Source organism: Uloborus diversus, chromosome 7 (assembly GCF_026930045.1).
Source record: "Uloborus diversus isolate 005 chromosome 7, Udiv.v.3.1, whole genome shotgun sequence".
Taxonomy (NCBI): Eukaryota; Metazoa; Arthropoda; class Arachnida; order Araneae; family Uloboridae; genus Uloborus; species Uloborus diversus.
Genome location: NC_072737.1, coordinates 73,830,847 through 73,891,522, shown reverse-complemented (window position 1 = coordinate 73,891,522; position 60,676 = coordinate 73,830,847). Strand labels below are relative to the sequence as shown.

Sequence of the window (60,676 nt, the reverse complement as noted above, 5' to 3'; positions counted from 1 at the left end):
TAACAGAATATTTCCGTAATGCTTCAAAATGTATTTTTTCCTTACAAAAACGTAAACATCCCGACGAAAACGGAATTTTTCCATTTCTAGGGTTGCCGCTGTGCTGTACTTTGCTCCGATTAGTCTTCAAGTCATGATAAACATCACTTATTGATAGTGCTTATTTATCGCACTGTTACATTTTACTAATTAAAAGCATATTTAGAAAAACAACTCAGATGCTGTAGACAAAATAGATAGCTTGCTATTTCATGTCTGGAGAGTAATATACTCATATGTCGAAATTGTTTATACGCCTTTGAGCTTTGTAGGTTTGGAAAAATGTTCGCGCCATTTTTAGACTGGCAGATGTGTTTTGATCGCTCTGGTGATTTGATGTGGGTTTTACTGAGTCAGAATATTTTTGTGGTTATCATATTTTGCTCAATACCTTGAACAATTCTATTCGTTAGTCATATTGTGTGCTCTAGCAGTGAGAATAGTTTAAGGATCTCGTGTTATCAATTTAAAATAAAGCCTATTGGATTAGCTGTATCCAGATGCATTTAGTACCGCTGGTCATATGTAAGTGTTGTTGAATATCTTTGTTCATGTTAATATACAAATTTATTTTCCTTGTTAATATGCATTTGATAGAATTCCGATGATAGTTTATTTAGAATTTATACAACTATTATAGAGTTATTTTTTATTGCTCTTACGCATTCTTGAAAGTCATTAATCGTGGTGTGCGAGCAAGATAGGAAAAATCACTCATTTTTTTTTCGGGGGGGGGGGGGGGGATTCGCTTCACAGTTTGGAATACTGAAAGTAACAATTTTAAATCTCTAAATAAAGGTGTATTGTTGATCTTTGATATGTGCAATGAAAGTTTTGGAAACAATAAGTACTTAATTTAATTTATTAAGATCTTATCCAACAACTTATTTGAGATTATTGCAAGTTTCTTGGAAAAACAGTTCGGGTAAAACGAACTGATTGATATTGATATATGCTTAAGTAATAATGATTATTACTAAAAATCTATGTTGCGATTCCAATGAGTGAAAAATTTGGATATCATTGAGGGGGAGGGGTTGATGTAGCATCTGAACCAAAAATGCTTCACGTGCATGTCAATGATTCTGTTTTTAAACACAATAGATATGCGGTACTCTCTATCAGGTATATTATTATATGATAACGTCAACCTGTTTTTAATAGCATTTTATTTGACATATTCTGCAAATAAAAATATCATATTTTTCATGTATGTTTTTCCATGCCACCCCAGACAATGTACGACGAAGGGAATATCGAACAGTATCAGCAGGGATAATTGGTGTCCTATTCAAATCCATCAATTTTTCTGCTAGTACTATTTGATTAATTTGACTCATCTGAAGTTGATATAAAAAGTTTTGGTCAGCAAATGGATGCTTGATATGTTAGGTAAGTTCTCTCTCCAGATGTTAATTAAAAAAATCTTTGAGTAACAAATGCAAATAAAAAAAAGTAATAATTTTAGAACAGTTAACTATATCTGTATTATATATATATCATTTTAAAGAACTAAATTTTTAATGAAACGAAAAGTCAATACTTGACATAACTTTTTAAATATTTTTTGAAAATAAAATCTTTTTACTTAAATACGGGAAAGTGAGAAATGGAAAAAATATCGCAATGAAAAAGTAAGGAACGTAAATTCTGTTAAAACACAGAAAGATCGTAAATGAACGGAAAAATTAGAAATGGAATTTTCGTTCAGTCACGAGAAATTTATAAACGGAAAACTACAACTACGGAGAAATAAGAAATGGAACTTCTGTTAAATCACGGAAAGTCATTGAACGTAAACGTAATATTTACGGCAACTTTGCTGCCGGTACTTTCTCCGTTATTTTCAGGAAATTTTTTTAACAGTGTAGTACGCGCACACACATAGTATGTAATTTTTAAACGCTTCTTCAGTGGCGGATACAGCCGGCGGGCAACCGGGCATTTGCCCGGTGGGCCGGTCATGCTTGGGGCCGATCAATTAACAGCAAAGTCTTTTGGGCCTGTCCACTAACAGCAAAATGTAAATCTTGTGCGCATGTGTTTAGAATAACGCAAATTCGCAAAACACAGCCTCAGCTCCTCTTTACGCATGGGCTAAAGCTTGTTGGTGGAGGGAGGTAGGGCCGTCACTACAAGAGGGGGGAGGGGGAATTTTTGAAATCTGACTGCCCAGGGCCTGATTACCACACAGGCTGCCTAGGCCTGGGCCCCATGTTTCTAAGGGGCCCCACATTTTTTAAAGAACTGTGCATAGCATTACAACGATATGAAAAATACATGTATTTTTTTAAAAATAAAAAATTATGACTTGTTAATTAGAGAAAAACTTCTTCTTTAAAATGGAATTTTTAATCATTCTGCCAGTAACGGATTTACTTGGTCACGATTATGAGGGGGCCCAAAGAGGATTCATAAATGCACATAAGTGATTTATACATAGTTGTTTGATTAGACAAAGAGGCTTCCAAAAGTGCATTCGGGCTTTAAAAATGTAAATCAAACACTGCATATTCTTCAGGGGGCCTCCTAATTAATGTGGGCCTAGGGCCTCACTTTTAGTTAGTCGGGCTTTGGGGCTGCCAATATATTTTTAGTGGTATACAAAAAAAAAAAAAAAAAAGAAACAGGGAAACCTTAGCGGTCGTAAAAAGTTAAAATACTTTTGGTCTCTTTGACGCTTCGATTTATAATTTACAATTCACAATTGCTATAAAATGCAACTTACAACAAGGGCCGACGTGAAGTCAAGTCAGCTAAGTTGGAGAATAGGGGCCCGGCTCGGAATTGAACTCGTGCAGAGGGTAAAATATCCTAATGGTGAAAGGTGTAGAAGGAGGCTTGTGAAAAAATTGACCTTTGTCATTTTTTCCCCGGATCCGCTTTTGTATTTTTTTCCGTAAAATTATTTAAAAATATGCAATCTTAAAATACCATTAAGGAGCATCCAGTTTCGAAAATTTGCTGTAGGAAAATACTCGAACCTCTCTCATTTTTTTAACATTCCCAAAGATGGTCTAAAACTGTGTTTTTAAATTAACAGTATCAAAAATGTTCTGGGAAAGTGCAGCGTCCCCTCCTCTCTCTCGGCATTATCACTGAAGAACGTTTTAAATCTCGTTTTTAGTGCTTCAATTTCGAAAATTTTCCGGGGTGAGCCTCTTGAAAACTCATTTTCCTAACTTAAGGTCAACAAAAATTTCGTTTTTGGAACTTAATTTTCTAGTAACTGCCGGTGTCCCAGTCTTTACCAAAAAAGACTTTTAAGACTTCAATTTGAAAATTTTCTAGTGAATGGTCTTAGAATCTATCTCGACTTAAAATCACCGAAGATCTTCTAAAACTGCGTTTTCAGAGCTAATATGTTTTTAAAAATTTCAGAGGAGAGCCCCCGGAACCTCTCTTCATACCATATACTCGAAGATAATTTAAAATTCTGTTTTTTGATTTCCACATCTGAAAAATTGCAGCAGGAGAAACCCTGAACCTACGCTCCCCTAACATCACCAAATATTGTCTAAAATTGAGTTTTTAAGACTACAATTTCGAAAATTTTCCGGGGGAGAGGCCCCAGGACACCCCTATTTCAGACTCAATATTAATCTTTCCATTAAGTTTATATTGCTAATACTTTAATGACTCCCAGAAGCCAGAAAGCTAAGCCCCCCCCTCTCTCTCTGTCTCTGTCTCTTTGTTTTGATAAATGCGTTTGAAAAAATATTTAGGGACTGTCAAACTGGCACCCGACCCCTCCCACCAGGTTTTTGACCTCGCATCGAGTCTGGGTGTTGTCAGGATATGGCAGTATAAAAAAAGGAATGTTTATGGCAGATCCCAGTAATGTATGTTTGTGTCGAGGGACCCATCAAGTTCTAAGACGGCCCTAGTCTTTCACCTATGAACATCGCTAGATCAGTTTCATATAACAGGGCAATTAAGGAACTTATGACCGCAGAAAAGGACATACTAGCTAAGCAGTGTAATCATTAAGAAAATATTCAATCAAGTTCCGGGCATTATAAAAATACTTAAATGGACAATTACAATCACAATTTCCCCCCAAAATAAGGTTTAGCTAATACTGTATCAATTTGTTCACCATTAAAGCGCAGAAGTGTTCATATCTGTTAAATTTTGTTTAAATAAAACATATTTAGTTGTTAAGAATAATTTCCTCATATTTAAGTCCCAATCGTTAGGTAAAATTTAATATCTACAAGAGCTATGGGGCTGCTACAACTCCTAATGCCAGGGCCGATTTTTTCAACCAATACTTCTGATTTCCTCGCTAAATCTGGGTTCTCGTTAAATCAGGGCTCGTTATAAGCGAGTTCAACTGTATTTGCTTTTATTAATGTTTCGTTTTAGTTTACTGCTTAGCTGTTAATACAGTTGGCTCTCTATTTAACGACTTTCAAGGGACAAAAAAAAAAAAAAAAAAAAATCGTTCTTAAGTAGAAATTGTCCTTAAATAGAATGCTTTTAAAACTATAGTGGACCATCTGGGACCGTGAAAAGCCGCCTTTAAATAGAGCGTCGCTAAACAGAGAGCCAACTGTATGTCCTTAAAAAAAAAAGAGTTTTCTGATATCTAAAAGTTGTTGATTCTTGGGAACATCATATAAAGTCAACTACACCCCGGGAAACGTGGAGGAGAAACATAAGAAATTTCTAGAAAAGTCAATTAATTTGTTTATTTTTTCTCTTATTTTTGTCTTGTTTGCTGCTGCCGAAGGTCACGTGATTGCCGATACTTGAGAAAAAATCATTTCTGCAGACTGTGGAAGAGGATGACGTTCCAACGCCTAATTACACATGGGCAACGAATAAAAAAATATGTTTAACGCCCTAGAAGAAAAAAAAAACACTTTGTAATGAATGCTCTTTGTTTACGACACACGATGTAATTTTATGATTTTGCTTCACAGTTTTCTAAGGTGAATTTTCTTACATATTTTTGTGATTGATTTATACATCACGTTCTCGAAATCTTTACCAATAATAAAGCTGAAAGTCTCTCGTTCCGGATTTCTCTCTCTGTCTGTCAGGATCTCTGTGACGCGCATAGCGAGTAGACCGTTCTGCCGATTTTCATGAAATTTAGCACAAAGTTAATTTGTAGCATGGGGGTGTGCACCTCGAAGCGATTTTTGGAAAATTCGATGTAGTTCTTTTTCTATTCTAATAATTATCAAAAGATAGACGAGTAAATTACGAAATTATCACAACGTGGAACCGTAACATGGGGCACAAGCCAATTGGCGAAAAAAATTACCATACATTATTTTTAAATATACAGGCAAGCCAAAAGACCTTTTAATTCTTTATTACGGGCAAAACCGTGCCGGTACCACAAGTTACTAATAAGAAAGCTGAAAGTCTCTTTGTCTGGATACCTGGATCTTTGTCTGGACCTATGTGACGCGCATAGCGCCAAGACCGTTCAGCCAATTTTTATGAAATTTTGCAAAAAGTTAGAGAGTAGCGTGGAGGTGTGCCCCTCGAAGAGATTTTTCGAAAATGCAATTTTGTTCTTTTTATACTGTAATTTTAAGAACATTTTAAAGAGCAAATTATCACAACGTGGAAGAGAAAATTACGAAATTATCATAACGTTGAACATGAGTTAGCAAATGAACATAGAAAATTGGTGAGAAATCATATCATCCATTATTTGTAAATACACAGGCGAACCAAATGACATTTTAATTTTCTACTACGGGCAAAGCCGTGCGGGTACCACTAGTTGGAAATAAAAGAGTAGTCTGAAATTTAGAAGATCAACATTTTTTATCCTGTAAATATGACTATCTTGCTATTGTTAGAGGCATGTTAAATGTTTAACACGAAAAAAAAAAAAAAAAAAGTTTCAGAAAACAAAATTCCCTTTAGTAGAACACGCACTTATACCTTCAACTGCTACATGTTTATTTATTTCTTAAAAGCTTTGAAACATAAATGGAAAATAGTTTTTTTGCTAGGAAACTTTTTTTAATGGAGCTAGATTTGCAAATATTGACTTGATATGTAAAAAAATTAAGTTTAACTGGAGACAGGAGGGTCTGCCTTAAAGCTTCAGACCTTGATAAGTGTTAGTAAAAGCATGGAATGAGCATGGGCATGAAAATTTTCCTTAGTGCTGGAAATTTTGTAGAATAAGTATAAGCATGTTGAAGTTCGATAAGCAAGGGGACCCACTAGTCTCCAAAAGGAGCAAATCCTTGTTTATTAAAGTGTGAAGTTGGACTTTTCGATCAATGGGGGTTAAATTCACACCCTACAATTTTCATTTAGAACTAGAGGGAATATATTCTGTATATTCTGATTGAATTTGTTGTCCTTTTTTTTTCTTTTTTTTTTATTAAGAGAGTGCATGTTGAAAATCTCCAAATTTTCTAATCCACTAGTTTTAGGTTCACGTTCTTCAATATAAGTTGGTGGTATATTAGAGTTTTGGTGAAAATAAATCATTTCTTGTTTTCGTTCAAAAGGGCACAAATCCAAGATTAAAATTGAGATGTCTCCTTGATTCTTTTATACTACAATGCCCTAAATGACTTAGTGCTCAATTCTGTACCCAGAAAATGTGAAAAACACTATTTCGCTGTTAGTATAATTTGTTTTTTTTTTTTAGCATCTCTGAAAATTTTTGGATGTTGGATATTGTTCCCTTTTGATAAATTGAATTGTCAGGCTTAAGAAGGGAGTAAGTCCAAAAATCAATTATTTGAGAAATCGAACTAACTTGTATATGTAATAGAATTTTCATTCAACGACCACCAAATTTCTGATATATCTGCCTTTAGGGTTTGGTTATTGCTTATTTTTTAACCACTTACATGTAGAGCAACGCTTGGAGATAATTGAAAGTTTAAAAAGTAATTTTGACATTTTTGATCTTCATTTTCCTTCTTAAACCTGACGGTTTAATTATTCCTTACTTCAGTCTCCTATAAATTATTTAGTTGTTTTGTTTTGTATAAAATCAAAATGATGAAGGTGTCAAGTTTGAAATTACATTGCTAAGGGCCTATTTCCAAACGAAACTAGTTTCCGGACGAACTTTGCGTAAAGGAAAAATATTCTAAAAAAAAAGCTAGTTTAGGCGCGGGCAAAGATACTTGCCTTTAACGACAGAAAAAAGATACAGCGAGAAAGAAGCATACTTTAAAAATAGATAATGTGTGTTGTCTTGATATATTGAGGTGATGACGATCTAGTGCTCTTGACACACTTTATTTTTCTTAAGGAGTAGTCAAGTTTGTCTTCACAAGCATCAGCAATGTTTACAATAGCTCTAAAAATTATAAAAAATACAGTTTTTGGAAACAGGAAAAATATTCATGACCTATGTATCAAACTTTTTGCAGCTCACTTATACCTCTCTGTATTATTTTTTAAAGTAATGTATTAAAAAGTATGTGTCAGTTAAAAAAATCAATTTCCAAAAAATTTCAACTATTTCTATCGAAGCGCAACCTTTAAAATAAACTTATAAATAATTTCTTCTAAATCTCAAACAAGGGAAACGAAGAATAAATACTTCATAGGTAGAAATGTACAAGGCTGGAAAACAATCCTTTTTTCTTTTCCAAATACTATTGAATAAAGGCCCAAAAATTTATCTTCAAAAGAAACTTATTGCACTGCTTACAAATACCATAAATGGAAATTGAAAAAGAAAAATATCTTTTTTTGCTTTTAAATTTACTAAAACATGAAGCATCTTTAGGCTACATTATGTTGTATATGATCTGTATTTGAAGAATAATTTTTCGAGGAATTTCTGTATTCGGCAAATATTTCAAGAAAAACCCAATTTATGTAATCAACGCATCTTGTAGTGGAACATTCTTGATTTAATATTAAGTTTTGAATGCTTTTATTGATTCCATTTTAAATCTTTTAAAACAAATTTGTGTCGTTGAAATTTACATCAAAATACGTAAAGTTAAGTACATAAATATAGATTTGAGATGCTGCAAATACGTAAATTCCTTTGCTATGACAATTAGTTCAAGTACGATTATTCAGCATAGAATTCCAAAAAATATTTAGAAACTATTACACTGTCAACATTGAATTTTTATCGAAATTAATTAATGTAATGTTTGAATTTTAATATGCTTAAACACAATACATATATCCCATGTCATTTAAAAGAGCTTGTTTTCTGCATCAAACTGAGCTTGTTACAATTTTTTCAATTAGAATGACAGATATAAGGGTTTCTAATTTATCGATAGTTCTAAGTTCAACTCAATTCAAGCCCGGAGTTAAAGAGTAAAATATTACTAGAGACCATGAATTTGAAAGCTACTTTTCAGACGTACAAAACAGCCCGTTTGCTATGTTCAGTTGTTCAGGTTGCTCTCAAGCTGTGAAATTTGGTATAAGTTAGTTTGGACCCTAGGGGTTGGGTGCTCTTAAAAAATTTTTCTTAAAAATAATTTTGTTATACGTATTTTTATAATTTTTTTCTTTTGTTTTTGGGATGAAGTGAGATGTTATTTTTTTGAAATTTAATGAGCTTTTTACTTAAACTATTTTTTACGAAAAGGGGAGCGTGGTTTTTATTTTGTTCTAATCTTTACGTGTATTTTTATCCGATTCTTCCTTATAGGGGGCATTGAATGTTTGCGAAGCAATCTTCGTAGTTTCGTGAGCAGTAAAGAGCAATGGGAGAAGCCCCCTAGTATTAAAACAAAGTAATTACACCGTTCACAGTTGGACTTTCTTTTTGCTAGATCAATATGAAACATCCTCTATATTGCGTACACTATGCTAAACAACATAATATCGTATTCAAGTCTCTTTTTTACATTTATAAGGTCTTGAGTTTTTCCCAGTTTTTAATTTTTTTCTACAGCTTGTGTATTGTAAATATTATTCATTATTTACAAAAAGACTATGTTTTTGGGGCTCAGTTTTATGTTGCTGTTATTTCTAATATTAATTCCAATCAAAAGCTTTCTTTAACAATTTTTCTCCGAAAAGTTTTTTTTTTTTTGCAGCAGTCAAGAAAAGATTTTGCTCGTTAGGTAATAACAGGGAGCCAAAAAAAAAAAAAAAAACCCATCAAATGCAAATTTTACTACGCCATTTCTTCCTATGTACTCTTTCTCATTATACGAATTTTACCTTAACCCACTATCAAAAATGTAATTCATATAAATTGCTTGCCTTTTCACGACCGTAGAAATAATTGTGTGTCAATCTTACTTTATGAAATAAAAGTACTTTGGTGATTGAAAACAAATGAAAGTAATTGGATACCTTCATTAAATTGGAAAATGTCTGTATTTTTTTTTTTTGCAAACTAAATTTTTGCTTTTGTGAGAGTATCTACTATTGAAAAGCGAAGCAGCATTTCGTTTCAACTTCCTTCTTGTCAATCTAGTGTCAAATATCATTCTATTCGTTTCGAACTTGGTTGCCCATCCCAGATCTTTTGTCTACAGTTTTTCAAAATACAATCATGTGGTTTCTCCGAATTTACTATGATGTTCATAATTATAGAACACTGGACAAATACTCTAATGGCGAAAAATAATCTGTCATGGGCTTTCGTACGTTTTTGTTGTTTTCTCTTTGCGTGAGTGAGAGCTTTACAACTTTTTACACATACAAGAAAAATATATCAAATAATCATTACAATTTAATTTTAAAACAGTTTCATCACATTATAAGAGTGATCCGTTGTCAAGGACGGATACAATGAGGGCAATCATCCCTCTCTTGAGATACCTAGCAGTAACAATGTTTTGGAATTCAAGTAATAAAAACGCGGAATTAAGGGACTTTCCTCCGGAAACTTTTTTGAAACTGAAGTTTCAAAACACGAAATTTTTGACGAACTTCGATGACGTTAGAGGATGTTCAAAACATTCCCTCCACAGAATAATTACAATTTTGGAAGTTCTAAACACGCAATTTTAATAACATTGATAACATAAAATGAAAAGGAGAACGTTAGGGGATCCCTGCGGACTACTTCGTAGTCTAAATCTCTGTATTTTAGTTATTTTTAATAAAAGTATGTGGAAGCTCTTCTTCCCCCATGCAAACGTGAATAAGAGATAAGTAAAAAAGTCAATTTTAATAACGTTGACAATATAAAATGTAAAGGAGAACGTTAGGGATCCCTGTGGACCACCTCGTAATCTAAATCTCTATAGTTTAGTTATTTTTAATAAAAGTATGTGGCAGCTCTTCTTCCCCCATCCAAACGTGAATCACGTACGTAGTAAGAGATAAGTAAAAACGTCAATCGCCCCCCTCTTTGAAAATTTTTTAGATCCGCCCTTGTCTGTTGTACATGTAGCTTCATTACTTCTTTTTAATGGATAATTTGCGTATTACTTGAGAGAAAAGTTGTGCAGAGATTTTTATGCGAAGTACATGAAAAATGTACCGAAAAGTTACAGTCGAGTTAAAACTAAGTATTAAGTCAGGTTTTTTTTTCTGGAGCTGCAATTTGTGCAATCTACTTCTAGTTGAATACTTTACTACGTGCATTATTACTGTATTTTGAATTATCTTTTAAACTAATATTTCTGATTTATTTTTATCTTATGTTTTAATACAAGAATATTTCATAAAATTACGAAAAAAATGATAATGTTACAAGTGGCTTAATATTTCGATGATACAATAGGTACCAATTCATTGATATTTACAACGTTACACTTAATGATTGGTCATTTGAGACAGTGAGAAGCAAAGGGATGCAAGTGGATATTTTCAGGTTTTGAGTAAAACGCGTTGAAAGATAACATCCTAGGCAGGCTTACATTGATTTTTACTTCCTTTTACAAAAACGGAAGTATTGTATTCGTAAAAAAAAACTTTCACTCAAAAATCGACTTTAATTTCCATTTTGCTCACCCCCAAATTAATGTTCAGTTTTTTTTTTCAACCCGACCACACGCAGATTAAATGCCTAAGAACGTATTAACACCCGAAATATCCCTTTTGATATTCCCCGAGTTAATTACAACGATTTTTCTCGTGACGTCCGTATGTACGTATTTATGTGCGTATGTGCGGATATATGTCGCATAACTCAACAACGGTATGTCCTAGAAAGTTGAAATTTGGAATTTAGACTCCTAGTGGGATCTAGTTGTGCACCTCCCCTTTTAATTCCATTCGGGTGTTTCTAAAGGGGTCTTTTGCCCCTTTTTGGGGGTAAATCATTGTTAATTTCGATGTAAACTTAAGTGGTGTTAAAATTTGGCGGACTTTTGGCGATATATGGCCAGTCTTTTGGTCGCCAAGTTTTGTCGCCAAATTGGCGACAAATCTGGCGATAAAAAAAATCTGTTTTCAATTTGGCCATTGGTGGGGATATTTAGAGAGTAAACTATTGAATCTGATTAAAATTGCCAATAATAGGAAAATGACATTAAAATTGGAGTAAAAGGAAGTCATGTGATGCACATACCAGCTCATTTTTTTTCTAAATCATGCTGTACAGCAGCACCTACCAGGGCTACTAGTACTATCTTTTGCCCCAAGACAGAGGAGAGGTTCCTCTACTATTTGTACAAGTTATCTTCAAATTTTTAATTTTTCCACTTAACATCCTTTTGCTTCTCACTGCCTGATTTGTTTTCCCCGTCCTCAAAAGCAAAGTTATGCAACAAACAACTGAAGACTTGAAATGGAGTAAATATTGAACCAGATGTTTCAACTACGCGATTATTAAATTTTTGTGAAAGTTTATGTCCTTTCCATTTTCGACACTTAAGCACTTCAGTTTTTTACGCGTTTATTTTCAGTGCGAAGTGTATATATCATTTAGCTAGAAAACTTAGAAGATCTGAAAGCAGCACAAGTACTTATGAAACAAATATCTTATGGATGAAATGTTACTTCGTGATGAGGAATGCATACATTTCAGCAGAAAGTTGGTAGTTCGAAATATCTAAAAGAAATGATAAAAGGCTGCTAAGTTTGTTGGTTTAAGTGAAGTATAACTCTTATTACAATATCATCGTGACTGAAAGTTCAGCGTGAAATAAATTACATTAAGTGCAAATGGGGTAGTTGTTTTCAAGTATTTCATTACTTTAGTTGACTTTTGTTAACGTCTGATCGCTGCTGTGTCTTATTGAAAATTCCTTGACCTTTGTATCGAACTACAGACGCCGGTAAGGGTTTTTAAAAGCGACATATTGTCGACGCCAAAAGGCCAACCAAGTAAAACGCGGAACGAAAGTGAAAGTCAGTAAAGACAAAGAAAATCAGGTAGAAGTAAATGACACTTAAGAAAGAAGAAAAGTCATTGTATTGGTTACTATTTTAATTAGTGAACAGTATAGCAGCGACCTTTCCAACAGTTCACTACAAGATTCGCGTGAGAAAGGAATTTATGCTTGATTTTCTTAAAACCTAAAAAGTACTTTTCATAAAGCAACGCTATGTTTATTAAATATTTTTTTTTGCGTTGAGAATATCAACTTTTTAAAAAATTTGAAATGAGAACAATCTTTTTCATAGTAGAGTGTAAAGTTGACCACTTGCGGTGCACTACTTTTGTGGTTCACTTAAACAGGTGGTCAACTTACAAAGGTCGATTTATATGATAAGGGCTAACTCCGTGCCTGAAAAAAGCAATCAACTTAGACAGGTGATCAACTTACAAGGGTGGTCAACTTCACAGGTTTTACTGTATTAAAACAGTGAATGGGAAAGGTCATGCTTTTACATACTTATCATATAAGATCTTGAAGCAAAGAAATTCGTAAGCTCACCTGAGGTATGGCACGCTCCAGTTTTGTAGACTAAATATAGAATTGCTACAAAGTATTGTGCTAGTAGGGAGAATGATAAAACAACGCTGCAGATAGCGCATTAGAGGCGGATACAGAATATCATTTTAGGGGTAGTCATGCTGAAAAAATATTAAGTTTTAGGTCCAAACAAATTCTGGCATGGTTTGAGTGTCAACAAGGAGCATGTAATCGGCGCAGAATAAGGCGTCTTGTTGAGCTCAAGCATTTTAAATTAATATCAGAAACAGTGAAATGAAGCATTATTTAAAATATTTAGAGAAACAAATATTTGATAAATCAAAAAGATTACGAAAAACACTTAACTTTTATTCATAAAGTATTGTAACTCAATGTGTAAAAATATATTTGCATGGTATTCTTTATCTGTCCATCTAGTATGGAAATATTAAATTATGATAATATACAATAATGATGGAGAGATAAAACTGTCGACGGTTTAAGGATAGGGAGTCATGATCCACATGACCTTCCCTCTGTATCCGCTTCTGTAGTGCTACAACTCAAAATTTTAAATCGAAATTCATTTTGCTTTTTTATTTGATTCGTTTTTTTTTCAAAAAGAAGCACATGCTTATTTATTGCAAATTAAAAATTTCACAAGCAATTGAATGAGAAGCCTTCATTTGTGACGTCTTTTGCAATCGCAGACGGGACACTGTCCTGGGATTTCTTTCACCCTGCAACGCCTGTTGCACTTCGGGATCTCGCATTCAGGTTCGCAGAAGCACACTTCGCAGCCATTTTCGTCCTTTTCGATCTTACACTTCGGTCCGTCACATTTCTCTAACTCAGGACACTTCTTGAAATCTGAGAAAGTAAATTAAAAAATGAATAGGACAAACAAACCAAGTCTATCTGTATTTCTTTTTACTTCCTTTTACAAAAAAGGAAGTATTGTATTCGCGAAAAAATTTTCACACAAAAATCGACCTTAATTTCCGTTTTACTCACCCCCGAATGAATATTGAGTTTTTTCTTTCGACTCGACCAGACGTGGATAAATGCCTAAGAACGTATAGATACGCAAAGTATCCGTAATGACGATTCCTGAGTTAATTACAACGAATTTTCTCGTGACGTCTGTATGTATGTATGTATGTATGTATGTGCGTACGTGCGTATTTATATCGCATAACTCAAGAACGGCATGTCCTAGAAAGTTGAAATTTGGTACGTAGACTCCTAGTGGGGTCTAGCTGTGTACCTCCCCTTTTGGTTGCATTTGAGTGTTTCGAAAGGGGTCTTTTGCCCCTTTTTTGTGGAAAATCATTGTTAATTTCGATGTAAACTCAAGTGGTGTTATAATTCGTCGGACACTTGGTCTTTGATCGCCAAGTTTTGTCGCCAACTAGGCGACAAATGTGGCGATTTTTTTCAAAAAATCTGTTTCAATTTGGCCACTGTTGGTGATATTTAGAGTGTAAACTATTGAATCACATTAAAATTGCCAGTAATGGGGAACTGACATTAAATTGGAGTAAAAGGAAGTCATGTGATACACACATAAGTTCGTTTGTACCAGATGTTTAAAAGTCTATTATAATTAAAATATATATAATGCATGTAAAACACTACGTGTGGAACCAAAAATATTGCACAAGGACCATGTGCTGGTGTGGTTTAGATGGTAAGTGTCTGCGTGTACAAATAATGCGTATTCTTCCCTTTTTCGTACTGCGCATTGATTTGTCTACCAGTGGGGCCGTTCTGACCTTAACAGCAACAGGGCTCTTGGTTTGAAACAACCCAATATTATTATGAGATCAGATTATAAATAATTGCAACCTTGATTATTATGATCTCAGTAGGGCATCAACTGCATCAGCCTACAAGAATGTATTTTCAAATACATCATTCTCCTATTTCTGATTTTAGTCAGTGATCTTTCGAAACAATGCACCGTAGCTAGAGATTTCATAGATGGCTGATATTCTCAGTATTTTTATATTTACACTCTGCAAGGTGAAGTGTCGTTAAAGATATGCTTCTAAAATATACTGAATGTTCTGAACGAATAGAACTTGGTTTGGAATTGGAACGAAAAGAACTCGGGTTCTAAGCTCAGTCTTTCAATCACTATTTTGGTAAACAAAGTAGTTACGTCATGTTATCTAAACCTCAAGTTGTTTTCTAAGGAAATTTTTACTTCTTTTATGACATTCAATGGCCTACAGAACGATTGATATTTTGAAGAATCTTATTGAAGAATCTTATTTGAACTTCTATTTTCTAAAAGAAAAAGTCGTATCATGGGTGGGCAATGTCAATTAAATCGTCAACGCCAACGCTTAATCAATGACTTGAAATGACGCATGAAATTGCTTTTCGATGCTTGTATTTTTTTTTTTAACTGCTGATCTCTTTTAAAGACTTTTGTTTGGGTACAGTAGATTTTGTTTAGTACAGTAGGTGGAAGTGCTTGATGCTGTTGAATTCAATTTCTTTCATTCATCATACTCAGTACAAAAATACAAGGCTACTAGTCTTCGAAATACTATATGAAAACATAACCCTTGAGATTCTCTGTATCGGAGAATATTACTTACAGCGATCTTACTGTGTTAAATGTGTGAAATTACGTGGTTGTTATAGAAACCCCTAACTAACACTGGTAAAACCGTGCCTTGAGAAAGAAGATTCATGTCTCAATTAAATGTTGTTAATATATATTTAGGAGCTCTTTTAATGAAAGAACAGTAACTTAGATGTGTTTCCCTTAAACACCTTAAAACTAAATCTGAAAGCAGTAACAGGAATGTAGTAAGGAAGCTGATTCATATTTATTTGAAAAAAAAAAATGTAATATAAAACGATTCAGTGAATGTTAAAGAAAAAAACGTAATAGATAATCTTAATAATATTATGTAGAAATTTTACAAAAAAGTAGCTTTTGAGAAAACATTTCTTGAAAAATACATTGCTTCAGGCTTTTCTAAAAATCACCCTCACAATTTCAAGTTTCATTTGTTAAAACTTTATTCTTACCTTCTTTTTCACATTCGCAACCAGGGCAAGGACCTTCAAATACAGTTTGCAGTTTACATCCGGGATCACACTTCGGTGGATCGCAAATAATTTTTTTCGGGGGAATATCTTCTGCAAGGAAATAATGAAATTATTTCGTTTTCACTTCCAGTAATGTCAAAAATTTGTGCAACTAACGGTACGCATGTAGTTCACGTAAAGCTTACTAGGGAACTAATACAACAGTACAATAATAGAAAAGTAAATAAGTTAAATTTAAAAGAGCATGGTAAAACATGTTTTTGGACGTATAAATTACTTGCCCTTTTGTCCATGCTTTCGAAAAAGTCGTAGGGCACACCGAAAGTTTGAGAAATGTCGTCAAATTTTGCAAGTTTCGGTGAGTAATGGCAGACATTATTTCACAAGCTCTAGAGATGAATGTAGTACCACATGCAGACGGTGAAATTACGTGGTACCTTCAATTTCCAGCTAAGCCTTCAAATTTTGCACTTTTATTGAAATTTCGATCGACAATGGGGGGGGGGGGACAAATAATTTTTGCGTAGAAAATGTCTCAATGTGAGCTTTTGATTGCTACCCTTTAAGATTGTTTTTCATTATTGCCCTCTATTTATGTGGCTACCCGGTTAGCTCATAAAATTTGTTTTTACGAAATGATGCATAGAAATTCTTTTAAGAGTGGTAAAGTTACGCAGAAACGTTTTGTTTAGGATAATCTAAAATTAATTTCACTTTTCTGTATCAAATTTTAAGCGCAAGAGTTTTGTTCTTTTATAAAATTTTTTATTTAGAGAAAAGCATTATGTTTTTATTGAACTATTCAGAAGAATAATTATTAGCTGAAAAATGTTGTAATTATATTTGAAACAAATATATTACTAAGGCGTAAGTGGGTAAGGCAAATACAAGTACGATTTTTGAAGTAGTAAATGAATGGCAATGGGGGTCGTTTCCAAAATTTTAAAAGTATTTTTTTCGGAAAGAGCATGCTTAAAAACATAGAACCTGACCATTTTAAAATAATTTCTTTAAGTTTAATACTTTTAAAAAATTACTTAAATCGATGCTCTTTCATCGTTTAACGCATCCGTCGATGACATCACAAATGATGAAATGCCATTCAGTGTTGCCATTCACCGTCCAAAATATTTAATTCGCATCTTTACTTACGAGTATTGGCAACGATATGGTTGATAGCAAACATAGAGCGCAATTTTAATTCGCTGAATGATTATCATAACGTGGAAACGTAGTGGGAAAATTCGGCAAAGTGCATCATTTGTGACGTCATAAAGACCACGCCTTGTTTGAAAAATCGGACATTTAAAAAAAAATAAATAAATAAAAAAAAAAAAAAACTGTTGGGGGAAAAAGAAAGTATTTTCTGGGTCCATGTTTTTTTTCTTTTTTTTGCTCATTCTATCCATTTCAATGACTGAAAGTAGTACTTTTGACTGAAGAAAACCACCCCATTATGTTTTTTCTTTTCCAATAACTGGAAGCACAAAATTTTATACGAAATTTTTTTTTTTACACAAATGTAACGGTTCATGTTTAAAATAATTATTTTTTCGGGAAACAAGTCGAAATTTTTGAGTCTGTGATAAAATGCTTACCTTCATCACATTCGCAACTTGGACAAGGACCTTCAAACACAGTTTGTATTTTACATCCTGGCTTACACTTTGGTGGGTCACAGGCAATTTTTAGCGGAAATTCTTCTTCTGGAAAGTAAACACATTTATTATTTTGCAAGATTACAATAAAATTAGAGATACTACTTTTTATTTTTCATTGTATGTATCAGAAAGCTTGAAATAACTGAAACAGTGGGTATGATCATATGCATTGTATAATACATTGCTCTGCAAATAATGAGAAGCAGAGCTGTTTCCCTTCGTAAAGAGATTTTTTTGGGTAATGAAATAAGATATGATAAGGGGGGGGGGGGGTCCTGAAATGGAAACCTTTGGGAACCAGTACCAGAGGACGACCTAGAAAGAGATGGTTGGATGATGTTCTTATAAACCTGGAAACAATGAAGATCCGCAGATGGAGGGAGAAGGTCGGTCAGAGGGCGATCTGGAGCAAAATTGTGGTTCAGGCCAAGACCCATAACGGGCTGTAGTGCCACTTAAAGAAGAAGAACGGGGGGAGGGGACATAACTGTATTACGCCGAAACGGTTATGGGCATTTTGAAAAAATAGCGCAAACTAAAGAAAAAAAAACCCTCATTATTATTATTATTATTATTTGTTTTTAAAGGAACTTAAAAAAATATGTGTTTGATATAAATTGGTATGAATTCAGCCGTGAAATATGTGAAATCACTGATTTAGATTTCATACCTCTTATGCATTATATCGCTAAGAATTCTGAGAATTCGAGAGGAGATATTGTCACTAATGTCTGTCAAGATATCTTTGAGCTGATTTTTGTAGTATTATTCAAACAGGCTTTCTTTTTTCAAGCAAACTTTGAAAAAAGAGCCCTTTAATGGAAAGTGTGTTTAATCCTGACAATGTGATTTCAGCGATTTAATATGAGTAGCATTGACATTTATTGCGCAGAAGTCTGAAATTATTGCGAAAGTAAAAGGCGGATGTGATCCAAAAGAGTTGGGTGAAGCACGGCGACATACAAGGTTATGCTCGTTCATGGCATAGCATCCCGAAGTAGGCAAAAGCCTTCTAAATTAGATGTCGTTAGGCAACTCCGGGAAAAGTTTCCTTTTTTCTCTTATGATTGAAATAAGAATTTATTCATCAATAGTATCTACTCGGAAAATTCTATGCCTTCTCTTTCTTTGGAGTAACTGAGTTAGGCAAAAAGGTATTTCATATTATATGGATGTCCTTACTGCAATTAAAAAGAGAACGAGCAATAGGATCTCAAAGTAGGGGAATGTAGAGCAAAGTGAAATAGCGGGGAAAAGTGAAATGATCAAATATTTGCTCTGCTTTTAACTCTACTTATCTAGTAATATTTCAACTGCGTAGTAACACATGTAGTGTATTCCAATCAAGAAAAAAATACATCTGCAAATCGAAGAATGTAATAATACAAGCAATTTTCAAAAATTGATCTCATATTCTAATACTTTGTTCCAAGTTCAAAAATATTTTGTTTTTATTAAATGATAAACTTGATAAACTTATTGTAATGAGACTTAATAATATTTCTTTAATATTCAGCTTATTTGTGCTTTAAAGTCTTTGTACATTTTATCAAGTGAATGCGGGGAAAAGTGAAATAATTAATTTCATTTATTTATTCAATCTTTAAACAAATCATTCACGTGTTCATTTATTAACTATTTAATTTCCCTTTCTTTATTTAATAGTTCTCTTATTTAATCACTCATTAACTTATTTTTTTATTCATTCACTATTAACTGATTTACTACCTTCATTATTTGTTGATTTATTCGTTTATTGTTTCATTTCCTTTTCATTTATCCATTCATACTTCTATTTATTAATTTTTTTGATCAAAAATATCTTTAATAATCAAATAAAAAAATTTTCATTTTTTCCCCCTTTGCCCTGTAAAGAAAAGTAAAATTTTGATCTTTTTCTTGAGGTATGGATTTACTGCCAAAAGTAAAAAAAGTGTTTCAAGTCAAGTTTTATAACAAAATATATTGTTCTTTCTTTATGTACCGCAATTGTCAGAACAAATTTCCAACTTGTTAATTTTGAAAAAGGTATGTTATTTTAAATATTTCACTTTTCCTTACATTCTCCTAATTTCTTTAAAAGTGTGAACCAAAATTCATTTGTGCATGTTTTCCGCTCACGCTGTGATTAATCGCATATAGTGATCAGCTTTTTATAAATTTTGTGGATAGTAGTCGTTACAATTATTTTAAGGTTTATACCCTAAGGCAAGGCTTGGACTTGATTGCAGAAAATATTTATCAAGTCTTGAGCTTTCTAAATATAATAGTGTTATTCTCACAAAATTCATGTGTGTCACACAATTAAAATCTGTTTACTATAATAAGTAAATCAGGAAGTACAACTGATGAACTTTGTTTTTTAATATCGAACTGGGATTACATTTTAAAAAAATGCAGGGAGAAAATCGTCTAAAAGAATCTAAAACCGGTTAAAACTGCATTCTGGAACTTTAATTTCGAAAAATCACCATGAGTGAAATTCCAAACCCCATTATGCCGTGCTAAGCACAAACGTTGTTATCTGCAGCCGAGTTCAAAGTGAGAAATTGTCTTTTAAAGTTTTGTGCTTCCATGTATTTGATTCAGATGGCAACTTTTTCAGAATTAAAAAAAAAAAAAAAATCCCACTGGCTAATGACCGTTAAATATTATATTTAGGAGAAATGTGTGACAAAGAACCACCTGTTGACCATAACTAAATTTTGATAAAAATTGCAGATACGACTTTTGTGCTTAGCACGGCGGCTTTCCTCTATATAAAGTCATTAAAAATGGCCAATAATTCACAAATTATTAAACTTAGTTACAACTTTTTCTGAATTTGCTGGTAATGCTTGCATGCAAGCTTGCAGGGAAAGAAAAAATATATTGTTAAAACATAATTACAGATGAAAATGCACCGTTAATCGCCATCCACTATTCCTGATCGCAACAACTATGCTTAGTATACCAGTAATTTAGTGCTTTCAGGTATGCTCGAAAAGGAATGGTGCTGAGTAAGCTCTGTGCTTTTAGACTACAGTTATTTATTCCACGTAAAGTTATTCTAAAAAAAAGAAAAAAATTAATTTGAATTTTGAAATTTTGAATTCAAATTATGTTTTTCGCAATCACGAACTGCGACAGGACCCTACTAATTGGAGTTATTGTTTCTAGAAACGGCTACTGTCCCCCAAAGCCAGCCCCTCCTCTTGGGCGGTTACGTGTGCATAGTTGTGTGTGTGTACGTAGAGCTGTGCGTATGCACGTAGGCGTGTGTGAGTGTATGTGTGTGAAGTCGTGTGTGTGTGTAGAACATGGACGCCTCCGATCAGGAGCTGGGGGACAGCCGCGCCTGGAGGACGGCGGGCGGTGGTGCTGCGGGTCCAAGCTGAAAAAGGAACCAGACGCCAAGAACGGTCAAGTGAGGACAATAAGCAATCTTGATTGCTCAAAAACTTGTGCGCCAGCCATGGTTTTACTAAGGGTTTTTAGTGTATGAAAATAGTTCTTTATAGTTTCAAAAGAGCAAACTTCATTTTGGCGAGCCTTAGTACGCGTAAGAAGTGAAGATCATAAACATAATCACTATTGAATAAAAACAACTTTTTAAGAATGAAATAGAAGATAGCTGGGGAATAAATGAAGTGAACAATTTTGATTTTTAACCCTTAAAACGCTTGATATTTTTAGTTTGCAAAATAAAAACCTTGAAATGTAACATTAAAAAAAATATACATGTTTTAAGCGATGCTAAGTTTGCTTTTAAAATAATAATAAAACAAAAAAAGGAAAATTCACGTCTCTAAATTTTTGAGGCATGTATTCGATTTTCAATGCTTGAATACTCTCTGAAACATTCGTCATAATAAATAATTATTCTTTCTGAATGAAACATTCGATTCAGGTTGACCATAAGTTTTGGAAATTCAGGATTCTGTTGCGTTTTTAGTACATCCTTCAAAATATTTTTAAACATTGCATACTTGTATGATTCTCTCAAAAAATAAAGGTCTTTTCGTAATTTCCCCTAGGAATAAAAGAATACTATAACTTGTGAAATGAATTGCTTTAAGGAAAAACGTTTCAGGTAAATAGAGTGAACTGAAAATCATTTCTGTAGACAAGGGTCCGGGTGTACAAAAATTTCGAATCACATAAATTTTTGGTCGAAATTGAAAACATCCTCATATGTATAACAGCGAATTCACTGATCAAGTTACGTTCTGACATCATCAACAATGAAACTCGAGCCATAGCGTGATAATTTGATAACATTTTTTGGTAATGCTTGACATGCAGGGAAATGCTTTATTTTGACACGGCTGAACTGGATCCGGCAAATTAACTGTTTTACTGGTAAGACTGTCATTTTAGGAGAATGAAGAAACGAAAAAGTGATCAAAAATGTACGCTAACTATTTTCAAATTATATTAAATATCAAACTATAAGTAAATATTACCACCAATTTAAAAATAAAGAATGGTAATGTATGATTAAGTTAGCTTTATAAGATAAACTTATTAAAGTCGCACGATTGTTTCATTTCATCTTAATATATATAATAGCAAATTCACTGATCGAGTAACGCTACTGACGTCCCCAACAATGAACGTCGTGCCACGTCATGACAATTTAATAATATTTTCTGGAAATAATTGACATGCAGGAGAATGCTTTATTTTGACGAGGCTGAACTAGATCTAGTAACGTAACTGTTTTACTGCCAAGACTATCATTTTAGAAAAAAGAAGAAACGAAAAAGTGGTCAACAATGAACGCTATCTATTGGAATTTAGGGTTAAGCCACTGAAGTTAAGGTTAAAATTTTAACTATTAAAATATTACCAAACAGGCAATAGCCTCGTTCAAATGTAGAAGAAATTTTCAGACGTCATACCTTGACGGGCGATTTTCTAGTAGTGAATATTACTGACTAAACTCCAAATTGCTGCCTATAAACTAGTTGCAAATTTGACTACACATTCGTTTTCTTAATTTGAACTTACAAATGTCAGCTTGATATCGTTGAAGAATGTTTGAACTTACCCTTGCATTTACATTCAGGACATTCCCCTTCGTATTCAGTTGGAATAAAACAACCAGGTTTGCATTTGGGTTTTGAGCATAGGGGACACATACATTCCGGACAGTCCTCTGGTCCTCTTGTCACCACGACACACCAAGGGTCACATTTCACTGGATCACAGATTTTTTGAGGTTTTATATCTAAAAGAGTACAAGATTAAATTTAATAGACAAATTAGAAAATTTTACTCCTGTTCGATTACAAGGAGAAGAACTCCATTTTTACAACCGAAGTGCAATTGGCAAGTTTTATTTTGATTTGAAACATTTTAGGAGGTACTTAAGGGAAAAAAGGCCTTTTTAAGCTATTTAAAATTACACACAATTTAAGTTATCGCCATTAGATAACCAGTTCAATTGGGGATCCAGGACCAGAAACAAATAGAGCTTGAAAAGTGAAAAATACGATAATGAATAATGTAGTTTGACAAATAAAGGACCACGCACATTACGTAAAATTTATGATTATTTAATCACTATAGTAACTCTGAACCCGCTCTAGCTGCGCCACTGACGTTCCGCAACGCTGGATTGGCCTTGCAGGTGTACCCTTTATGCGTTAACCAGCTAGATCCCCAAACCTAACCCCATGCGATTCTTTTTTATGAGGTTTCGTCAAGGACTGTTTATACACCACCATTGCCTAAAACATTGTAAGAACGGAAAGATCGCATATGTGTAGCACTACGAAAAATTGACGTTGAAACACTACAGATGTATGTTTTAGATGTGTGTCGCGTTACGAAAGGCACACACATCGACCATTTGCGAGTGAAAAAAAGCTTTCCCTGTTTATCTTTATATTTGTGATCATTTATAGTGCTAAGTGTGATAGTTTATGAAATATAAAATTTTAAAACCGGGCTATTATTTTATGCTAGCCCTGTACTTTAAGGTAAGAGTAATTAATTATCGACACTGCTAAAAATGTATTAGAATATTCATTTTTTATGAATGGGTGATCTACACTCTCTCCACTCTACATTTCATATGGGATAGAATATAATGATTATTCACCCTCCATAAACTTTGGGCACGACAGAACTAACTGGCTATAAAATTCACATGCAGTAAATCATGGAAATCAATATCTTCCCAGGTAGCACACTTCATTTCATAAGCATTGTAAAAAGGTTGGTAATGTTAAAGAGCCATTTTAATACGTTTGATGGAAAGCTTAAAAGTTACGTATGCTACCTGAGTTAACCTCCGACACTAAAAAAAATGCGCAAGGTTACCGGTATTAATGGGTGTAATGTTACACGAAATCTGAAGTGCGTAGAATCATTGCTTTAAATACTGAAATTTTGGAGGAACCGTTCAGTATAGTTCCCACCTGCAGTCAGTAGAATTCAAAGCTCATGCGTAAAGGTCAGCAACGGAATAGAGCTGGTAAACTTTTATTAGCAAAACGAAAACCAGTCTTTGTGGCCGAGCGGTAAAAACTCTTGTTTGCGACCTGTCTGTGAGACTCGCGTTGTGAGTTCGGACACCACTCAGGTGCCCTAGATATTATTTCCTTACCCTACTAATTTGTTTTTGTACTTTCAATTTAAAACGTATAGAAAGAAGTTATTACTTGATCATTTAATATATCTGGATAATTGAAACCATTGAATTGTTAAATTGAAGTTTTAGTCTACTTACAATTAAAAATGAGCACCCGTTCAAGAAAGTCAGATGAAAGCTTAATTTTTGCTAATGTGTAACCTTTCGGGCAATGTCTCTGTAAGTATACAGAAAATTCTGGCGTAACCTTAAGCAGAAGTGAGTAAGACGTTAAACTATAGTTGAACTACTATGGTGTAACCTTCCACAAGCGATGTGTAACTTTGCACCAGTTATATCAGCTAAGTTACTCCTGATCAGTGGAGGCAGCAAAGCTGCCACCGATTTTATGGGGTAACACAATGTTTTTTTAATGTGATAGTGCATATGATTTTGAAGTTAATTTTTTACCTAATGCTGGTTCTTCTTCCTCTTTGCACACACAGGAAGGACAAGGCTCTTCTGGAAGCTTCTCTACAATACATCCTTCTTCGCATTTGGGCTCAGAACAGGCAGGTTCACATTCGCACTTGTAACATCTTCCTTCAGCAGGTACCTTTTTACAACCTTTTTCACATCTTGGGTAGCATTGCCTGCGGTCTCGCCAACCTAAAAGCAAGCATTGAATTTAATATTGCTCTGGATGTATACTTTTAAATACGCGTGAATAGTAACAACTCCTTTCGAAGAATAATTCTTTTCGTGCGATTGAGAGAATAATTTCAACACTCAATGACAGCATTAATTACAGTGACTTCATGGTTAAAAAAAATCGGTGCCACAGCCTACCATTCCCAAATTTTCTTTAAGAAGTAAAAATTCCGTCAAAGAAATAAATTAGCCCATAAAAACGCCATGAAGAATTCCATTAAACCTCAAAATGTTCCCCCAAATAAATTAAAAAGCCCTTTTATTGCATCCTAAGTTGCATTATAATGTAAAAGAATACGCTAACTCCGTTATTTATCGCTTATATCGCGAAGTGTCATTTTACCGTATCGAAGCCGGTGAGTGCGTAAAGAGTAAGAAACCGTATCGAAGCTGATGAGTTCCAATCTCAGAACGATCTGATACAATTAAGGGGGAATGCGAGCGATAACGACCAGGTTGTTCTGCTTCCTAGTATATATATATATATATATCTATATATATAATCTGTCAATTCCTAGATTACGATTAATTAAAAAATATTTACAAATGGCACTGGTGCAACTTTCTATAACTTGAGCAAACCTAACAGCTTCATAATGATGTGATTAAGATTTGCGTAGCTTTCACAATTCTGCCAGGTTAGGTTTGCCCCAACAATAGAGGTAGCGATTTTTTTCCACTCCCTGATAACCAGTGTAATCTTTATATTAAGAAAATAATAAAATAAAGCGATAAGTTAATAAATATAGTAACTAGGATCTGTGATACTTTTAAATTAAATGTTTGGTTATGCTTGGAACTTGACCTGCGCAAATAATCTCCCTGTTAAACCACATCCTTGATTGTTGTCACACCCTTGATTTAGAACACAAAGTTCTATTAGAAGCTTGAAACAAGTGAAAAAACCGTTAAAAAAAAGAGAGAGATTAAATAGACATGCTAAATTGAAAGGAACTCATTTTCAAATTACATTAAAATGTCAAATTAGAAGTAAATATTACCACCAATTTAAAAATAAAGGATGGTAATGTATGATTAAGTTAGCTTTATAAGTTAAACTTATTGAAATAACAAGATTGTTTCATTTCTCCTTAATATATATTATAGCGAATACACTGATCCAGTAACGCTCCTGACGTCCCCAACAATGAACGTCGCGCCACGTCGTGATGATTTGATAACGTTGTTTGTCAATAACGGACATGCAGGGAAATGCTTTTTTTGACGAGGCTGAACTGTATCCAGTCACTTAACTGTTTTACTGGTAAGACTAATTTTAGGAGAGTGAAGAAGTGATCAAAGGACGATATCTACTGGAGTTTAGTGTCAATCCACTGGAGTTAGGGTTTAAATTTCAACTATCAAAATATCACCAAACAGGCAGGTGCTTCGTTCAAATGTAGAAGCAATTTTCATCCGTCATACCTTGACGGGACATTTTCTAGTTCATTTATATGAAACAATTGAAACAACGGAAACGCTAACACAACGAAAATATTATTTTGTTATAGTTGTGTAAGTAAGCATGTTTGTAAAGAGGTATTTCTTAATTTCTCTGAAAAAATTATTTCTCTTTTGACAACTTTTAAGTAAAATATTCTAGTAAATGAATGCAAAAGTGGCTAGATAAATGACTAACTACAAGAAAACAAGTGCAGTACAGTTAAAAATTTAAGAAAAAATCTTACTTCTACTTGCTTCAATTTCGATTGCGAGAATCGTAACCGATAGCAGAATTAAGACTCCTTTTGACAACATGTTGTTCTATGAATATGTTTTGCCTAAATTTCTACTTAAGTACCTTCATAAAAATAATTTTATATCCTGGATGCTGCGATCTGATAAGATTCCAGCAGCCTATAAAAACATTTTCCTGCCCGTTTATCAGTGCAGGAAATCACTGCTATATTCGCCATTTTGATTATTCCATGCATGAATTCAATGTGAATGATACAAGGCAGTTAACTATCATTGTTATGTAGGTTTGCAAGACGTCTCTTTTTAACCGGGATAGTCCCGGTTTTTAGACAAAATCTCAGTGTCGTGGCCGGTTTACTTCACGTCCCGGTAAAAGTTAAATTTGATTATAGATGACCAAAAAAGTCTAAAATAATTAATTGTGATGTATTATTTAGGATAGTTACTTTGTCATATGTAGCATTGACTTGGAAAATTAATATTACATATTAGCTCGAGGGGATTTTTATAACAAGATTAAAACCAAAAATGATTTTCTAAAAAAAGACCTAGCCAATGAAAGGCACGTTAAATATTGTTGACATTTTTATTTCTCATTCAAAGGGCTTCTTCTTACTAAAGTAACTTATAGATATTAACGTGTAGGAAATGAAATGTTTAAATTTATCTGCTTGTGGTAATTTTTTTATATTACCCTTGGTTTTCTTCGCAGTATTGAGAATGAACTACCCTCTAAAACAGTCTAAAGACCTGCCAGGGGTACGTTATTGAATACACGTAACGCTGGGGGGGGGGGGATATTTTTATGTTCCGGTAGAACATTTCAGGAATTTAACACGCTTATTGTTATATTTTTGCGGTAAAGTTGTCTTTATATTAATTTTCTCCTCATGAAATTAAATTTTTTTTTTTGAATAGTTTATAGTTCTTTGTGTTATAATAGTTCTTTGTGTTTAAGTTCTAAACAGAGACGAACAGAACGTAGGAAAAAAGAATGGAATTGATGTAAAATTTACGCATAGATCAGCCGGTTACGCAGTTTGCTTGATTGGAAGACGTCAGTGGTTGTATCGATGACGTCGCTGTGAGTGTCCGTAGTCTGCTTTCATTAACCAATGGCTTTATTAGAACTCGCCTGGTTAGTCACCGATTAGCCACAGTAGACCGGTTACTCTATATGAACATGCCCATTGAGTTAGAAAACGTAAAGAATTCACAAACTTTATTAGGACTAATACTTGGAAAATAAAAATTTTCGTTACAAAGTTCTTGAAACACACTTGGTAATTCATATGATGACAAGCAGCTATATCTGGGAATATGATAAAACGAAAATTTTTTACTAAACTATTTCATTGATAGCTTAACTTTTGATCAATCGTAAATTGTTGTAAATATTTTCATTAAAACTAGCCAATTGCAACGTATAGCGATCTTTGTCTGCTGCAGGGCTTTGTTCTATTGATACTATACTTTCACTTTTCAACTGCACAATTGTTAAGTGCGCTTACATTTTCTTACAAAAGATCCTTTGATAAAATACGTAATTAGTATTTTAGTATTTTTCATGCTTAACAAATGTTTCTTTGTTCAACTAACTCTTGTTGAAGGAATTGTTTTGCAACGTAAATGGTGAGTGTATGAACCTCAACATAAATACAGGATTAGCATAAAATAAATATCCCGGTTTTAAAAATTTACATTTCACAAGCTATTAAACTTACCACTATAAATGATATATAAAAATAAAGATGAACTGTCCAATTTTGTTAAACGTATGTAACTACTTAAACGTTCACGTCCCGTACTGGCGCAGCAGAAAATGCCTTCTGGGTTTTTTTTTTGGTCAGAACAGTTTTTGCTCGTGTATTAGCCACTGTATTAGGAATGGCAGCATTGTTAAAACCAAGACCTCTGGGGGGGGGGGAGGCGGTGTTTTTACCCGCAACCCCTCCCCCACCACCACTTTGCTGCGCTACTGACGTTCCGCAACGCTGGATTGGCCGTACAGGTGATGATGATTTATCCTTTATGCGTTGGCCAGCCAGATTCTGAAACCTAACCAAATGTGATATTGTTTTATGGGGGTTTCTTCAAAGACAGTATTTATACCCTCCATTGCCTACAACATTGCAAGAACTGAAAGATCGTATGTGTGCAGCGTTACGAAAAATTGACAGTGAAACACTACAAAATTTTTGTTATGTAGATGTGTGTCGCGTTACGAAAGGCGCACACATCGAACATTTGTGAGTGAAAAGAAACTTGGACAGTTCATCTTCCCTTTTTATGTATCATTTATAGTGGTAAGTGTAATAGTTTATGAAATTTCAATTTTTAAACCCGAGATATTCTTTTATGCTAACCATGTATTTCTAACGCACTCTACAAAATTCATACAATTAAGGTGGGAAAATTTTCAGTGATTTTCGCATTTATTTGTATATATAGAACTGAAGCAGTACCGTAAGTGACTTACATACAGAGTGATTTAAAATTGCTTTTACAAATGAAGAGGAATGGTAGTATGCATTCAGACATCCAATGTAATTAGTTAGGATCATTGGGTCTTATTCTACTCTGAGATGCAGAAAAGATGAACATTAAAATTCCAATCTGAACTTAAACAGTGTTGGGATAGCTAATGGACGTTACCAAAAGTTATACAATCGCGTTCATTCCCTTTTGTTTCACCGTAAGGTAAAAATAAAACACCGATACAAAAAATAAGGATTTCAGGTTTCAAAATGGATTCAAACATGCAGGGGGATGCACTTTTTGATAAACTTTTGAATCCATTGGGAGAACTGGAATCCTATTTTTTCAACCATAAACCTTGAAGCGGCCATTACTGAAGCATTGGCCTCTACCGGTGTGCATACCTTATGTGAGGTTCATATCTGTCCATTAATTATTTTTTTCAGTACTACCTCACCATAGCATTCACGAAAGCGTTGGACGATGTTATCAAAATCGCAACTGACACGATGATGTTGTGCTTTATTTAAAGGACAAAGTTTGCTCTGATTGGTACCAACTAAGAGCAAAATGCTGATTATTTTTATTGAAAACTTGCATGGTAAATTCTTGATAATCTTAAGTAATATCTTACGTAGGAAGGTACAAATGTTGGCAGAGGAAATAACTTGTATTGCTTTATCTCGCAGGATCTATTGTTACTGGTGTCGTCCTTTTGCTTTCCCAACACTGTTGCAAGTTCAGGTTGGAATTTTAATATTCACCTGTGTTGTCTCTAAGAAAGGAATGTGATGCTATGTTCCAGCGTAATTATTGGTTTGTCTGGATTACTATTATTTTTCATTGCTGGCAACAATTAAAAAGTATATTTTGAGCATTGTTAAGTTTTCGCATTGTTTATAGTATATTTTTTTGTAAGTATGTCTCAGTCATGAGCAAAAAGAATAAGAGCGTTGCGTGGAAGAAAACGTAAGGGTGAAGTGACAGTTCAAAAAAAAAAAAAAAAAAGATAAAAGTTTCATTTCTATGTGTATTTATGACACAATGTATTTTCACTCTACAGAAGTAGAATTCATGCTCTTCATTAAGTTCATGCAATGAAGCAAGAATCCAACTTATTCGGTGTCTTTGTAGGGAACTTTGTGTAGTTAACGCAAATTATGTTTGTAAACGCAAAATTATCCGATAACTTCCTGCAAATCATAAGATTAGCGAAATATATTCATATGCAAGGTGTTCTGAGTTTTTTAGCATAAAACTAGAATTGTTTTCAGCTTTAGAAGTAGTTGAGAGAATGGTAAAAAAAATCCGTAGTTACAATACAGTAAAAATGCGCATATTTTTGACATATTTTATTTCAAACGCATTCACATATTTATACATTGACATACTTATAACTACGCTAGCAAGTAAATAATAGTCCTTTATTTATGACGCCTAACTCAATAACCGATAGGGCATTGTCCTTCGATGTCTTTGATCGTCTGCTATAACTCTGTATTGCATTAAGGTTCTCTGATATTCTCCGCAACCGTTTTCGTCTTTTACAATCTTGCACTAGTTATTACCACATAGATGTAGGACAGGTCACTTTGAAGGTACTGAAAATAATCAAAACAAAATGCTAAGAATAATAATAAGAAATTTAGGTAGAAGAATAGACTTATAAACATAATGCATATACAGTGGAAGGCACGTTTGCCACAAGGTATCAGAAATCCGTTACTATAAGTTTAGAATTTCAAGAATGCATGTAACAAATTATGTGCATAAGCAAAAATGGCATACAGACTTCAAAAAACGTAAACTGTTATTCCGATTTTATCCAGCTGAAACTAACCGACTATTAAGGTTGTGAAGTTATTAACGTGCAATTATCGAAACATTAAAACTAAATCATCTGACGATAACTTCTTTTCTCGAAAACCAGCTTGTTTATGCTTGGTTCACAACATTGTTTCACAATTGAAGAACTATTAGATATTCGTAATATAACTGCCTTAGTAGGCAGTTATATTTTCTTAGAAAGAAGGATTCTAATACTGTCATGTTTTTTTTTTGTTTAAGGACGAAACGTCATCTGTTGATAATCTGTAAAATTTGACTATTTTCCTTTTTGACATTAAAAAAAAAATCAAATTTCATTTTAATCATGTGTGATAATATCCATCTCGCAACATATATTGAGGAGTCTTCAGTTTTTAAATTTAGGAAGAAAAATATCTTGAGCTGGATTCACCGCAATTAATGCCGGTTTTTGTACTGCCGTGGGCATGTAAAGGGCAGTTACTGCGAATTTAGCCCCCTCCTATTTTTTGCATTTTTGTCATTTCTTATATGTTATCCTTTTTTACTTGATTGTTTGCTTGGTTTCCGCTGAAAAAATGGCAACCCCCCCCCCCCGTCCATTTCCAACATTTTTCTATTGTTAGAATGGGTTTGTTTCCTTCAGTTAAATGTAGTACTTTTTGTCACTGAAATTGATAGAATAGGCAAAAAAAAAAAAAAAAAAAAAAAAAAAAATAAATAAATAAAATAACATGGACCCAGAAAATACTTTCATTTTCTCAACAGTTATTTTTTAATTAATTTTTTAGAATGTCCGATTTTTGAAACAAGGCGTGGTCTTGATGACGTCACAAATGATGCACTTTGCTGCATCTTTCTACTACGTTTCCACGCGATTTCACGTTATGATAATCAAGAAGCGAATTAAAATTGCGCTCTACGCTTGCTATCAACCATATCGTTGCCAATACACGTGAGTAAAATTAAATATTTTGCTCTGTGAATGGCAACACAGAATGGCATTTCATCATTTGTGATGTCATCACACAGAAGCAGAAACATTGAAAGCGAGCCGATTTAAGTATTTTTTTAAAAATATTAAACTTAAACAAATTATTAAAAAATGGTCAGATCCTATGTTTTTAAGCATGCTCTTTCAGAAAAAAAAAAAATACTTTTAAAATTTTAAAACCGACCCCATTAATCCAAAACGCTTTTCTCTAAATGTCTCGAAAATTTATTTCGTCAGATACTGCTGTTTAACTGCCCACGTAATGCTCATTAATTTCAACGTTAACATGTGAGGCATTGAGAAGCAAAGGGATGCAAGTGAACATTTCCAAGTTTTGAGTAAAATGCGTTTAAAGATAACATCCTAGGTTTTCTTTAATTGAATTTTATTCCTAAATTATGCTGTACAGCAGCACCTACCAGGGCTACTAGTACTATCTTTTGCCCCAAGAGAGATTAGAGGTTCCCCTACTGTTTGTACTGGTTATCTCCAAATGTTTAATATTTCCACTTACGTCCCTTTGCTTCTCACTGCATCATGCGCTTATTGAACAGTATGCCCAAAAAGTTGGCTTACAGTTTAAAGTCTGATATTTTTCCACAATCATGTAACATGTGCCAATAATACCGAATGTTAATTAGTGCAACTCGTTATTCTGCGATAAAGTGTTTGACATTGAAACAGAGAGGTTCCGGCAGCGCAGTGGTTTCTTTTAGAGACGAAGAAGTGAAGTAGTTTCTGACAATCTGTCTAACATTCACTGAGAGTTACAGTAAACTCTCGATTATCCGCGGATTCAGTGGCACGGTAATCGCAGATAAGCGAAAACTGCGGACATAAAATCCAAATAATAGGTAAAAAACAATATTACTTTGTACAATAGCTTAAAAATATGAAAAACATTCACACATACATTTAAATTATAGATAAAAACCTTGCTACATTGCATCTACTAACATAGAATGTAAAAAAATTATTTAAAAGGTAAAAACAAACGATAACACTATCATAAATTTAATAAAACATTTAATCCCTTACTAATCGAATAATTTTCAAGAAAACGGTCATAAAAGTGTCTATTTTTTTATTTAAGAAAATGATATAAAAATAAGTGTATGTACAACATGTGTATTCAAATTTTCATTTTCAATATTTTTTTAGATTGAAATTTTGAAAAAAAAATTAAAATTTTTTGAAAAGTCAACAAGCAAGCCCAAGCAAGCAGCGAAAATTTAAGAAATACGTCTCTTAAACATTAGAAATTTTTTTTATTAATCTTTTGTGTAATATAAGTAAGGATAAGTAAATTTTTCATGTGTGGTAAATTTCAAAGCTTGAGATACAGACGCCAACGTCACAATCTGGTAAGAAGTACCAAAATTCCTTCCTGCATCTCTGCAACTACATTTAAAATCCGCAATTACCTTTGAAATTGACTGGTGCTGCTCTCTAGTGTATAAAAAGAGAAATAAAATGTATCTCCGGGCCAAAAAAATGAATTGATTTTAATCGTTTCGTCGCGTTAATATTGCACACCCCAGTACGGTAATATCACGGGCGCGAGAAATGAAGATCGAAACCCCAGTCCGGCATATTCACGGCAGTGAGAGGGAAGGGGTTAATGACAGTTAAAAAAAATGTGGAAAGGCCCGCGGATAATCCTTAGGTGGACCATAACGACCTCATGTAGTTTATTTCTGTTAAGTTTTCTTAGTTGTATGTGTTGCTACAAAAAATGCGGTTGTTGGAGGTAGTTTTGACAGCAACCTTGAACCCACACTGAAAAATTATTGCCCAAAAGAAGACTATTTATACCTCAATGCATAGCTCACGGGCAGTTTCCCGAAATAATTTTCATTAAAAAAATTCCACTTTAGTTTCTTAAAATTCCCCCTGAATTTACAGAGCAGGGAAGTGGCAAATAAGTTTATGAAAGGGGAATTTTCTCTACGTTAACTTATGTCATGGGTAACTCATGGTATGGAATGGTCATCTCATACTTAACTTTTCTGATTTTAATATGAAGACCATGTCCTTTAGTATACAATTCAATGGTCTGCAACCAAAAATAATAACAAATAAAAATTTCACAACAAGTTTAAATCTAAATTTCATGGAAAAGTGTAATAACCATACGGTAAGTTAAGAGCTAGAAATGACCATGAAGATATTTTGTACTTTTTTTATCAACTAATATATAGTGGAAGAAGTCCTTTTTTTGAAAGGGCGATAAGTTCCAATCTCATACTCTATGTGGTCCCGAAAACTTCGAACTCGATTATCTCCTTGATTTTTAGTCCCACAAATGTCAAATTGTCTGTGTTAATAATATCTTTCTATGGAGATTATTTCTCTAAATATAAGTTTGGGACCTAAGGCTCGTATAAAAAGTTAAATTTCGTAGTTTTTGACTCATTTTTATTTTTGCTTCAAACTTTCAGTATCTTAACTCTGCATTTGATTTTGAACATTTTTGGATTTGGAAGTATGCATCTAGGACTAACGGTTGCGAAAATAGAGGTCTTTGCAGGTTAAAACGGAGCACCCTGTATACATTCTATTATCTCCTTTTGACTTTACTGTAGAGAGTTAATATTTTGTTGGCATAATAAGTACATTCATATATGAACAGTAAATGAAGAGATCTACTGAAATGTAAATAAATTAATGCAAAATATTTTATTACATACATATTATTTTGAATGGAAAACTTTTAAAACGTTATTTTCAAAGTTTTCCATTTAAAAAACGTGCTGAAATTTTGAATTTTTATTTCATCATCTATAAATTACCTAATGCTGATATTTCTTCCTCAAAACATACACACGAAGGACAGGGTTCTCCCGGCCGCTGTTGTAGGAAGCACTTGTCTTCGCAGTTGATCGCGGGACAGACAGGTTTACAATCACATTCGATGCATCCGTCCTCAGTAAGAACTTCTTGGCAATTCTTTTCACATTTTGGATAACAATTTCCCCTTCTTTGGTCAAGATCTAAAAATGCGAAAATCTTAATTAACTTTTTATTGCCACTATGAATTGATTCGAAGATAAAGCTTGATTTGAAGATCGAACTTTCAATTTTTGTTGAAGCATTTTATACGAAGTACACACCGGGAAATAAACCAATGAATTGAAAAATGCTTTCAGTTTGGGTAAAGGGAAACGAAATTCCAATATTTAAACTTTAGATCCTTTCCTTTTGGATGATTTAAGATAAAAAATTTGTGCGCTATGTCCAAAACTACTAAATCCCCTGAGGGTTACTGTGTAAGAAAATTTTTATTTTGTGACTCTTTGTTGGCGATTGGAATTTTTTACCCCAGAGTTTCCTTTTAATCCAGAGACTAGCTGCTAAATTTACCACATTTATTTCCAGTCAGGTAGTTGTAGGGAGATAATCGCACACTAGCCAATCAGTTTGCTAGCTTGAGGATTTCTACACCAACAATACTCAGTTTGTGGCTTGTAGGTCGCATACGAATCGCTGAATCCTCAAATGTAATCCAAAATAATTTAAAAAGAAAAATCATACAAATATTTTGCGCTGAATTTATGTAAAATGCTCTCAAAAAAGTGATTTACGTCAAAATTTAATTTACCAAAAAGAATAAGAAGACTAAAATGATTTAATTACAGTCAGCCCCGCTTGAACGAACATCAACGGTTCCGACATACCTTATTCGATTAAGCGGGGTGTTCGGTTCTGCGGAAATTACAAGAAACGTATTTTTGAAGTATTTTGCTGGTACTCTATTCATTATTACTACGATAAATGGTAAATGATTCTTTGTTATTTAAATATACAAATCAATTTCACAAAATTTGAAATACTCAATGTTTTTATGTAAATGATAAAAAAATTACCTGTAATATATATGTGAATACATAAGAAAAATATATTTATATTTACTTATTTCATTTCTTCTTAAAAAAACTTTTCCTCAATTTCATCAGCGTTTAGGTTTATTCTCGCAATCTGAGTTCAGTAATCCCAAATTCTTTCTCAATTTTCTGTCTGTGTTTTCCTGTTTTTAATTGCTTCCAAAACTTTTAACTTAACACATAAGTTATCGTCATTCCTTTTTGTGTTCATTTTATTTTCATTTGCTTGAGATTATAGTCTTATGGTGACACGATAAAATTTCTCATAAAAAATAGCTGGGAATGTAAAATCCATAACTGAGTTATTTTTGTAGCCTTTCGCATGGTAAGTAAAACTAGTTCAAGCCAGTTCTCCATCTCATTTGCATTCTTGCTGGAAGGAAAAGTGTAAGATCATTAAACTTTATAAAAAAAAAAGAAACCTTTTTTATAGGGTCATCTTCAAACAATGGTGACGTGTTCACAAATTGTTTGGTAACACGCGGATCTTTCAAAATCTATATGTTACATAGTCTTCACTCACGAACAGTTTAGTTTCAAAAATTACCACAAGTGTGGTAATAGTTTGTTTCTATTTAACCTATGTTTCCTATTTCCCAAACTGACATCAATTAACGAAGAAATTTCCAATAAAATTAGAAATTTCAACAAAAAAGCGAACAAATGCAAATTCAAAATGCAACATCTGTAAATTACCTAGTACTGGTAATTCTTCCTCTTTGCACACACAAGAAGGACATGATTCTCCTGGAAGTTGCTCTGGGGAACATCCTTCTTGGCATTTGAGCTCTGGGCAAACTGGTTCACATTTGCATTCGTAACATCCTTTCTCCTTAAAAACTTTTTGGCAACCTTTCTCACACTTTGGATAACATCTCTCCCTTTCTTCTCCGACATCTATAAAGGTAAATGTCAATTGATTTTACAGTTGCTATTGAATTAAAAGTTGCAGTTTAAATTGAGAATAACTTATGGATGTAATTTTGCTGCTTGTATGAATGGATCTTTGTTTGTTTTAATGGTGCTGTGTATTGGCTCCTCACCATTTGCAGACCAAGTCCATTTCTCAGAGACTGCCGACCACTCTTTCGTGAGGCATCACTACAACTGGAAAGCCATTAGCACTAGATAGTTTTGAATTCTAGTTTCCCATTTGATGGCGGCACCTAGGCATTAACGATGCCAAATATTACGAGGGTCATTTCATATAAATTTAACCAATTTTCAGAAATTTTCGTGCAGCACCATTTTTGATTTCGATAAAATTCGGTAGATAATATGTACCAAAGTTCTGTATAATATGTAACCCCTTGGGCATACAGAATATTGGTACATACTACAAACCAAGTTTCATCAAAATGAAAAATGTTGCGGCACGGTCCATTTGTTAATTTTATAAGGAATGACCCGCCAGGTAATTTATGTATTATGAAGCATCCAGAAAAAAAAAAAAACGGGTACCATGGTGATCTTTTTTTGATCTAGTGATCTGCGCAAAAAGTAAACTTGTAACTAACCTGCCAGAGAATTAGTGTTAATCTTTTTTTAAACAAAAGATGTCACAAATTGGAATTAGAAGGTAGATAAAGCTACGTTACCGAACGCTGGTACTTCTTCCTCTTTGCACACACACGTAGAACATGGCTGTTCTGGAAGCTTCTCTGGAGAACACCCTTCTTCACATTTGAGCTCTGGGCAGGCAGGTTCACACTCGCATTTGTAACATTTGTTCTTACTAAAAACTTTTTGACAACCTTTTTCACATTTTGGATAGCAACTTATAAACGCTTCACCGAAGTCTGAAAAGGCAAAAATTTTCGTTAACTTGTCAGTTAAGACAGTGAGAAGCAAAGGGTTGAAGCGAGATTAAAGTTCAGAGATTTATTTGTTTTTATTGATTTTTTTTCCTCCAAATCATGCTTGTGTATAGCAGTACCCACCAGAGCTACTAGCATCACTCATGGGTGGGGAAAGAAAGCAGCCTCCGTTAGTTGCAAGAACTTGAGCACCAAAAAAGAGGTGGAAGACTGACTTTAAAACTTTAAAATTTTCGGAGGGGTCGAAGATCTTTCAGACGTGTACCATGTGTTCTATTGAGCAGGCTTCGCCTGACCATATACTGTCGTGCCTGGGGCTTTCCAGGAGCGATTTGACTGAAGACACAGTGACGGTGCTGGATTTTTTGAGGGTAAACAAACTTATGGACCTGGTTTAGCACTGTTGACCAACGGGGCATGCAACAACAGAGCTACTAGTAAAAAAAAGTGTAACCGCGAAGAGTTAACCCTCGGCTCCGTCTTTTTTCAGAATTTTCCATTTTCGTGAAGGGGTGATATGAAGAGGAAAGTTGAAACGGAATGAACAAGTGCGTCATTGGGTCTAGGGTTTGAATACATCACCTTGGAATTTAAGAAATCAGCCAAAGAGGTAAAACATTTTAACTGTGTGCCGTCAAGGCAGATGTCTTATTGGACAGGTCATATCCTACTTTAGGGGATGTGTTTTGGTTTCACTTCCTTCAACAGCCATTGGTCCAAGATAACAACGCCTTCTACAATTAATTTCAATTGAAAGTTAGCGAGAGTGGGGTTGCAATAAAGAATGCAAAGCTTGTCATTTTTACTTTCCCGCCAACTGAATGCCATTACTGCTGCAACTTAAACTTTTCAGGTATAAATAATCACATAACGAAAATATACTAGGAATACTTTTTTTTTTCATATCGCCAAAATGTTGCTCAACCTCTAAAATACGGCACACGTCCTATCTTCCTTCTCTACATATTTTAAGGAATGGACTCATTTTCTTAAATGATTGACAAGGGTCATTTGTTTGTGATCGGACTATACCATCTCTTGCCCTAAAACAGAGGACAGGTTCTTACCATTTTTAATGATTATCTCAAAATTTTAAGGTTCGGCCCTTAAATCCCTTTGCTGCTCACAACCTTAGTGAGAAGCAAAGGGGGTGATAAATTATGGTGAGTACCATAGTTATAAACCATAGTTTAAATACCATACTAATTTTATCTAACCATCCTACTTTAAACATTGAGTACCGTAGTTTAAATAACTATGGTAAGTAACTATGGGAGTGTAAAAAAGGTTTTATTTTTATGATGACTTTTTACATCAAGGAGTAAATTGTAACTTAGGTAAAATCTTTTAATGGAAGAGGTACGTATTTTATTTTTATCTACAGAAATATGAGATATAATAAAAATGCATATTCTGATTTTTCTAAGTTACCTAATGCTGGTACTTCCTCCTCTTTGCACACACATGAAGGACACTGTTGTTCTGGCAGCTTCTCTTCTGTGCATCCTTCTTTGCATTTGAGATTAGGGCAGACAGGTTCACATTCGCATTTGTAACATCCTTTTCCCGTAGAAACCTTTTTGCAACCTTTTTCACACTTTGGATAACACTTTGCTCTGCCTTCATCAAAATCTTAGTAGAAAAGGAAAATTATGAATTGACGAAGCAAATTTTAACTTAAGAACAAAGAAGTTGTTTCACTGTTATCTGCAGAAATAAAAGAGACACATTGAGAAGTCATATTGCGATACTGTCAAGTTGCGGGTCCATCTCGTGAAAACGGTACGAATTATATCCCAGATTTTCGATCTTAGTTTATCATCTAACCAAGGCTTCTCCAAAATCTTAATAAGAAAAAAAATATAACTTTCTAATAGCGCAAACTTTTACTAATGTATTCAGAACGACAGATCAAGTTTTTATTTTTATGATGGTTTTGTTTAAAATAACGAGTAAATAAAGCATAAAATTAAAAGTAACTAATTTCGAAACTAACACGAAAATTATTATTTTAGATGTTACCCACAGAAAAAGGTAAAAATAGAATAAATTTCTAAATTTCTTAAGTTTCCGTTGATGGCATACCTTTACTTTTTCACACACTCGAAGAGCATTATTCAGATGATGATGCTCTATTGTACTATTGTATATTGTTGTATTGTTTGTTGCATTTTTTTTGGAAACTTATGTAAAGCTTTGTAAAGCATTTAACTATTGCTTCACTGAAATCTAAAAAGCCAAACTGCTAATTTTCTACAGTGCTCTATATTTGCTTATCAATTAGTCCTACTTACATACTTTAAGATCCGATTCTCAGCTTCCTGATGGACATTTTATGCTCACAAATAAGGAGAAACTGAATTCATCAAAGAGATAGTAACTAATAGAGGAAATTAAAATTAAATTGTGTTTTCAATTTATTTACCCAAAAAGTGAGGAAATGCAAATTATAAAACAATAATTATAGTTTACCTAATACTGGTACTTCTTCCACTTTGCACACACATGAAGGACATGGTTCCTCTGGCTGCTTTTCTAGCGAGCACCCTTCTTTGCACTTGAGATAAAGACAAACAGGTTTACAATCACATTTGTAACATCCTTTCGCGGAAAAAACTTTTCGGCAAAATTTGCCACACTTTGGATAACATTTTTCCAAGGCCTCTCCGATATCTACAAAAGCAAGGCTCTTGATAAAATTTAGAATGGTAATCGACTTTTACTCATATATCATTCCTAACTAAGAGTAGGTTTTCAAATTCATATTGATTATCTTTATTTTTAACAGTTTAAATATTATTAAAAAATTGAAATTAAACAATTTGGTTATTTAACGTTGACATACACGCACCAAAAAAGGACTTGAACAGATTCGCCCTTCGAACTCTCCAACTTTCTAAATGATGGTATTTACTTATCTTTTCTTAGTACGCATACAAAGGACATTTCCTTCCCGAAATATCTCTTGTATGTATGCTTTTTTACATTTGGATTCAAAGCTGAGAAGTTTATAATTACATTAGTACCTTTCTTCTACCCTAAAATGTTTGTAGCAACCTTTTCAAACTTTCGGGGAAGAGAGATCACAATCACCTTCTAAGAAATCACAAACAGGACAAAATTATTAGTTTAAAAATAGTGACTTTTACTTATATATTTGCTGCACGTCGCGGTAAACAATGCAATTTTCAGTTTCATTTAGGGTTTTACTGCTAATAACTAACTAGGAATTATATGAGGCAGTGAGAAGCAAAGAGATGTAAGTGCCAAAATTAAAAATTTGGATGTAATGAATACAAATAGTAGGGGTGATCCTCTCCTCTGTCATAAAGTAAGAGATAGCACTAGTAACCCTGGTAGGTACTGCTGTACAACACGATTTAGATTTTTTTTCAATGAAAGCCTACCTAGGACCGCAACTTGAAACACATTTTACTAAAAACTTGAAAATGTTCAGTTACATTACTATGCCTCTCAGTGCCTCATAGGCACAAGGCGGCTAAAAGGGGCGAACACAGATAGTTCTAAATAAAATTGGTACAATGGTAGTCGTATTTTCATATGAAAGAGCTAGGAAATACGAATACGAATTTTGACAAAATTTATGTACCTAAAGCGGGTATTTCCTCTTTGCACACACAAGAAGGACATGGTTCTTCGGGCGATTTTTCTAAGGAGCATCCTTCCTTGCATTTGAGATAAGGACAAAGTGGTTTACAATCGCATTTGTAACATCCTTTAAACGTGAAGTGCTTTCGGCAATCTTTTCCACACTTAGGATAACATTTTGCGTAGGCTTCCCAGTAATCTAAAAGAAGTCAAAAATGTTAGTAGTTTAACCTCCAGTAGTGTCATACATTTACGTATTCTGTCCAATACATACGCGAACTGAGGCCATAAAAAATTTATTTTTCAAAATGTAGTCCAAAATTGTCCATTCGTTGCTGTGCACTTATCCCATCTTTTTTTTTTTTCACTCTTTAAAGCACCTTTGGAAGTCCTCAGCAGTTAGGCTCTTTGATTGTCTCGTAGTTTCTCGTTTTTTTGAGTCCAAATCTTCCCACTGATATCCCCTCATCACATTTTTTTGCATTTTGGGAATAGGAGAAATTTGCAAGGTGCGAGATCTGGCGAATAAGGAGAAAGATCGCGGATGGTGATTGAATTTTTTTGCCAGAAATTGGCGATCAATTAATGCTGAATGTGCATGTTCATTGTCATGGTGAAGGATACATCCATCTCATTGAGTCGCACACGACGCATATGATCCCTCAAACGCTTGAGAACTGTTGCTCTGCGATTTCATCAATTTCTATTCTCGACAAACAGTAAAAACAAGGGCAATATAACTTGCAACATACGTGCAGTTAGGCGATCTGCCAAGCATTGACATCTCATTCGGTGATAGGTAACTATCACCAACAGTTAGCGGGACTATACCCCGCGTCATGGCCGCTAGGTTGCATGAGTTCGTGTATTTATTAGATAGATTACGTATTTATTCATATATTGGTCCGTAGTTTGTCTTTGAAGACAAAATTCTGTGTTAAAAAGTCATGAGGAATTGTAATTCAGAGAATAAAATCTCAAAACGTTAAACAAATGTTTAGATAAGTGAAATGTTAATGGTTATCCCAGATTAAAACAACCAAATGTAAAGTCCTACTGCGACATATCTTTCTTGCCTAAAGCAGGTATTTCCTCTTCTTTGCACACACAAGAAGGACATGGCTCTCCTGGTGGCTTTTCTAGGGAGCATCCTTCTTTGCATTTGAGATAAGGACAAACAGGTTTGCAATCGCATTTGTAACATCCTTTTTCTGTAAAAACTTTTCAACAAAATTTTCCACACTTCGGATAACATCTTGCTAGGACTTCGGATAACATCTTGCTAGGGCTCCGGATAACATCTTGCTTGGGCTTCGGATAACATCTTGCTAGGGCTTCGGATAACATCTTGCTAGGGCTTCGGATAACATCTTTCTAGGGCTTCGGATAACATCTTGCTAGGGCTTCGGATAACATCTTGCTAGGGCTTCGGATAACATCTTGCTAGGGCTTCGGATAACATCTTGCTAGGGCTTCGGATAACATCTTGCTAGGGCTTCGGATGACATCTTGCAAGGGCTTCGGATAACATCTTGCAAGGGCTTCGGATAACATCTTGCTAGGGCTTCGGATAACATCTTGCTAGGGCTTCGGATAACATCTTGCTAGGGCTTCTCCATAAGACCTCAGGGCAATAATGTGATATGTCACATGATGTGAATTTTTCAGTAGGTCAATTTCCAACGTATAAAAAATATTTGTAGAATTTTTCAAAGGTATTATACATTCTATATTCTGCAATACTAATACGAAATATGTTTTTCTCCCAAAGACATAGTACATTGTCATGTTTATTTCAATTTTAATTATGAGAAACAAAAACTTTGATCGAAAAGCCACTACATGTGGCTTGTAACGTTTCTGCTTCGAGCCCATCAATTATTCATATATTTGTCGTAACTGTTCTGTTAAATCCAGTTTTTTTTTTCCATGCTGACTTTTTAAAATGTTACCATGAAATGTGGAAGGAAACTTAACAACTAAAATGAACAAATACTGGAAATGCTGTTAAAATGGCACACATTATGGTTGTGCCGCAAGAGAAAATGAAGAAACACGACATTGTGTTCCGACGATTCTTAATTAGAAATACTGGCAATTTTTTTCCCTTTGTACACACGGAGGACATGGCTCTCTTGGTTGCTTCTTCAGAGAACAGTCGTCTTTAAATTGTGCTCATGAAAAACAGTTCCACTGTTGCATTTATAGCATCCTTTCAACGTAAAACACTTTTCAGCAGCTTTTTTGACTCATCAGATTACATCTTTCGTAGACTTCTCAGAAGTCTCAAAACGTAAAACGTTAATTAACATTCCAGTAAGGCAATGTCTCTATTTATACAACTTTAGACAAAACTATGAGCCAGTACGTTTCCGTTTCTTTTTTTAAATTTTAAATCTGTTAATAATTTCAGCAGTGTGGATATGAATGCTACTAATGGATAAATTTCTGGGCAATTCCACGTGTAACTGATTGACCTTTTCAGAGCAAAACTAAGTATTTCGCAACGTTCGACGCAAAATGTAAGTTGTGCAAACGATTTTTCTTCTGGATTATTGTAGTTTTTAAGCTGAGTTTAATGGTTTAATTGAATTCTCGAATTGAATTAAATCTTAATTTTTCAAAATTTGTTGAGAACCCGGTAACTGACTCACGTGCTACTTTTTAAAATGTCACCCTTTTTTTAACAAATCAACAAAACTGTATTTCAGGAATTCAATTAATCCATTAAATTCAGCTTAAAAATCACAATGATCTAGGAGAAACGATCGCTTGCACAACGTATATTTTCTATTGAATGTTGCAAAATATACTGTTTTGCCCTAAAAATGTCAGTCCGAATTGCCCATCTGATAAAATGGTATTTTTACAGTTGAGTACATAAGTAGTATATAGGAAATAATCATTGGTTCAAAAACTTCTTTCTAAATTACCTATTGCTGGTACTTCTTCCTCTTTGCACACACATGTATTACATGGTTTTTCTGGAACTTTCTTTATGGTACATCCTTTTTCACATCTGAGGTAAGGACAAACTGGTTCACATTTGCATTCGTAACATCCTTTCGAATTAAAAAATTTCCAGCAACCCTTTCCACACTTTGGATAGCATCTGGCATAGGCTTCTCCATAATCTAAAAAGTGTAAAGTATTAATTAACCCTTAACAGGGGAGGTGCGGTCTCACAGACCTCTCAAAAGTTCATCCCACCACCCCTATTTTATTTTCAGTCCGATTGAATGGTTTTTCCCAATAGCTTTTTGTTTTGTGACCTTGAAAATTTCCCTTGCTTATCAGGATGTTTTGGCAAGTGCATCTGGTTTAAATTTCACTGTATTCTTTAGAAGCGGTCTGCGAGACTGCTCCTCCACTTCAGTGTTACAATTTTCGGCAGTAGTAGACATAGCTCTTAAGATAGAACCGCGGATATAGGTTCAGTTATCTTATCCGCGTTATGCGGAAGAAATGCAAAATATTCTAGATAAGGTTGAGAATTGTTTGCAATGTTTGCTAAAAATACGCAATGATTTTCCAAGAACAATAAAGGCTGAATCATTCCTGGAAATACGTCATAAAATACTAATAGTTAAAAGACTGTCAGAATTTTCCCCTAATGTGATATAATCGATTTTCTGGTATTAAAATGTCCTGTATATATTAAGCAACTAAAATCAAATCATTAATTGGTAATAGATTTATTTTTATTACTAATAGTAAATTATTTACTGCAGCAAATGATTTCTCTCGAAAAATCTTTAGGCATTTCTTAAATTTCTTTGGAAAAGGTATATTTCAGTTCAAAATTCAAAAATATTTTTTCTCCGTGCTAACAAAAGTGCAAGAATATTTAAGGGAATTTACAGGAATGTATCTTAATTACACGATTTTTAAAAAATGTGAAAGTAGAGTGGTCTTTGAGACCTCACGTCCCCTGTTACCTCCTACTTTTTCACCTCCCTTGCTACGGGTTAACTTACTAATGGTGACGAACCACATATTACGTGTCTGTACTACCAGCTTTTCACTTAAAAAACTAATGCATATTCGAAATCATTACGTTTGAAATGCATTTTTTACAATACAATAACAGGAAGGTACTTCCTAGTTTATGCAGGATTCTAAAAACTATAAATAAATGCCAACAATTTTAAACGTTCGTTCAAGCCAATCGTAAAAAGGAAAAGAAAACGAGAGAGGGGAGGGGGCATATTTATTATTTATTATAAAGCCAAAGCCTTTTTTCACAGACAGTTGACGCTCAATTGATCTGGAGTTAAAACTGAAGTAGCTCAGAAATTTCGAATGTTTCAGTGCGTAAGTAAATCAATAGCTGTTGTAAAAAATGAAATAACCTTAAAGAATTATTAACATTTCCTGAATAGATCTAAATAATTGATAAAATTGTTATATGCTTACTGCAGATATTCAAATCACCTCATTGGGAGGTGAATAGTTTCAACGTGGTGGTTTAAAAAACTAAAAAGGATTTTTCTGGGTCTTTACAAACGTTCTTTTGAAAGTGATGAACTGAATATATTATATGAAGAAATGTAAATTTTTAATAAAATACTTATGTTATATTTATGAATACACGCATTTTTATTTGAACCACTACGTTGAAATTTGTGGTGTGATGAAAGTAATATCTGTGTATAGTCAAAATATTCAGTTCAGTTCTTCAATCAATGGTGGCTCAAAGGTAATTTTTTGTGTTCAGATACTTTAACATATTTATGAACAGTGTATTACAAAAAATAAAAATATTGTACTTGATATTTTATATCATCTTTCAATACCAAACAAAATTACTGGGTAAACGTATTTGCATATTGTCCTTCATTGGGTTGGAAAAATATAAATATGATTCCTCACATTTTATTTAAATGTCGGGTCATTCCATAGTGACTAACGTAACATTCGCAACTGATTTTCAAACTCTTTTAACTTACATCGGGAGTAAAAATAAATGTGTTTTCGTTTAATATACAGATTTAAAATGTACAAGGTGACTATTTTTCATTTCTACAAAGAATTTGAAGCAAAATAAGCGCTGGCAGGTGTTTTTTCACCAAAAAAGGCATCGTGACTAACGTAACATTTTTGCAACCCTGAGAAACAATGCTTATGTTACGAGGCAAATTTTTCTGAAACTTACGCAGACATTTAAAATTGGCCGATATATTTGTAAGAGGTAAACAATCTATTTTTTAAATCGTACTACAGATTTGTTACAGACGAATCTTTTTTGGCCCTAAATGGAACTTTTCCGAAAAACTGTGTGTGACTAACGTAACGTGACTAACGTAACCATCGAATAGCGAGCAATGAATGCATATAAAAAACTTTTTATAATTAACTTCTTGCTCTTATATTACTTTTATACTTTTTAGGAACTTTCTTTGTGTTGTATTATGGTTCTTTCTTTACTTTTTTTCTATATTAGTGTAAAAAATTGAATGGAAGGATTCAGTTTAATTAACTCAATTTGAATGTGCGAAAAAAAATAAACAAATAAAAAAAATAATTTTACAAACTAAATAACATCATTCTTGGACTAATTAAATCCTAAATATCTATCTTTTAAAAAATTAACTTTTTGCAAGTTGGTAGTTTCACTGAATTCTAGTTTTCTGCTGATGTACTAGTTATCGTTATAAGAAACTCCGTAGTACTTTTCAATGGCATATTATTTTTTAAGGTTTACTGATTCATCGAACGAATAGTGTTGTGCATCCTTTTGAATTAAAATGTAATATTGAGAAAAAAATATTCGAACGTTTTTGCAGAATGCATTTTAATTCCAGATATCACCGCAAATGTTTGAATTTTTAAATGATCATTCTTGCATTTTCTGAAATATATGGCAGCAGCGCTTATCTGTCTCGTCACTGTATCATGTAACATCTTTAAATGTTTTCCAACGAGCAGCCGTTACTTCATTTTAATAATAGGTGGAGATGTATTTTCTAAAAATAGAGACGTTCTCCTTTGTTAAGACTGTATTTCTATTATCTTACTTCTTAAACTTGGATTCTTGTGTTGAGTGCACATTCAGCAGAGTACTCATTTTGCTTTACTCACTTTTTTTCTTTTTTAATAATTCTTTAAATTGGAAGCATCTTTATAAAGACCTTTAAAAAAGTATTTTTCTAAGTAAACAGAAGGTCTACAATGTAATATTACAGGTATTTTTCACCCTTTATATTTTTAATCAATATAAAATGCCTACATATTCAAAATTGCTCATGAAAATTTACATTAAATTAAATAAGTTTTAAATATTAGCAGTCTTTTAAAATGTTACATTAGTCACAGGCAAACTGTTACGTTAGTCACAGCTCAAATGTTACGTTAGTCACACTAATTATTTTATATCTACTGATACTAAAATAAATATTTTGCACTTTTTAAGTAGATATGACACAGATGTAAGAAAATAAAAAGTTCTGTTTGGTTCAATCATCTGGTTTAGTTTTTAAGCAGAAATTAGTACATTTTCGTGACTAACGTAACGTTAATATTTTCATTGAAAAAAACAAACTAATTAAAAGACTTATCTTATAATGTATGCAAAAAGAACTGTCAATTTTATTGGGCCAACATCTATTCATTTAGAATAAACATAGTTCTTTTAAAAATTTGCAAAATATTTTACATTACACAAGAAAACGTAGACGCATGTTTTTTGCACATGCTAAGCCTTTTCTACAATCTCGCACGTTTAGAGCCAGAAGAAAAACACCGAATGAAATTTTTGCAAACTGTTATTGGATTTATGTACTAGAAAGTATGCTGAATGAAATGATAGGTCACAATTAAGGCTTTGTGGGAAAAAAATTTCGGAGGTTGAGGTTGACATTTCTATGGAATGACCCTGTCCTACTTCTAAAAAGTTGAAGGAAGTAAACTATTTTTTATTCATAAAATTAAATTGTTCGAAAGTCAGTGGCTACAAGTCATTCTAATTGCACGAAAGAAATGTGTTTTTGTCTATTTGGAAATTATTTAGGATATATCTTGTGCGTGCATATTCGAAATTATTATTTTAAGTTGCAAAATAAATAGAAGGCAATAGGTGGAAATGTACATGAATGTAAAAATTTCATTTCTTAATTTAAAAAAAAAATCGATAGAAAGTTTGATCTATCTTCTATACATATAATAAAATAAGATGTTTGTGTGTGTGTGTGTATAATAAAATAAGATGTTTGTGTGTGTGTGTGGCGCGCATCCCGGGTAAGGCCTAGAAAGATGAAATTTGGTATACAGGTGTAGTTTTTGCTGAAGTTGTGAACCTCGGGCTTCGATTTTTGATATTTTAATTAGAAAAAAAGTTATTTTATGTTTTATGTGATTTTTACCACTTTTTAGTACTTTTAACCTCACAGACCCCGCACCAATCGCGCCAGACAAATATTTTTTTGTACTATAGTGTCGGAAATTTAATTTTAAATATGATGAACGAAAAAATTTTGAAAATAGAGCAATTTTTGTATTTATTATGAATTTTTGAAAAAACCTTTATTTTGCATTTTTTTCTGGGTTTAATTTTTTTCTAAACGCATCCCGTTAAAAATATAATAGTCTCTTTTCTACAATTTTACTATGTAGTAGCCAGAACATTTCGTGATCTACAAAAAAAAAAAAAGTTTTCAAAAATATTCAAAAATTTTTTTTTTACAATTTTTTAGAAGCAGAACGAAGATATGAGCTTCACCGAAGATCTGCTGTCCGCTGACCGCTTCGAATAAGACGTAACGCACCCACGTGATCTAATCAGTATTTTTTTTTCTTTTTTCGAAGGATTCATTCGCTTTTTTTTCTTTCCGGGTATTTCATTTGTTTCTCCCCCCCCCCCCCGATGTTTTGCTAAACATTCGATTTCGGTTAATCAGACGGACCACATCGGATCGTTTTGGTCCCAGTCACTTCTTTTTTTTCTTTTGAAGTTCAATAAAAACAATGATTTTTATACTTTGGCAAACTCCGGGTACCACAGAGACACCAATTTTTTGTGCTATTTTAATAAATGATTAAGCGTGCTTTTTTTGTATGATTTTCTTTTTGTTAGGGAATAAGATTGGAGGTTAGATCAAAATAAATAGAGATAGATGAGAAAATTTAAAGATAGATCGAATAGGTAGATAGATATACATTGAGTGTACAAAATATGTTGTTGTTTTTTTCGAATTAATATTTTTTTCTTTGAAAAAAAGATTGTTAATTACTATCAGAGGTAAATTTGCATGGAGATAGAGAAAGATAAATCTACAGATCGATGTACAGTGAGAGATAGACAGACCCGTTATTTAAAGAACAACCGAGGTGGGTAGGGGGGGGGGGAGGCGCCGCTACGATTTGAAAACAAAATGCTTTCACATAAAAATGGACGCGATTTTTGTTATTTTACGACTTCTTGGAGTAAAATGGTGAATGACAAGTAAGCCAAACGGCCGCCGTAGGCGGCTGCTTGTATATAAATAAAAAAAAGATTGTTAATTACTGTCAGAGGTAGATACGCATAGATCGTATAGATAGATAGATAGATAGGTAGACAAATGCAGAGGTCGATATAGTAGATGGACAGCAAGAAAGAGACATTCCCGTCGTTTAAGGAACTTCAACCGGGTGTCAATGCCCCCTCCCCACACCAGTACTTTGAAAAAACAATGATTTCAAGTAAAAGTGGAAGTGTTTTTTGTTATTTTTCGACAAAATTTGCATGAAGAGCAAGCCGTTTGTGTCTCCCCTCCCCCTCCTTTAAAAATATTCCAAACGACGGAACTGGAGATAGATCTAGAAAATATTTTATTTAAATTAATAATGATATAGATATAGATTGAGTGATACCGCCACGAAACTTATTTAAGCAGCCGCCGAAGGCGACAATATTGGCGTAAAAAGGCAGATGATAATACTGATATATAGAAAAAAACATTGATTAATACCGTCGCTAAATTGTCTAAGCAGACGCCGAAGGCGGCAACCCTGGCGTAAAAAGGCGGACCAGCTGGTCACCGAAGGCGGCAAGTTTTAAATATAAACACCTTATGTCTTAAGAAATCTGAATAAAAATTGCACCTTTACTTGGAAATTCTTAATTTGTGTGGTATTGGTTTATTACTGCTGATTCTGATAAACAATGATAATATTTTTTCACCAAATAATAAAACCATTTTTAATTTGCATTAATTCTAGGAAGAAATGTCCACATTGTCTTCCATTGAAAGTTTTTACAGTTTTTACGGCTTGGTGCTTGATTTGTTATTAATTGAATGCATTAATATCAAACATTATATTTCTTTATAACCGAGCTCTTCTAATGAATTTAAAAGGAATAATTTTTTTTTAAATTTAGAAATCTAAAAGTTATATTAATTTTGGCCCGATGAAGGTAAAATTTCTACTTTCATTGGTATCAAATTTGCGGAAGTAAGGGGACGGAAGTGACATCGTGAATAGTGAGCATTTGACGACAACTGAGAGACATCTCGAAATATTTAAAACGGAAAATGATGCCTTAAATTCAGTCACTAGCGTGCATGAGTATATGCAATCATGATTTTTTCTTTGCATTTTTCTCGCAAAAAAAAAAAAAAAAATACAATTGACGAAATAGTGGCTAATCAACTGATGGCCGTAGGTGGCAAAGTTTCAAATCTACCAAATATATGTAGCGATCTTGAACAGCAATATTACTGAACACATGAAGAAGTTACTAGTAAATATACAAGTGCGAGTCAAATAACTTTTTTATTTTCTAAAACGGGTTAGGCCGTGTGTGTACTGCTAGTTCCTATAAGCAGCATTGAAATGCGCAACAAAATCTGACGCACCAAACGAAAATTTAAGAGCATCTAAGTTGTTATATATTATGCTATCGGTACCCGCACGGCTTTGCCCGTAGTAGAAAAAATTAAAAGGTCATTTGGTTCGCTTGTATATTTATAAGTAATGAATGATGAATTTCTCGCCAATTTGCTATGGTAATTTACTCGCCCATGTTATGGTGATTTGCTCGTCCACATCATGGTAATTTGCTCGTTCATGTTATGGTAATTGACTCGTCCATGCTATGATAATTTGCTCGGTAAAATGTTCTTAAAATTGGAATTGAAAAAGAACAAAATAAAATGTTCAAAAAATCGCTTCAAACCCCCATAATACAACTAAGTTTGTGCCAAATTTCATGAAAATCGCCTGAACGGTTTAGGCGCTATGCGCGTCACAGACATCCAGACAGAGATCCAGACTTTCAGCTTTATTATTAGTAAAGAAAAAATACATAAATATTGTTCTAAATTTTCAAAAATTGCACTTCAGTCAGAAAAAAGAAGTAAATGCAAGTTAAAATAAAGCATTATTCAGGCATTCCTAAGTTACCTAATGCTGGTACTTCTTCCTCTTTGCACACACAAATAGGACAAGGTTCTTCTGGAAGTTGCTCTATTTCGCAACCTTTCTCGCAGATGAGGTATGGGCAAACTGGATTACAATCGCACTCATAACAAAATTTTCCAGTTAGAACTTTCCGGCAGTCTTTGTCACACTTTGGACGACATTTTGTTCTATGCCTCCAACCTAATGGTAAAAATCGTGATTAAACTTGCAGGTGTTCTATTTGATGATGTTTAAAACAGCGTCATTCACTGAAAACGAATTAAGCTAATTTAAAAGGAAACTAGGCACGCAGCACCATTCTTCTTTTTCTCAGGTTTTGAAGATGTATTAGTAATTTTTTGGCTAAGCTCAACTGGAAAAAAGTAGTATTGCTGTGAATTGAAAATTATTAGAGGTGGGAGGTGACTAAAGGAACAATTGACGCATAAAAAACAAATTAATGTTACTAGATTCAGTGTTATATGCATAATCCGTATTTTTTAAACTGAATTTTGAGGAACCAAAACGGAAGCTGAAATTAGTTGTTCAATGCTTCCAAACGTTCAATAGAAACGGGAAGTAAATTTGTCTCAACCATAAAGGCAGGCCAGAAGTAATTTTGTTTAGAAGATTTAGCAACCAGTACAACAGAACATTTTAAGCTCATAGAAGAATGTGTAAATGACGTTTATTTAAATCCTCATCATAGACTAATACTAAGAGTAGACCGAGCTATGGCAACCCTTTTGCTGCTCATAAACCAAACCATGTGACTGGTGGATATCCTAGCAACAGCGGGCGTTAATCGTAGCAGACGATCAACGCCACCGCGAAATCAAATAAATAGAATTGATGGAACACGGAAGAATGATCTTTTATGGAGTCCGATTTGTAAATTTGTTTTCTAAGTTGTAAATATTTTGTTAATATAGTGAGTTTTTCGTTTAGATAGTATTGTGCATTTTCTTTAGTTAATTTCAATAACTCTCTAAGCAATAAAAGATGCAAGCGACCAAGAGGAATCAGCAAACGGTAAGATTTTTACCTACAGTTTCAATTTAAGATACCGTTTAGTACATTTTTGCGTTAACGCAAAACGTTTACGCCATTTCGTTCACGCCAACGCTGACAGCTCCAAATGAAATAAAAGTTACCGAAAACTGATCAAAAACTATTACTAATGTCAAAATAATGCATAACTAAAAGAAAAACAGTTCAATCTCTGCACCTGGAAGATTTTTTTAATGAAAACACATTGTCTTAAAATACATGTCGAGTGCCAAACTATAGATAATGCTGCCATCTAGCAACCATGCTGCCAAAGTCTTCACCAAGCCCTTCCACTAATCACATGATACATCTATGAACCAATTTTCTTTATCAGTAAGAATGAGAAAGCTCGGTCTACTCTTATTATTAGTCTATGATCCTCATGTATGTAATAGCGAATGATAGAGTAATGCCATTAACATCAACAGTGAACGACGTCATCAACTATGAATCTCGCGTGACGACATGATAATTTGATAATATTTTTTGGGAATGTTTGACAAGCAAATAAATGCTTTATTTCGACAAGGCTGAACAGGATGCGGTCACTTAATTGCTTTACTGGTAAGACTCTTTTTAGGAGAGTGAAGAAACGGAAAAGTGGTCAACCATTAACGCTATCAACTGGAGTTTCGGGTTAATCCTCTGGAGTTAGGGTTAAAATTTCAACTATCAAAATATCATCAAATAGGCAATTGCTTAGTTAAAAATGTAGAAGAGTAGAAGCAATTTTCACCCTTCATAACTTGACGGGCGATTTTCTAGTCATTCTTTAAGATTAAGAAAATGTCGTCATTAAATTATCGAACGCTGAAGATAAGCCCTTCTTTTAAAGAAGAGTTTGAGCCAAATATTCAAGATGTTACTTAGAAGATCTCTTGATTTTGCACTCTCAGAGTATTTTGTTAGCAATGGTAGTTGAAGAACGACTACGGGATAGAGAGCTAGACCTCAGAAAACTACTGAAATTTAGAGCAATTAACATTCTACCTTCGAAAAAGCGCATTTTGAATCATTCCAAATTAAATTTTAAAACGGAGGACTATTTTGAAAAGATTTACTTGGACTATCTTATCTAACCACGGGATCAGCTGTGTGATGTGGTGGTAAGGCGTTCGCCTTTTGCATCGTGGCCCCGAGTTCTGGCTCATGATGGCCAGTCGATGGTTTTCAAGATGTAGAAAATCCCCAACGCTCATGCCGTATGATTATGTGGCATGGAAAAGATCTCTTGGGTATTCGTTTAGATTTGAATGACCTCTTTAAAATTAAATCCCTTTTGCAGTTTCGCATCGTAGAGAGCCCAAGTGCCTTCTTGTGGTGTAAACTGGGAGACAAAATTATCTGCACCATTGACATCTGCGCTCTAATAGTGGAAACGGAAAGACTGGATGCCATATCGAGGGATCGCACTAGATCTACAAAAGGATAATAGTCCAACGCAGCCCCATTAGAAAAGAAAGGGAATTTATTCGATCAAAAAATACCTATATAACGCCTCAATTTTCTTTGCAGCAGTAGATGGGGCGATAAGTCGGCACTTCAAGTAATGTTTGAGGCTTTTAGTTAGTAGTAGTACTAACTCGTAATATTATGAATCAGTCCGGATTGAACGATTGGACTCTAATTTGCGAAAGGAAAATTTAAACTTTGCCTGTACAGAATACATAATTAATAGATCAAACTCGCCTTGTGCTTTGAATAAATGAAATAAAAATTGATGCAAAGTCATTTTATCATGGCCTTAAAATATAGGGGGAGGGTTGATAATATTGAACCCATTTTGGTTTTTTAACTTACCAATGATAAAAATTTCAAAACATGGGAGCGCCTTTTGTTATAATTACTAGCTTTATACACTATTTATAAATTATCAATTTCAAACGTACTCTTACTCAACCCCCAAATGGGCAATTTTGGTTTTGAAAAAAAAAAAAAAAATAAAAATGGTGCCATTGGCTTGAGATGCAAATAATATCGACCACAAGTGTTTTTTTTTAATTTAATTTTTTACCTTATAATTTATTAGATACTTCTACAAATGAAAATCAATATGCTATAATGTTTATAAATAAAAACAGAAACTATTCAGGAAAACGGAGTGGAAAAAAAAAGGCTGAAGTTTAATGGTCCATCGCACTTAGTGCGAGCTCAATATAAAACAAAACGAGGCACTGAAACTTCCGCTCACCACTTCTTACTTCAGAAAGTTTGGCATTGCAGAATAAACAGGTTGCAACAATGAAGTTCCTTATTTCAAACACCGCCACCTTAGATCTAATCTCTCTCAATAAATGGGAGACATTAGTACAGATTAAAGAGTGAAAATAACAGCAATAAACCCTGTTGAATCAATAAGCACTGTAGGCACTTAGCAATTGTTTGACAAAAGAGCAAGAATACTAGTTTGGACTTGCTCATCAAAATTTTGGACGCACACTAAAAACAAACTTTTCAAAAGAGCTCTTCAACATGAATACTTCCTAGTAATTGAACCAACAACTCGTCTTGTACACTAGTGCTCCCTGTCTGAGGATTGATGCAACTAATGGTAACAAATAATCACTTATCACCAAGATATAAAGGGGTTTCATATTACCACAACTTCGTATGTTCTTAAAAAGATAAATTTACAAATCTGCTGAAATAGTCAAACATCGTGATATAACTTAAAATATACTTTTAAAATATTAATGCATTGCTTTTAGTATTATGAAACCACTCACACTAAAATGTATAAACGCTAATGCAGTATAATAGCTTTGATATGCTTCTTAAGAGTAAAATAATTTAATTGATTCATAGCTAGAATTGAAATAGAGCGCTCTGGGGTTATATTTTGGTGGTACACATGAACGTGGTTTTGACTTCGTTCTTGGCGCTCTAAAGTAGGCAAACTTTGTTAAACGCCTGTAACTTCACAATGATGTGCCAAGAAATATGCCAAGTAAGAATACCTCCCCCTCCTCTTTATTATTTTACTAGTGGTATCCGCACGGCTTTGCCCGTAGTTGAAAATTAAAAGATCATTTGGTTCGCCTGTATATTTTCAAATAATGGATGACGAATTTCTCGCCAATGGGCTATGTTCATACGCTCCCATTCCACGTCATAATAATTTCGTAATTTACTCGTCCATCTTATGATAATTTTGCTCCGGAAAATGTTCTTAAAATTGAAATAGAAAAAGAACAAAATCGAATTTTCAAAAAATCGCTTCGAGGTGCACCCCCCCATGCTACAAACTAACTTTGTGCCAAATTTCATGAAAATCGGCTGAACGGTCTAGGCGCCGGTACAGATCACTACTTTCTTCTAATTTTAACGGCCAATTTCAGCCTTCCGGAATGTAGAACCCTCTCGTTTCTCATTTGACCACTACTTTCTTCTCATATTAATGTCCAGTTTCTGCCTTCTGGAATATAGACCCTTCTCCGTTCTTTTTTGGCCACTACTTTCTCAAAATGTAAATGGCCAAAATTTTCCTGGCGGAATACAAAACCCCTCTCTTTTCTTATTTGACGACTACTTTCTCATAAACTTCTCTATTTATTCTCATTTGACCACTACTTCATGCTCCTATTTACGGCCAGTTTCTGCCTTCCGTATATAAAGAAACGCAGTCTAGTCGAATACTAGCTCTGTGACTAAGCCAAAGTCCTTTAAGTTTGGGGAAATCATACAGAAAAAGTTGTAAGAAATTCTTAATCTACGTATAAAAACTTAAATACAAATATTATACAATCGTACATTTCGAAAAAAAAAAAAAACAAATCTTACCTCTGTGTGCCTCAATTTCAACCACAAGAAACGCAACCGTTAGGAGAAAGAAGACTCCTTTTGACAACATGATCTTCTATGAACACGTTGTGGTAAAATATTTACTTAAGTACTTCGAAAAAAATTCCTGAATGGCTCTATCGGATATGACTCCGACAACGTATTAAAACATTTTCCTGCGTGTTTATCAGTCAGGAAATCAATTAATTCACTGGTTCAAGTTTCATCAGTTGCTGCAATATTTTCGTTATTGATACAAAGTAATTAACTGCAATCTTGAGGAATCTTTGAGCGTGCAGTTCTTTAAGCAACTGACTATATAATAATAATAAAAAAAACCCCTCAGGGGTTCTTCTAGAACAAAACAAGCACAATTCTACAGTATGTCAATATTAATTTCCTAACATAGCCACATAGCTCCCTTCAAAGGTTTGGTATTTGAGACGTAACTTCCAAACAGAAATACATCCATTTAAAAAGAAATTTTCAAACTAAAATAGCAGTTAATTCTAAATCTAAACAAACCTGCCTTCCTATTTACCAACAAAGCATTTGAAACAACACGTTCATCTTTCTCATTCTCGCTTAGATTAAATTACAAATTATCTAAAATGCATCTTTTCAACTGTTAGAACACTCAATACCGAAAGTAAAGTAAATATATTTTATTATTGATATGTAAAGGACGTCAAATCCATTCTTCCAGGCTACCAGAAATTACATTTCAGTAATTACTTGTCATCGGGTTTTTTATGAGGAAAATTGTGCAAGATGAATGAAGTGCTTCAAATTCACTTATTTTGATTCAATCTATCAGTCTGTAGCTTACTTCATTTACTACAATGATATACTTTTCGTTTATTATTAATAATTATTTTGAGCTTATGGCTCAATCGAAAACATAGCATTTAAAAAAATTAAAGTTATTTTTTATTTCGTTGCTATTTTAAATGAAAAGATAATAACATTTTTCAATCACTTGGAAGTTATCAAAAAACTTTTTTTTGTTGTTGTTTCACGTCAAAATTTTCTCCAAATAAGCTTTGATCAAAGTAAATTGGCCTTAGTTATATGTTCTTTAAACTAATAGGAGCTAATGCTCAGTGTTTTCAGCTGTTCGAACTGGAAAAAACAATGTAAACATAAGTAGGAGAAAAACTTACGTGAAAATAGGCTAAACACTGCTTTCTTAATTTTTTGACAATATTTTGCAACGATACCTAAGTTTAACTTGCTGTTGCCAAATTCCAAGCTTTACAAAAACATATAATTAAAATAACATTTTGATCCCTTCATTCATCCCTTTCTGAAAATGTCTGGCTGTATTTATTACAACACACTAAAATCCATAGATTTTTTTCCTAACTTTAAAAAAATCCTCATGTCAAAAACGTTTGTAAAGTAAAAAAAATCTTGGAAAGTATTCACTTTACGTATCAAATTAAACACAATTCTTATTAAAATGAGCAATTATATAACTTTATAGCTCTCAGAAAACTCGAGTTATAACATTTTAAAATGAGTTTGCCAAAAATGTGTTTTTTTCCTACAATATTCGCTGTAACTGCTGATTCTTTCCTTTCTCCCACTCTGAAAGTTTTTGAAAGCATTCATTAAAATACTTTTTTTTAAAAATTTTAATAGGTTTTTCAAAATTTTCATTGAACACCATCTGAAAAATGTTTGAATTTTTTATTTTAAATTTTTGTGAGAAAAAAAAAACTTTTATCGAAAAATTTTCAAGTAGCGTATTAAATTAAATACAACTCTTTTTGAAAGGAGCTATTATAAAACTCTGTAGCAGCAATAAAATTTGAGTCATAATATTTAAAAGCATCGCTGGAAACTCAAAAAGAAAAAAAAATGCTTTTCAACGAATTTTAAAAATTAATTACAGATCAATTATGTTCAATTACGAATGAAATATAATTTCAAATATCATGTATAAATTTAAGGTCTCGACGAGCGATATTTCTAAAATTTACTTGAAAATCTGAGATGGTAAAGTAGAGAATAATTTAGTTTTTGATTAATTTCGCAAAATGACCTTTGTATCATTGATTTGAAAAAAAAAAGGAAATGAGCCAATTTCAAAAGAAAAATCGCAAAATTTGAGATAAAAAGTTGACATACATAAAATGCATGTATGAGCTCGTTTTTAATTATTGTGAATAAAAAGAATGCTGTGAAAGATATGCAAAGCATTTGTGAAAGTATAAAACATAAATAAGTAACTTTATCAGATTTCTAAGGAAATGTTATCGGTATGAAAACACATTTCACGTATTTTGTGATATCATGCTAACATCCGGGATGAGTCCCACCTTGGCGCTTCCTATAAAAATGCACTTGAACTATTGCTATCTACAAACTTCCTCTGGTGAGAAATTTAAACCAGTTTTTGATTCTTTGGAAAGGAATGAATTCACAAAATAACGGTTATTTAAATTCGTGGAATGGAAACCACTTATGACGTAACGAGGTAATAATTAAAATTTCCCCGTTCAAGTTGCTCCTTGGATTTAATCTACGAGCGTATGAAATGTTGAAACTTGATAAATATGCTGTATAGAACCATGGTAAAAGAAACATGCAATAAGAAAATACTAGGGTAACGGCACCAGTAACAGACATGCTTAAGACATCGCACTCTGGTTAACTCAATTTTCTGAGCCTTTTTATGTATTTTAGACCTTTAAAACTATTTTTCTTTCATACCACTCTATCTCATTTAACGTTTGGCTGCTTCTGGATCCTCTGAATTAGTTAATTCTGTTCTTATTTGCTCGATTTCGAAAAAAAAGGCCCCTCCGACCCCAATAACAGACACCGACAATTCAGATGATACCCAGTAACAGATAGGACGAGGAAAGGATGAGTAACGGACAGAATTTTCTTTTTTCTCTTCAAAATGTGCAAAAATTCTTTATTTTTGGATCTAAAACCTTATTAAGTTTGTGGCAACGGCCTAAACTCAGAGAAACAGCGCATGCAAATCTGGCAAAGTTTATTTAAAAGTCTCCAGTTGAGTTGGCTAGCTCGCGGTATCTGGATTGATGTGTTGTGTAAATGTTAGATTATTCCGAGATGGAACTGATTAATTTATATTTATTTCTTTTAATGGTAATGTGTTTCGTTGCAATTTACAATAAATGTTCGCTTTTAACAACTGGATTACCCGTCTCTACATTGGTGACCTGAACACGCAGTTATCAGTTGGTAGCGAAATGATTTCAAGAAAGAATGTGTCGCAGCAATTCGCCGGAAGGTAATTTATTTCGACGAAAAACTTCAATTTTTTTCAACTGTCTTGCTTTTCTGTGCATGTGTCCTTTGAGGTTCTTGAGTGTAGCATTGTACCTAAGCTATTAGTTGTTCGTGTTACAAATTCAGTAAATATTTGTTTCATGTTAGTATGGAAACAAAAGAGAATTTAAATTTGACTCAAAAGGAAGTAAGTGCTGAAAACTTAAGTTGCAATAGGGTTTCTGTAAAAGTACCTAATTTTTGGCCTAATAATGCGAAGTTATTTTTTGTACAACTTGAAGCTAGTTTTAGGTTAGCTGGCGTTACGGTTGAACAAACGCAATTCGATCATTTGGTTGCGTCGCTAGAGGCAGAAACTTTGTCTCATGCTACCGATATTTTATGTCAGCCGCCAGAAAAATCATACACCGCACTTAAACAAAGATTGTTAGCGGAGTTCGAATTTTCTCAGAGTCGTAAAGTAAAGACATTAATTGAAGACTTAGAATTAGGTGACAAATCTCCATCTATGTTATTACGAAAAATGAAAGAATTAAGTGAGAGTCATGTAGATGATGATTTTTTAAAAAATATTTGGCTTCGTACGTTACCGGTACCAGTGCAAACAATTTTAGCGGTCAGTTCTGAAAATTTAGAAAAGTTAGCGGAAATGGCAGACAAGATTTGCGAATATACTGGGTTGGTTGTAAACTCAATTGATAAGCAAACTTTTAAATACCAAACTGCTAGTACTGAAATTCAGTTGGAACAATTGCAACTGAAAGTAGACGAACTTACTAAAATTGTAAAAACGCGCAGTCGCTCAAGGTCTCCAAATCGATCTCAGGGCCGTAAACAATTTAATTTGAGAGCTGAAAAGCAGAATAATTGGTTATGTTGGTATCATTTTAAATTTAAAGACAAAGCTACCAAATGTGTAAAACCATGCGCTTTTGAAGCGAAATTTTCAAATTTTTCAAAATCGTCGGAAGTTTCTATGACTTTTACTAAAACAGGAGTTAGTCGCAGACTGTATATCACTGATATTTTAACTCAAACGAGCTATCTAATTGACACAGGTAGTGATGTTTCTTGTTACCCAAAATCCTTTTTGAATTTAGACAGCGGAAAAAAAGAATTCACTTTGTACGCTGCAAA

General features: G+C 33.5%; 1 protein-coding gene across 5 annotated transcripts; it reads right to left on the bottom strand.

Moving 5' to 3' along the window:
- Positions 1–13,358: 13,358 nt before the first annotated feature.
- LOC129225922 (keratin-associated protein 16-1-like) lies at positions 13,359–56,362 on the bottom strand. 5 transcript variants are annotated; one of them, XM_054860454.1, is made up of 10 exons: positions 56,273–56,362; positions 51,446–51,643; positions 43,996–44,196; positions 41,064–41,261; positions 39,926–40,126; positions 38,885–39,085; positions 37,235–37,435; positions 36,333–36,533; positions 34,545–34,745; positions 30,300–30,553 (listed from the first exon to the last, which is right to left on the bottom strand). In XM_054860454.1, exons 1-10 carry the CDS (start codon positions 56,340–56,342, stop codon positions 30,540–30,542), a joined length of 1,686 nt encoding a protein of 561 aa, XP_054716429.1. In that variant the 5' UTR covers positions 56,343–56,362; the 3' UTR covers positions 30,300–30,539. The 5 variants fall into 5 exon arrangements, with proteins under 5 accessions (XP_054716434.1, XP_054716433.1, XP_054716429.1 ...); XM_054860457.1 differs by lacking the exon at positions 37,235–37,435; XM_054860456.1 differs by lacking the exon at positions 41,064–41,261.
- Between the last annotated feature and the right edge of the window lie 4,314 nt (positions 56,363–60,676).

Coding starts and splice junctions, on each gene's coding strand:
- LOC129225922 (XM_054860454.1), bottom strand. CDS start 56,342: ATGTTGTCAAAAGGAGTCTTCTTTCTCCTAACGGTTGCGTTTCTTGTG. Junction 51,644..56,272: donor TGAAATTGAGGCACACAGAG/GTAAGATTTGTT, acceptor TTTTACCATTAG/GTTGGAGGCATAGAACAAAA. Junction 39,086..39,925: donor GGAAGAAGTACCAGTATTAG/GTAAACTATAAT, acceptor TTTTCTACTAAG/ATTTTGATGAAGGCAGAGCA.